Genomic DNA, 72,089 nt, shown 5'->3' on the forward strand with positions numbered 1-72,089 from the left:
GGGGACCTGACTGGGAGGTTAAGAAGGCCACCAGGGAGCTGACTGGGAGGTTAAGAAGGCCACCAGGGACCTGACTGGGAGGTTAAGAAGGCCACCAGGGACCTGACTGGGGGGTTTACTAGGCCACCAGGGACATGACTGAGGGGGTTAAGAAGGCCACCAGGGACATGACTGGGGTGTTAACTAGGCCACCAGGGACATGACTGAGGGGGTTAAGAAGGCCACCAGGGACATGACTGGGGGGTTAACTAGGCCACCAGGGACATGACTGGGGGGTTAACTAGGCCACCAGGGACATGACTGAGGGGTTAACTAGGCCACCAGGGACACGACTGAGGGGGTTAAGAACGCCACCAGGGACATGACTGGGGGGTTAACTAGGCCACCAGGGACATGACTGGGGGGTTAACTAGGCCACCAGGGACATGACTGAGGGGTTAACTAGGCCACCAGGGACATGACTGAGGGGGTTAAGAAGGCCACCAGGGACATGACTGAGGGGCTTAACTAGGCTACCAGGGACATGACTGGGGGGGTTAACTAGGCTACCAGGGACATGACTGGGGGGTTAACTAGGCCACCAGGGACATGACTGGGGGGTTAACTAGGCCACCAGGGACATGACTGAGGGGCTTAACTAGGCTACCAGGGACATGACTGGGGGCTTAACTATGCTACCAGGGACATGACTGGGGGGTTAACTAGGCTACCAGGGATATGACGGGGGGCTGACTAGGCTACCAGGGACATGACTGGGGGGTTATCTAGGCTACCACGGACATCACAGAGGGGCTTAACTAGGCTACCAGGGACATGACTGGGGGTATTAACTAGGCTACCAGGGACATGACTGGGGGTATTAACTAGGCTAGCAGGGACATGACTGGGGGGATTAACTAGGCCTACCAGAGGCATCATTGGGTGTGAGGGGGGGGGGGTAATTAGGCTACCAGGGACATGACTGGGGGGTTAACTGGGGGCTACAGGGTATCACTAAGGATTCACATCAGGTACAAGGGGCATCACAGAGGGTTAACTACAATAGCAGGGGCATTAGGGGAACAATACTTTGCCTTGCCCCGGGTGCTGCAAACCCACGCTACCCTGCTGCGCATGGTATGCGGCCCTCAAATGATTTTATAAATGCCCGACCGGCCCTCGACATGGAAAAGGTTCCCCACCCCTGGTTTAATAGCTAGAACAGTCAGCTGGAAATAAGCTAAAAAAACATAAAAATATATTTGTCTGCTTTAATGCTAGAAGGTGTGAGGTTTGCTAGGAACTCTCCGATCTGCAGGTATTTATAAGATTCTGTACGCATAGCTCCAAACCTGTGTTGCAGGGCTTGTAAAGTGATCAATGAAGCATTTGTATACAGTTATGCCACTGTTATTAACCCTTTCTTTTTCCATTCACTAATATCTAGGTGCGGGATTTCTGCTTCCACAACGGATATCGGGAGAGATTTAAGAGATAGGTGAGTATCTGGCTGGGACATTTTATGGTATTGTTCCCATGCTTGGTAAGATGCTAAAATTATTGGGTTGGAGCTTTTGAAGTTTATGTTGGACTAGAATGTGCAATAAAGGCTGTTCTTCAAATCATTTGTGTCCTGTTGTTTGTATATAGTAGAACAGTTTCTTACTCGTACCTAAGACCAGAATACCTTGAAGAGAGACAATAGACTGAGGAACTAGACAAGACAGATAAATGATATAAAATAAAGAGTAAAATTTACGAAGGACATAACATAAAACACAAGACACACGACCAGCCCGCCGCTTCCCCGTCTGAAGTCAGAGATAGAAGCTCAATGAATAACAGATTTTCAATTATTGGAAGCAGGAATTTTGAGTTTTCCTAGTGTATTGGCGGCATCAGCTTCCATATACCATTTTGTATTTTTAAAACCGGACATGAAGGTGATGATTTCTATGGGAGATAATAATTCATTTATTATTAACCTCCATTTTTTGAAAAAATTCTTTAGAGATGAATTCGGACTATGTAATGCATTGATTTTCTCCAAATGGAAGAGATGTATAACGGTTTCTTTAACTTCAGAAATAGTGGGAATAGAATCCTTTATCCAGTGTCGTAATATACTGTACATTTCATAGTAACAAATAAAACAATATGGATTCCCTGCGGTAAAAATATGCGGGTTTCTACACCATCCAAATTCACTGACTGATAATGGAAAATACATGGGAGTGGATTAGTTCCCTGATCTCTGTCCAATATTTATGTAGTTTTGGACAATGCCAAAGCCCATGAAGGAGATCAGCTTTGTGAAGACTACACTTAGGGCATTGTTTCAGAAAATGTTTGGGTGCGTTTTTCCAAGACCGGTCAAACGCGTATGTGGCCTTGTGTAGAATTTTTAGGTGCATTTCCCTCCATTGTTCTTTTATTATAGGAGCTCTAACTGCTTTCAGGTCTGCTAGAAGTTTGTTTTGTAGATGAGGGATAGGAAAGTCAGCTTCCCATGATTTAAAAACCATTATTGTACATTTGAGTGTGGTTTTTGAGAATATCATATATGTCCCGTAATAGAAGGTGAGAGTTGTCAGACGGTAGAAGTTTATGAAATGTATCGGAAGAGAGAGTTTTATGGTCTCCTCTAGTATGAGACATGTAAAAGGATTGAATATGTTTGTGTTGAGCTTCTTTGGATGTGGGTAAGGAAAATCTACTCCAAATTTTCTCCCATGACATAAAATTGTAATAATCTTTTCTTAAAATGTCTCCCAGGTGCAGGATTCCTTGTTGTTCCCAAATTTGGAATAAGTTGCTCGAGTAGCCCCGGGGAAAAGAACTTGTTTCCCATAGGGGAAGCATTGTAAAAACATGCATTGGGAGATTAAATAATTTCCTAATAGATTTCCAAGAGGCAATCGTATCTTTAATGAGAAGATGTTTTTTAACTTCAGACGGTATATGAGGGAGTCTGGAGTGCAGGAAGCCAGAAAGAGATAGAGGAGAAACAAGCTGAGAATCTAAAGAGATAGAAGAGAAGTGAGAAGATGCTTGGAGCCAGTCCTTGGCGTGGCGGAACAATGCTGCTAGGTTATATAGGCGTATATCAGGTAATTGTAAGCCTCCATTATTTTTTGGAAGGCAAAGTTTATCCCAAGCAATTCTTGCTTTTTTACCATTCCACAGGAATTTTATAAATAGAGAGCGTAGACGAGAAATCTCAGTATGGTGGAGTAGCAGAGGTATAGTTTGGATAGGGTAAAGTAGTTTAGGAAATGGCATCATTTTTAATAAATGAGCTTTGCCTGCCAAGGAAAGGGGTAGAGAGTTCCATTTTTCTAATTATTTAGCAATTTTAAGAATAAGTGGTTTATAGTTTAGTTTATAGAGTGCGATAGGTGGTATGCAGTCTTATCGCTTGGGCCAGGGGTTCCATTGCTATTATAAATAATAGGCGCGATAAGGGGCACCCCTGTCTAGACCCGTTGGTGATATCTAGACTAAGAATGCTATATTGTTTGATAATTACGGCTTCTCCCCAGAGTCTGAGATATTTCCTAAAGAATTTATACAATTTTTTAAAAAGAAATTGTGAGAGATTTGCTTATCAGAACCGACAATTGCAGGACACAACAAGCCCTTTCTGCGGACATTACTGTATCTTTATACTAGCTCATTTTGCTAGGGACATGTCTTTTAGGAATATTTTACATTTCTTTAATGATAACTTTTAAAGGCAAAAGATGCATAGAACACTTGGGGCCTTAAAACATAACTTTTATTAACTAAGGTAAAAAATTAGAAAAAAGCACAGATAGATATGCACCTACTGTATGTAAAAATCAAATCCTGCACATAGACTGATATATCTTGTAAATGAAGGTATCAGATATCACCGATTAGAGAAAGGGGGTAACATAGAGGGACAAAGTGCATACTGTCCACTCCTGTCTGGATGCACCTATCCCTACCTTTTGGGGTGCCCACCTCCTTAACAGGGTGGCCCCAACCACGGTGACGATCCCTACTCTCTTCTAATCTCAGGACAAATGACACACAACAGATAACATAAACAAAAAAGTGAACCATAAAGTGACTACCCACTGAAATATGTAACTCCAACGCGTTTCACCTGTACAATAATTACAGGATCATCAGGGAAAATACGGTGTTGGACAAAAATGATAACGTAAAGACAATAACAATAATAAATAGAACCACCTGCACTACCACTGGTGGCCGCATACATCACTACATCAATGGCGCCGACCTACACAGGAGTCTGTCCTTTATCCTTATACAGCGTGTTACCTCCTTTGTTAATATTAGTGCCTATGGCAATAAGGTGTTTATGCCTATTAGGGTGTACGCGCTATATGCTGTTATTTGTACAAGGTACAAGGTTCTTACACCATCATTTATTTATCTAGTGTGTGTTTTAGTGTAATATAGACCTGGGCTTTGGTTTTAAATCGCGGACCCTCCATTTGTGTATCTGCATACAATTGGTTATACTGATGCTCCTTTTTGGTAACTAAACAGGCCACCAGTGGTAGTGCAGGTGGTGCTATTTATTATTGTTATTGTCTTTACCTTATCATTTTTGTCCGACACCGTATTTTCCCTGATGATCCTGTAATTATTGCACAGGTGAAATGCGTTGGAGTTACATATTTCGGTGGGTAGTCACTTTATGGTTCACTTTTTTGTTTATGTTATCTGTTGTGTGTCATTTGTCCTGAGATTAGAAGAGAGTAGGGATCGTCACCGTGGTTGGGGCCACCCTGTTAAGGAGGTGGGCACCCCAAAAGGTAGGGATAGGTGTATCCAGACAGGAGTGGACAGCATGCACTGTGTCCCTCTATGTTACCACTTTCTCTAATCGGTGATATCTGATACCTTCATTTACAAGATATATCAGTCTATGTGCAGGATTTGATTTCTACATAGGTGCATATCTATCTGTGTTTTCATTGTATGTGCTTTTTGCTGATTTTTTACCTTAGTTAATAAAAGTTATGTTTTAAGGCCCCAAGTGTTCTATGCATCTTTTGCCTTTGGAATTTCTGTATTTTTTGAGAACATAGGGCCAGTCACCGATTTTTGAGGGAATTGACCACCTCTGTTATTACTTTGGTAAGTAGTGGATTACGTTTAATGATAAAAGAAATATTCATATAGTGAATGTGTTTGTGGCTACTATTCTGAAATTAAATCCATTTATCAATAACCTTTGTAACAGCTGTGTTTATAAGCAAAAATGCACAGCTCTTTGTAATATGTGACATGGTTTATTTTACCATTCAGTCTGAAATGTGGCTATTGATCTTTCTACCCCTGCTGTTAATTGTTAATACAGATTGTATTGCGAAACATTAGCTTTTTAAAATATGACCCCCAATGGTCAACACTACAGATGAGCGAACCTGGAGCATGCTGGAGTCCATCCGAACCCGAACTTTCGGCATTTGATTAGCGGTGGCTGCTGAAGTTGGATAAAGCTCTAAGGTTGTCTGGAAAACTGATACAGCCAATGACTATATCCATGTTTTCCACATAGCCTTAGGGCTTTATCCAAGTTCAGCAGCCACCGCTAATCAAATGCCGAATCCCGGGTGCTGCTTGTAGCTCGGGAGCGCAGCTTTTAGCGGGCACGGTCCGATCGCCGAGACCGCTAATTAAGTATTTAGATGCAGCTGTTAAAGTTGACAGCTGCATCTGAATGCTTACTAAAAGCCATCCCTGGTGTCTAGTGGGGGATATCGCTGATCCCGGCTCGGCACTGTATTGCTTTCGGCTGCAGCAGCTGAAAGCAATACAGTGCCGATCTCATTGATCTATGCTGTATAACTATACTGCATAGATCTCAATGAGAGATCAGTGTGCATATACTAGAAGTCCCCCAGGGGGAATAACCCTAACCCTAGGGGGGGAATAACCCTAACCCCAGGGGGGAATAACCCTAACCCCAGGGGGGAATAACCCTAACCCCAGGGGGGAATAACCCTAACCCAAGGGGGGAATAACCCTAACCCAAGGGGGGAATAACCCTAACCCCAGGGGGCTTCTAGTATATGTGTATAAAACAAAAAAGCGTTATTAATAAAAAAAAAAGTGCATCAAATCCATAAAAATTATAATAAAAAGCGATCAAAAAGTCCCATATGCGCAATCAAGGTACCGATAGAAAGAACACATCATGGCGCAAAAAATGACACCTGACACAGCCCCATAGACCAAAGGATAAAAGCGCTATAAGCCTGGGAATGGAGCGATTTTAATGAACGTATATTTGTTAACAATGGTTTTAATTTTTTACAGGCCATCAGATACAATATAAGTTATACATGTTATATATCGTTGTAATCGTAATGATTTGAGGAACATGTATTACAAGTCAGTTTTACCCCAGGGCGAGCAGTGTAAAAGCACCCCCCTCCCCCATGTCTGAGGACATGTCCAGACATCTTTCTGGGATTCCCTATGAAGACAGGATTTGGCCATACACCCCTCTTTCAGAATAGCGTAAGCTAAGGGTCCATTTACACAGAAAGATTATCTGACAGATTATCTGCCAAAGATTTGAAGCCAAAGCCAGGAATGGACTATAAACAGAGATCAGGTCATAAATGAAAGCCTGAGATTTCGCCTCTTTTCAAATCCATTCCTGGCTTTGGCTTCAAATCTTTGGCAGACTATCTGTCAGATAATCTTTCTGTGTGAATGGACCCTAATTCACACACACATCACTTCAAGACAGGGACTTGTACCGATCTCGCTGTTGCCACTATATTCTCTTCAACTACACACACACACAGAACTATGGCTGGGGCTTGAGCTAAAGGTCAGTGCTTTATTAGGGTTACTCAATAAGAGCTATAAGCGGGGTGCATGATTAATATATTCAGGGGGCTGTTATTTAGATTTGATATGGGGAGGGGTGGAGACGTATCTGTCATAGCAGAAACGTCACATGGGTTTAACAGTTTGGGAAAGGGGTGGGGGACCTGTCACTAGGGCTAGAGAGGAGGTTGATGATGGGTGTGGCACCTGTCATCTTTTAATTGACATAATATACATATGCTTCACTATTTCTACAGTCTGTTATTAGCTATTGTACAAAGCATTTCTATAGTAAAGAATAGTTATTTATGTTAGCGGGACTCTTACACAAGCACGTACACTGTAGACATCACATCCTTGGGTTATCTCCCCTTTCTGTGGGTGGCGGTACCGATAGTCCAGGTGGGTCACAACTGCACTCCGGACCACCGTCATAAGTACCCGAGGGACCCCCTCACAGCCAGGAAGGTCACCGACCACAGGGGAAAGGGTATAGCTTGCCACTCTAAAATAAAAGCAGTTGTACAGAAACATCACCCCCATGGGTTTGAAGTTTGTTTTTTTTTTACTATTCCTGAAGTTAGGGGTAAGGTACGATTGGTTCTGTTCCTATATCCCCCACGGGTATCCCCCACACCCGTGTGCCCACCTGGCACTGGCATCACGACAGTATACCATCTGGCTGAGCTATATCTTGACCATCCACCACAGTAGTGGCATCACAGAGTACAATCTGGCAAGTTACCGGTCAAACGCCCACACAGCCACACATCACAATGGGGTGCTGCCTGGCATGGAGCAGCCAGGTGCTGCCGGGTATGGAGCAGAGACTACAGGAGGAGGAGGCCGGCCAGCGTTGGAATGGAGGACAGGTGAGTGGCATTTTTTTTTTTTTACTTGGAATTGCCACAGACTAGGGGCATCCTGGAGGAGGCAGGGTTAACAAGAATACAAGGTCCCTGCAGGGACAAGGTTAACTACAACTACTAGGGGCATCCTGGAGTAGGGAAGGGATTATATACATTACTAGGGGCATCCTGGAAGGGACATGGGTTATATACATTACTAGGGGCATCCTGGAGGGGCAGGGGTTATATACATTACTAGGGGCAACCTGGAGGGGACAGGGGTTATATACATTACTAGGGGCATCCTGGAGGGGGCAGGGGATATATACATTACTAGGGGCATCCTGGAGGGGCAGGGGTTATATTCATTACTAGGGGCATCCTGGAGTGGGGAGGGGTTATATATATTACTAGGGGCATCCTGGAGGGGGGAGGGGTCATATACATTACTAGAGGCATCCTGGAGGGGCAGGGGTTATATTTATTGCTAGGGGCATCCTGGAGGGGGGAGGGGTTATATACATTACTAGCGGCATCCTGGAGGGGGCAGGGGTTATATGCATTACTAGGGCCATTATGGAGGGGGCGGGGTTATATACATTACTATGGGCATCCTGGAGGGGGGAGGGGTTATATACATTACTAGGGGCATCATGGAGAGGCAGGGTTTATATACATTACTAGGGGCATCCTGGAGAGGGGAGGGGTTATATACATTACTAGGGGCATCCTGGAGGGGCAGTTGTTATATACATTACTAGTGGAATCCTGGAGGGAGGGGGGTTTATATACATTACTAAGGGCATCCTGGAAGGGGTAGGGGTATATACATTACTAGGTAGATCCTGGAGGGGGCAGGGGTTAACTTTATTACTAGGGGCATCCTGGAGGGGGGAGGTGTTAAATACATTACTAGGGGCATCCTGGAGGGGGGAGGGGTTAACTACAATACTAGGGTCATCCTTGAGGGGGAGGGGTTAACTACAATACTAGGGGCATCCTGGAAGGGGGAGGGGTTATATACATTTCTAGGGGCATCCTGGAGGGGCAGGGGTTATATACATTACTAGGGATATCCGGGAGGGGGCAGGGGTTATATACATTACTAGGGGCAACCTGGAGGGGGAGGTGTTAGATACATTACTAGAGGAATCCTGGAGGGTGAGGGGTTAACTACAATAGAAGGCGCATCCTGGAGGGGGCAGAGTTTAACTATAGTACTAGGGACATCCTGGCAGTGGAGCAATTAATAATACAAAGGGCATCCTGGAGGAGGGGGGCCTTAAAACTATATAGGAGCACAGAGGGGCTTAACTACTATATGTGCTGGAGCAAGGAGCCTGAAATGTTTCTCTCACAGATTCTGGAGAGACAATTTGTGGCAAGGAAAAGTCTTCAAGACGGCCCGGCCTGGTTGGAAAGGAAAAATGAAGGACTGATCAAAGAAGACGCCCCACGTGAGTCACTGGATGTTACTGCACTGTAATCACCTAAAGATTCTCATCGGATGCTATGTAATCCAATATAACTAAATTACTAAATAATGCATCCAATCTGTAACAGACGTACATGTGAATGTACACCGACTGTTCCACTAGAGATAATTTGCTATCTTACATTAGGCTAAGCTACTGATGTTCCTGTGTTAAGTTTTTGGTTTGCCCAACATTGCTCAGCTCACTTGTCATTCTGCTCAGCAGGGCCTGAAGCTTAGAGGGAACATTGGACTCAAGTCCCATACATGGTTTGATGTCCTCAGGATGAGTATGCTCGCCTTGTGTCCTCAACTGGTTAGGGGTAAAGCTAATAGGGAATCAGGAAGCGGCCATATACTTTATCACAGAATTGTATAAGATAAAGCTGATAAGGAATCATGAGGAATATCTCATGTACCTAGGCAGTGTAGGGAATAAGTGGAGACCGGAGCTTTAGTAAGTAACTCATCTATATATGTATTCTATTTACAGACGTGATTTTCAAGGACACATAACTCCTCTGATATTTCTCTTTGCCATTGATAATATTAACCAGAATCCTGACATTTTACCCAACATTACTCTGGGATATCATATATATGACGCCTGCACAGATGTGCGATTGGCTGTACGAGGCGCTTTATATCTTTTGTCCGACCCAGACGAAAAGATACCGAATTACTCATGTATGAGCCGTACTAGAGGCCAGCTGGCCGGTGTCATTGGAGACCGTCACTCATATACAACTATTTCTGCAGCACAGATCCTTGGACTATATGGATATCCTCAGGTAATGGATAGTGATAATCAAACAGTAAAATGTTCGAATTCCAGTCGACCCTCGAACAGTAGTGGTGTTCGGTTTGAGGTTCGACTCGAATTCAAACCCCATTAACCCCTTAACGACCCTGTACCTTAACACGGGAGGGCGTAAATGTACCCCCTGCCAGGGTCCCAGGCTATGGAGTGGGCTCAGGAGCAGAGCTCGCTCTATAGCCAGTGAGGGCTGGCTGCTATCTTTAGCCAGGACCTCTGCCTCAATGGCAGGCCCCCGCGATTGTGCAGCCGCCTGCCATTAACCCCTTAAACGCTGCGATCGCATCAGGGGCATCTCCTGCTACTTGCCGATCGTGAATCCCCAGCGTGTCTGCGGGTGTCCAGATCGCATGGCCTGACTGCCTGAGGTCTCTTACCTTCCTCCGTGCAGTCAGGTCTTCAGTCTGCTGATAGAGTCTGCCACAGGCCACAGGCAGACTCTATCAGAAGATCACAGATAACACTGGTCCCATAGCCCCTCCCCCAATAAAAGTGCAAATCAACCCCCTTCCCATTTTATATATAAAACACATAAAAAGTTAAAAAACATATAATATACCGTAGCGTGCGTAATCGTCTGATCTATTAAAAACTGGAGATCATAGCGCAAAAAACTGAAGCCTCATACGACCCCGTAGGGGAAAAAATAAAAGCGCTATAAGTCACAATAGTCACATTTTAAATATACCTATTTGCAAAAAAAAAGTTTTACTGCTAATAAAAATAGTAAAACGTTAAAAAAACTAGTAAACATGCATATTGCCGTGTTGAGACCGACCTATAGAATAAAGAAAACATGTCAGTTTTACCGTAAAGGGCATTACATAAACAAAGAACCCCCCCAAAATTTGCGGAATCACATTTTTTTTACCCAAATTCACCCCATAAATGATATTTTCGGGGTTCCGTCATTCATTTTATGGCAGATTGAAAGATGACATTACAAAGTACACCTACTCCTGAAGAAAACAAGCCCCCAAATGGCCCTGTAGGTGGAAGAAAGAGTTATGGGTCTCAGAAAGCCAGGAGGAAAAAAAAAACGAAAATGCAAAAGTGACAATTGGCCCGGTCCTTAAAGCGCAACTATAATTTAAGTGACCAAAAAATGAAATTCCGCAAATAAAAAGCCCACGTGTTACCCTTTAAAAAGAGCCCTAACTTGTGTGGATATCTTGTGCGGTTGCTGAGATATAACCAGCTGTTCAGCTGAAACAAATAAATGAATGTTTCTCCTGGCTGTCACTAAGTGGGCGTGGCCTCCCCGCTCCCTCACACCACAGCTAGCTCTACTATGAATTAGTGGGCGTGGCCTCCCCGCTCCCTCACACCACAGCTAGCTCTACTATGAATCGGTGGGCGTGGCCTCCCCGCTCCCTCACACCACAGCTAGCTCTACTATGAATCAGTGGGCGTGGCTTCCCCGCTCCCTCACACCACAGCTAGCTCTACTATGAATCAGTGGGCATGGCATCCCCGCTCCCTCACACCACAGCTAGCTCTACTATGAATCAATGGGCTGCTGGTGGGGTCTCAGGTGATGGAAGATGGGTGATCTGTGATGATACAACTAGCTGGGACAACTTATTTATATACTCCAGGGTTCTCCAACCTGTGGCTCTCCAAATCTACAGCTCCCAGCATGCCCTGCTAGCCTTCATATGGCAGGACGTGATGGGAATTGTAGGAACACTGGTATAGCCAGTCACTATGACTGACGCAGTTCTACAAGACAAGTAGGGATGTGTATATACTGACCCTACTAGGTGAGTAGGTGAGTGGGACATGGCTCAATACATGCATCCTCCTTGTCAATTTCATGTTTAGTATTGGTTGGTGATTTCACCATTTGTGTGGTACTTACATAGGTTCCATGGCATTGTACTAGGCTCTGCCTGCCTGCATTCTTTTCTTACTGCCTTCTACATTACTCCTTGTATTTATTGTTTGCCATCTAGTGGAGGTTGCCTGTATTGCAATACACATATAGTTATTTCTATTTAGCACCTTTGTGCATGTGCAATATACAGTGGGGAAAAAAAGTATTTAGTCAGTCACCAATAGTGCAAGTTCTCCCACTCAAAAAGATGAGAGGCGTCTGTAATTTACATCATAGGTAGACCTCAACTATGAGAGACAAAATGAGAAAACAAATCCCGAAAATCACATTGTCTGATTTTGTAAGAAATTATGGTGGGAAAATAAGTATTTGGTCACCTACAAACAATCAAGATTTCTGGCTCTCACAGACCTGTAGCTTCTTCTTTAAGAGTCTCCTCTTTCCTCCACTTTACCTGTAGTAATGGCACCTGTTTAAACTTGTTATCAGTATAAAAAGACACCTGTGCAGACCCTCAAACAGTCAGACTCCAAACTCCACTATGGTGAAGACCAAAGAGCTGTCAGAGGACACCAGAAACAAAACTGTAGCCCTGCACCAGGCTGGGAAGACTGAATCTGCAACAGGCAACCAGCTTGGAGGGAAGAAATCAACAGTGGGAGCAATAATTAGAAAATGGAAGACATACAAGACCTCTGATAATCTCCTTCGATCTGGGGCTCCACGCAAAATCTCACCCCGTGGGGTCAAAATGATCACAAGAACGGTGAGAAAAAATCCCAGAATCATGCGGGGGACCTAGTGAATGAACTGCAGAGAGCTGGGACCAATGTAACAAAGCCTATCATCAGTAAGACACTACGCCAGTGCCAGGGACTCAGATCCTGCAGTGCCAGACGTGTCCCACTGCTTAAGCCAGTACATGTCCGGGCCCATCTGAAGTTTGCTAGAGAGCATTTGGATGATCCAGAAGAGTATTGGGGGAATGTCCTATGGTCTGATGAAACCAAAGTGGAACTGTTTGGTAGAAACACAACTTGTTGTGTTTGGAGGAAAAAGAATACTGCGTTGCATCCATCAAACACCATAGCCACTGTAAAGCATGGGGGTGGAAACATCATGCTTTGGGGTCGTTTCTCTGCAAAGGGGCCAGGACGACTGATCCGGCTACATGAAAGAATGAATGGGGCCATGTATCATGAGATTTTGAGTGCAAACCTCCTTCCATCAGCAAGGGCATTGAAGATGAAATGTAGCTGGGTCTTTCAACATGACAATGATCCAAAGCACACCGCCAGGGCAACGAAGGAGCGGCTTGGTAAGAAGCATTTCAAGGTCCTGGAGTGGCCTAGCCAGTGTCCAGATCTCAACCCTATAGAAAACCTTTGGAGGGAGTTGAAAGTCCATGTTGCCAAGCGACAGCCCCAAAACATCACTGCTCTAGAGGAGATCTGCATGGAGGAATGGGCCAACATACCAACAACAGTGTGTGCCAACCTTGTGAAAACTTACAGAAAACGTTTGACCTCTGTCATTGCCAAGAAAGGATATAGAACAAAGTATTGAGATGAAATTTTGTTACTGACCAAATACTTATTTTCCACCATAATTTGCAAATAAATTCTTACAAAATCAGACAATGTGATTTTCAGGATTTGTTTTCTCATTTTGTCTCCCATACTTGAGGTCTACATATGGTGTCAATTACAGACGCCTCTCATCTTTTTAAGTGGTGGAACTTGCACTATTGGTGACTGACTAAATACTTTTTTTCCCCACTGTATGACTATATAAATGATATGTATATGTCCCCTCACTGATTTCTTTTGTGTATGGTTTCGTTTCATGCTTCTCATTTTTAATGAATTTTATCTGATATGAATTATTTGAATAAAAGTTACTATAATATTTATTTTTGATTGTCCTGCATTTTTTGTGATCCCGTTGTGGATGTATTTTTTGTTTGATGTATATCTTTGATGCGTTAGGATTACATATAATTTGGGCACTTATCTGTTTAAATAACACATCTTTGGGCCTGTAGCTCCTGCACACTTGTAGGGTGTGACGCCGGCTCGCCATAAATGCTGATTGGTGATAAATCTGGTGAAGCCAAAGAAGTGTTACAGTCTGGAGACGTTCCTGGGACACCCCTGCAGTGTGTGGGCGACCATTATCCTGCTGAACTTTCCAGTGTGAGGCCCCTCTATGAGAGAGACTGTACAACATGTTTTCTTTGTTCCCTCCTGTGTATTACAGATCAGCTATGGAGCCACCGACCCCTCACTATCTGATAGACGCCTCTATCCACATGTTTTCCGCACCGTCCAAAGTCACCACGGCCACAATATGGTAATAACCAAACTGCTGAAGCACTTTGGCTGGACCTGGGTTGGGATTATAGTATCGGATGATGATGCCGGAGAGAATGAGCTGCGGATACTGAGAAACTACATGAGAGAGGACGGGATCTGTGTCGCCTTCATCATAAAACCTGAAATAACAAGTGCCGATAGAACAGGGCCGCCTATAGAGATAATGCGGAATCCACAAGTCAGTGTCATTATAATATGTGGCACCTACACTGTATATGGAGCTAGGTTGCTAATTCGTTATAGAGATGATTTTTTAAATATAACTTTCATCGTTCCCCCATCCTGGCCTTTCATTGACAAGTCTTCAGATACTTACTATCAATACTATGGATTAACATTGGATGGAAGTCTAGCCGTGGACGTTTCATCACAACCTTTTCCCAGAGTAGAAGATTTTGTGAGAAACTTTAGTAATCTCCCCAGTCTGTACTCTGATGACGCCATGTGGTTATATACACATGAGGTACATAGATATATGTATGAAGAGGATGGCCACAATAAAGAGCCACAAATGCTAAGTCTGAGGACTTACCTCTCCTCCGGGGTTTCTCATAACTTGTATCGCGCAGTAGAAATCCTGGGAAAATCTCTACATGAAATGTTCTTATATATAAAAGACAAATATCAAGAGAATTCTATCCCTGGTCTCATACACTATACAAGGAGGTTACAGCGTTACCTACAGAGGATGAAGTCTCCACTGGATCCAATGACATCTTCATATTACTTCACTGACCAAGGAGAAGCTGTACATCCATATAGGATAATAAACTGGGTAACTAGAGATAATATGGCATATATGGCCGTAGTTGGAAACTTTACGCCCTGGGATGTGAGTGGTCAGAAGCTTTATATCAATCCGGAGTCTATAACATGGAAAAGCACAGGGGAGGTAAGAAGCATTATAATATTAAGCTTATATCTATATGATTTTATATACAATCATGTTTCTTGTCACTGCCCTCACCCCAGGGCCAGCTGCAGCACAGACTTACCCAGGAAGGTGCCGGGGGGGGGGGGGGGGGGGGCAGCACCTCTAGGGGCCCAGAGAGAGAGAGAGGGGCCCTGTGCTTTACTGTTCAGCCCCCTCACTGTAGTGCAGGGTGAGAGAGCTGAACATCGGAAGACACAGGAGACCGAACAAGACCTGCAAAGAGAGAGAAAAGGGTGAAGGACCTGATCACATGACCCAAAGGTCATCAACCTTACAGTGTGGAGAGCAGCATGACAAAGAGTAAGAGGGAGAAGACTGAGCTGTAAGTGCTGTGTATCACAGTCTGTTTCAGTCAGTGTCTGTTTCAGTCAGTGTCTGTGTCAGTAAGGTGTGTTTATGTATGTTAGTGGTGTCACAAGTGATTGTGCGTAGTGGATGGATGAGGGGCCTACTGAGGCTCTGTTGCCGGAGTGCCCACAAAAACCTGGAGCCGACCCTGTCTCACCCTATAAGGATTCAGCCTATTTTGGACTTACAGTGAATGTACAGTACGGGACAAGTAACCAGAGTAAGGATCCTGTGTATGGATGAGACACCATGTATATACAGGACAAGTAACCAGAGTAAGGACCCTGTGTGTGGATGAGACACCATGTATATACAGGACAAGTAACCAGAGTAATATCCTGTGTGTGGATGAGACATCATGTATATACAGGACAAGTAACCAGAGTAAGGACCCTGTGTGTGGATGAGACACCATTTATATACAGGACAAGTAACCAGAGTAATATCCTGTGTGTGGATGAGACACCATGTATATACAGGACAAGTAACCAGAGTAAGGATCCTGTGTGTGGATGAGACACCATGTATATACAGGACAAGTAACCAGAGTAATATCCTGTGTGTGGATGAGACACCATGTATATACAGGACAAGTAACAAGAGTAAGGGTCCTGTGTGTGGATGAGGCACCATGTATATACAGGGCAAGTAACCAGAGTAATATCCTGTGTGTGGATGAGACACCATGTATATACAGGACTAGTAACAAGAGTAAGGGTCCTGTGTGTGGATGAGGCACCATGTATATACAGGGCAAGTAACCAGAGTAAGGACCCTGTGTGTGGATGAGACACCATGTATATACAGGACAAGTAACAAGAGTAAGGACCCTGTGTGTATGAGACACCATGTATATACAGGACAAGTAACAAGAGTAAGGATCCTGTGTGTATATGAGACACCATGTATATACAGGACAAGTAACCAGAGTAAGGATCCTGTGTGTGGATGAGATACCATGTATATACAGGGCAAGTAACCAGAGTAAGGACCCTGTGTGTGGATGAGACACCATGTATATACATGACAAGTAACCAGAGTAATATCCTGTGTGTGGACGAGACATCATGTATATACAGGACAAGTAACCAGAGTAAGGATCCTGTGTATGGATGAGACACCATGTATATACAGGACAAGTAACCAGAGTAAGGACCCTGCGTGTGGATGAGACACCATGTATATACAGGACAAGTAACCAGAGTAATATCCTGTGTGTGGATGAGACACCATGTATATACAGGACAAGTAACCAGAGTAAGGACCCTGTGTGTGGATGAGACACCATGTATATACATGACAAGTAACCAGAGTAATATCCTGTGTGTGGATGAGACACCATGTATATACAGGACAAGTAACCAGAGTAAGGACCCTGTGTGTGGGTGAGACACCATGTAAATACAGGACAAGTAACCAGAGTAAGGACCCGGTGTATGGATGAGACACCATGTATATACAGGACTAGTAACCAGAGTAAGGATCCTATGTGTGGATGAGACACCATGTATATACAGGACAAGTAACAAGAGTAAGGGTCCTGTGTGTGGATGAGGCACCATGTATATACAGGACAAGTAACCAGAGTAAGGGTCCTGTGTGTGGATGAGACACCATGTATATACAGGACAAGTAACAAGAGTAAGGGTCCTGTGTGTGGATGAGACACCATGTATATACAGGACAAGTAACAAGAGTAAGGGTCCTGTGTGTGGATGAGACACCATGTATATACAGGACAAGTAACAAGAGTAAGGGTCCTGTGTGTGGATGAGACACCATGTATATACAGGACAAGTAACCAGAGTAATATCCTGTGTGTGGATGAGACACCATGTATATACAGGACAAGTAACAAGAGTAAGGACCCTGTGTGTGGATGAGACACCATGTATATACAGGACAAGTAACCAGAGTAAGGATCCTGTGTGTGGATGAGACACCATGTATATACATGACAAGTAACCAGAGTAATATCCTGTGTGTGGATGAGACACCATGTATATACAGGACAAGTAACCAGAGTAATATCCTGTGTATATGGATGAGACACCATGTATATACAGGACAAGTAACAAGAGTAAGGATGCTGTGTGGATGAGACACTATGTATATACAAGACAAGTAACAAGAGTAAGGACCCTGTGTTTATATAAGACACCATGTAAATACAGGACAAATAACAAGAGTAAGGGTCCTGTGTGGATGAGACATCACATATATCTCCTCACTAAGGAGGCTTTATCAGAAGTAACCAGAATTGGGTCCCTTATTTAGCACAGTAAGTTTTAGGACCATTTGGATACTAAACTAAGCATGTTCTCATAGTCGCCATCACCTAGTCCGATGTATCATTTCCCTTGGACATGCTCTGAGTCTGATGCGTGCACATACATCTTTTTTGTGGGCATTGCCCAATCCCCCATATTGTGGGAATACACAGATGATAGATGTGGAACATGGTGCTGACCTGTAAACTGACCGAACAGGTTTGTAGGATCATAGTAAATTATTATTGCGATACTAAGTATATATGGACCCAATTTAGTTTATGATTCTCCTAATGAATCCTCCTTAGTGAGATGTTACGCGTGGAGTCTCATCCAATGATGGGATCTGAACTCCATGTACTTGTCCTGCAGACTTCACATGGTAGCTGGCATCTCTGATATCTGGCCAGTGTAGGGACCTTTATCATTGTTTAAAAAAAAAATAAATAAAGATCTTTACTTCCCGGTGGCCGTGTCATGTGGGTCTGTCGTACTGTGCCCACCCTGCTCTTGTACTATGGCTCTGTCATTATGAAATCCTGCACAGCCAGCTGCCAGTCGTGGCCTGGAGGCAGAGCAATGGTCCTAGAGCTGGGCGGGTTTTAGCAGCGCCATAGACCGAGCTCATTCCCAGGCACCTACACAATGCCATGCAGGGAACTGGAGACTGGCAGCACCAGGGCCGGATTAAGGTTGGTGGAGGCCCTGGGCAACAATTTTGTTGGGTGGCCCCCCATTTTCTTCCCCCACTAATAAACCATACAGCAATCTATACAGGTGGCTGATTACTGTAGGGGACTAAGCACCTCCCCCTCCTCACTCCTGGCTGTATGGCTCAGCATCCTCCTCTGTCCTGCATGTGATGTTCCCTAGAGGCTGCAGTGCAGAGGAAGATGCAAGGCCCTAGAGACAGGATGGGGGAGGGTTGAGCATTGCAGTGTGTTCCAGCTTAATTCAATGCCAGAACAGAGCACTTTAGCACTTTCTGTGCTCTCTTGCCTTCTGTGTCAGCCACCACAGCAGCATATGGAGTTGTGAATTGCTGAAGGAACCTGGACTTGCAAGTCTAAGTCCCATCTTCAGTTCCCAACCATATAAACTACCTGAAGCAGTAAAGAGCAGAAAGTACTTAAAGGCTGTGGATAATCTATAGCGGATATGGTACATGTGAATATACCCTAAGGATAATGGCATATATAGCTGCACACAGGCTACATCTCATATGCTGCACAGAGGCTATATATACCTTATGCTGCGCACAGGCTATATATACACCATATGCTGCACGCAGGCTATATATCAATAAACTGCACACAGGCTATATACCATACACTGCACACAAGCTATATATCATACACTGCACACAGGCTATATGTCATATGCTGCACACAGGCTATATACCATATACTGCACACAGGCTATATACCATATACTGCACACAGGCTATATACCATACACTGCACAAAGGCTATATGTCATACACTGCACACAGGCTATATACCATACACTACACACAGGCTATATATCATACACTGCACACAGGCTATATATACACTATATGCTGCACACAGGCTGTATATATCATACACTGTACACAGGCTATATATCATACACTGCACACAGGCTATATATCATACACTGCACACAGGGAGGGAGATGCTTACACAGGATTAACCCTACACCTTCCTCCTCCCTGGACAGCATGCAGTGTGGCCAGTGCTGTGTCCAGGTAGGGTTTCCACATGCTTTTTGCGCGTAGGACTGGCTCCCAGACACCACTTCTGGGTTGGGGCTGGTGGAGGCCCCCTAGTGGTGGAGGCCCCTGGGCACATGCCCCTTGTGCCCTCCCTTTAATCCGGCCCTGGGCAGCACTAATATGTGCATATCTGCACTTTCGCAGCTTTATTGTAGAGCTATGAGTTATGATGGTGTCCTGCATTATGGGGATGTTCACACAGGCAGATGTTACTGCAGATTTCTCCAGTTGATTTGCTACCTGTTGAATTAGAAAATCTCTCAATAAAGTTGAGCTCTCAGGCATTAATGACTCTGTGAATTTACCCTAAAGCTGGGAATTTTAACCCCTTCTCAGTAAATCATATGACATATTTCAGTTTAATCCCAGCAGTGTCACCAACCTACTTCTGTCCTCACCCACAGCGAGTCCTTCCTCTGTCCTCACCCACAGCAAGTCCGTCCTGTCCACCCCCACAGCGAGTCCGTCCTCTGTCCACCCTCACAGCGAGTCCGTCCTCTGTCCACCCTCACAGCGAGTCCGTCCTCTGTCCTACCCCACAGCGAGTCCATCCTCTGTCCACCCCCACAGCGAGTCCGTCCTCTGTCCTCACCCACAGCGAGTCTGTCCTCTGTCCACCCCCACAGCGAGTCCGTCCTCTGTCCTCACCCACAGCGAGTCTGTCCTCTGTCCTCACCCACAGCGAGACTATCCTCTGTCCTCACACACAGCAAGGCCTCCATGCTTGCCCAGGCAGATCTTACCTGAAGAAAGCTCTGCCAGAAGATCACCAATTTAAAGGGATTATCGAGTGTCAGAAAAACATGACCACTTTCTTGCAGAGACAGTCTCCAGTTTGAGTGCAGGATTTCTTATGCTGCGTTTACACGGAACGATTATTGTGCGAATTTGCATGATAACGATCGAATTCGAACGATAATCGTACGTGTAAACGCAGCGAACGATCAAACGATGAGCGAGAAATCGTTCATTTTGATCCTTGAACATGTTCTTAAATCGTTGTTCGTTGTTCGCAAAAAATTCGCAGATTGTTCCGTGTAAACAGTCGTTCACCTATTTTACCCATGTGCGAGATAGGATTAAACCTTTGCAAAATGATCGCAAAACGAATTTTCCATACTATATATCTTTCCGTCTTAACGCTGATCGTTATAAAAGAAAAATCGTTACTTTGAAGTGGTTAATCGTACGATCCGGCGAATTATCATTCCGTGTAAACGTAGCATAACTCAGTTCTATTTAAGTTAATATAGCTTAATTTCAAGCCACACCTGAGCTGGAGACAAGAGCGGTCCTGTCTCTGATAGAAAGTGGCCATGTTTTTCTAACACTGGATAACCTCTTTAAACCAATCATCAGGATTTTGTCTACATAACCGCTTGTAACACATTATGAACTATATGTATTTTTGTTAAAGGTAGCCATCCATCATAAGTAACTGTGTAGGGTGCTATAAAAAGAGATCATTTGGCTCCTATCTGCCCAGTTGTAGGCTTGTTCAGCCCAGGAGAGGCCATTGCTAGTGTGAAAATGCTGGAGTGGTACCATGTCTCTGAGGACACCTTAACGTTGTGACATGGTACACGCTGTTTGATCAAATAGTTTGCTAAGATCCTCACTTTTCAATATTTACAGAGCAGGTTTTTATCATGTATACACCGGGGGGGAGTATATACGGTAAGAGCTTGCACCTGTGGGTTGCTGTTGTACTTTCTGTATCTTTGTCTAGTCGATTGCTATGTCTCCCGGCCTCCCCAAACACATGAGCGTTCAGCACAGCCTTTAAGGGTACCTGTCACGCAGTTGGCATCTTCAGGGCGGCGTGCAGATTTATACGCTGTTGGGAGATTAGGTTACTGTGTTTTTTTCTTTTTAAATAATAGTGCTTGTGCATGGAGATCAGCTGGCGTGGGACATATCCATCAGTCAAAGATACATCTCATCAGGTCTGCTGTATAGGGGCCCGGAATTCCTGATGGCTGCCCTCGGTATAATGCTTTGTATGTCAGATTCCTACCTACCGATTTCTTTAGCGTTTAAGAACCATAGACCTGTGTTTAGTGTAGAAGAGGCTAATGCCTCTAAGTTTAGACATGGAATATAAAGAACAGGGTTCAGGGTGTATTTTGGAAAAATGTATTAAAGAAAAACCTGACAATATTTAAAGGGAATGTGTTGTCAGAAACTTACCTCTTGGGGCGTGGTCTGGCAGCCTGATGGAGTAGATGCAGGCATGTTGAGCTCCATATCCAACACCTGTATTCAGTGGCAAAACCCAGGTAATAGCAGCTATTTTGGCACCCATACCCTGCGGTGACCCTCTACACTATGTCTAACAGGAGGAAACAATCTCACAGACTGAGGAATCTAATTAAACTTTACTTTACCCAGAGGATAGAGCTGAGCCAAGATGGCGCCGACGGCACATGTGGGTTCTCGCTCCTAACCTCTCAGCCTGTCAGTGAATCCTTCTCTCTCCCGCAGCTCACAAGCAGGAATCGTATCTGGAACGGCATGAGAGGGTAAGAGACATGAAGAGACATGCATGCACAGCACAGCCCCCGGCCTCCCTGAGCGACGACGAGAGTTCCCCCAGTCACAGGGTGTCCTTACATGGCAGGGGAGCTAACATGGTGCCGGAAGGCTCACCCACACTCAGTCCGGCTACAAGGTGACTGAAACTAGGGAGACTTATGCAGGAGGCTGTAAGAGTCATATCACCCGCATCCACACAACCCTGGGACGCTTTAGACGACAGTCCAACCTCAGATGCTCAGTAATATGAAGGCTATGTTATAGGCTCTGCGAAATCATTCCAGCAAGACCTTTCTGTGCTGCTTAGTCCCATCATTCTGAAGTAGACGAGCCGGGATCACATGTGGATCATATGGAAAGTAAAATGGACGAATTTGCTTCCATGTATAATTCCTTGATTGACTCTCACTACTCGCTGGAGAAACCAGCCCAATCATTGCAGACTAAAAAAGCAGATTTCGAAGGTCACATTCACTGGTCCTGCCTAAGAACGTCCCTAAGTTCGTGTGTGATTCACTTAAAGTTGTATTGCCTGACTGCGCTGACTCTGACTTGGAGATTGATAGGACGCACTGACCAAAGCTTCTTAATGATACTGTCCCCAGGGACATCCTGGCTAGAAACAGTTTTCCAAGTAAAAGAAAAGCTGATGGAAGTTTCTAGGAAAAACGAGGGACTATCGGCCCCTTATCATCAAGTCTTTATCTTTACCGACCTCTCGGCCACTACCTTAAAGGGGTTATCAAGCGCTACAAAAACATGGCACTTTTCCCCCTACTGTTGTCTCCAGTTCAGGTGTGGTTTGCAATTAAGCTCTATTTACTTCAATGGGACTGAGTTTCAAAACCTCACCGCTGGATAACCCCTTTAAAAATGAGAAGGAAACTTTCTCCCATTACTACCGCCTTGGCATACAACTAAATGTTATATTGCTGGGGATTTCGTCTTCTTGTTACCAAAGAGAATAACGTTTTGTGGTTCAGTCAGTTGAAGAAAGTGAACGCTTACTTAGTGAACGGACTCTCAAAATGCCCTCTCCTAAGCAGTAACAACCCTCCAACTGCAAGATCCAAGAAGAGTCATCCATCGTTACATGAACTCCGGTATTTTCTTCTTGTTTAGGTGCAGACAGATTTCGGAAGGATCTTTTTTCAGGTTACAGAGAGGACTCTTATATTCTAAGGAGAATGTTGTTTACTTTCGCTGTTTTTTAAGATTTGTTTTTTTGGTTGATAACACAGGTTTTAGGTAGAAAATTTCAACAGAAGATAGGGGGCTACCAGGAGGAACCTGTCTAGGTAATGCAGAACTCATAATGACCCTAATACTTGACTCTTGATAGAAGAAACCTGCACTCACGGTTTAGAGAATTCCGCCTCTTGCTGGAAAAGATTACAGAGTGCCAGATCCAGAAACACGGGCCCCGAGCTTGAACAACTTGAGATTACCCGAAATATAAAATAAAAGTTATACACATTGTCTATCATTCTAATCGTACTGACTTGAGAAATTTAGATAAAATGTCAGTTTTACCATGTAACAAATGGTGTAAACCCCCCAACCCGGAATATATATATTTTTTTATTTCACGATGCAAATTGTTTTTTTGGTTTTGCAACATAAAATATTGAAAAATTAAGTGTGTCATTGCAAAGTACAATTAGCTCATTTGGGTCTGTAGGTAAAAATATAAGTGGTATGGCCTTCAAAACACAAGGAGGAAAAAAAGAAAAGGGTAAAAATGAAAATTGGCTCTGTCATTAAGGAATTAGGAAGCTCCCCCCACTCTTTACCTGTTATAATTGCACCAGTCTGAACTCTTAACCTATGTTAAAAAAACCCTCTCCACCATGGCCAAGACCAAAGAGCCAAGGACACCAGGGACAAAACTGTAGACCTGCACGAGGCTGGGATGGGCTACAGGACAATAGACAATCAGCTTGGTGAGAATGCAACAACTGTTGGCGCAATTATTAGAAAATAGAAGAAAGGTAACCTGACTTCCAATCTTCTATTGTCTGGGGCTCCATGTATCGCGAGAATTTGGCCACCACCCTCCTTTCCTCAGTAAGTCTTCTAGCTTGGCAATAGCTCAAAAAATAAAGCCGGGCAACTGAGGAGCGTCTCTGTAAGAAGCATTTCAAGGCCCTGGAGTGGCCTAGCCAGAATCCACACCTGAACATAATAGAAAATCTTTGGGGGGATGTTGCCCAGCGACAGCCCCGAAACCTGAAAGATCTGAGAAGATGGAGGAGGGGGACACAATCCCTGCTGCAATGTCTACAATCCTGGTCAAAAATTCCAGGGATCGTCCGACCTCCGTAACTGCAAACAAAGGTTTCTGCATCAAATATTAACACCAGTTTTTCTATTCTATCAAATCCTTATTTCATGTAATAAAATGCAGAATAATTATTTATAAATCATATAATGTGAATGAATCAGAGAAGACGCCACCTGTGAGTTAATAAATATGTCACTGTTTTATATTCTAGCCTGTATGAACATCTGGGTATATACACATACAGATTGAAAGAAAGAAATATATTACATATACTGTAAAGTTTCATAGAGGACGTTATCTAACCTAAGGCCGGCCCTGACCGAGACATAAAGGACGTTATCTAACCTAAGGCTGGCCCTGACCAGGACATAGAGGACGTTATCTAACCTAAGGCTGGCCCTGACCAGGACATAGAGGACGTTATCTAACCTAAGGCTGGCCCTGACCAGGACATAGAGGACGTTATCTAACCTAAGGCTGGCCCTGACCAGGACATAGAGGACATTATCTAACCTAAGGCTGGCCCTGACCAGGACATAGAGGACATTATCTAACCTAAGGCTGGCCCTGACCAGGACATAGAGGACGTTATCTAACCTAAGGCTGGCAATGACCAGGACACTGCATCTGTATATAGGAAACCCATATTCATATGATAGACCCTTCCTCTAGTCTGTAACCCTAGGTCCCCTATTACTTTCATCATATTTAGGTATTTTAGTGATTTACTCTTTGTCATCCTGTAAAGGTTTTTGTGTTTTCCTTCAGGTCCCAGAATCCCGCTGCTCAGAGCCATGTTTACCTGGAAGTAGGAAAATGGCGAGACCAACATCCATCCATACCTGCTGCTATGACTGCGTCCCGTGTTCAGAAGGAGAGATGTCCAATAAGACCGGTAGTAGTATTGTCTTACCAGCAGAGGGGTAGCTAGCTTTCCCTACACTGGGGGCAAAAACTCAATTTGGGTCCCAACCCTCCAATTTATCCTTCAAACTAGGGAAAGTTCCTCTTAGCATCCCATACTGCATGATCTGAATATAATACTGCCACACACTGACCCCTGTGTATACCGCCAAACATCATACCTGCTAAATACAATACTGCCATGACTGCACTCTTCTGGGGAAGATTGTGTTCCCTTTCTCAGGATTGATGTGGGTCCCAGTGGTCAGACCTTTGTGGGTATCTTCTTATCCCCTATCCTATAGGCCTACAAGCTGAAACAGAGATACCCCTTGAGAGTGTGCAGCAGGCGCCAGGGCGCAGCCACCCAGGGGTGCAGATGTAGGAAGCCCTCCTCGGGGTCTTGTCATGGTGATCAGGAGTGGTACCAGCTATGGCCACCCTTGGATACACTGGCTCGGCAGCTCCACACGCTAGGAGTTGGGTAGAGTAGTGAGTGCTGAATGTTGTGCAGGTGTTATGCGGGAGAGATGAGGGGTCACTGGTAAGAGTTAACCATGAAATAGCTTACTGAATCGGTTGAAGGAAAGTTCAAAATATCACAGTCTCTGAATACAATAGACATTGTTCACAGTAACGATAACATGAGGAGGAGGCAAATACCTAGTGTTCTCACAGACACACACACATATATATATATATATATATATATATATATATATATATATATGTTCCAGAAACGAGCACACAGCTGGGATGCTGCTAGATAACACTTTATATGATATCTCAACACTGACAAGAATACTGATAAGGACTTGAACAGTCTTTGAAAACAATAGTTGCTTGAAATATACTGAAATACACTTGTAGAGCTTGTAGTTAGTTGAAATAGACTTTAAGTTGTACAACAAGGGTAAGTTGGGATCCTGCAAGCTACAGGCTGGGACCTAGTCAGACACAGTGGTTCAGCTGGGAATGTGAGAGAAAGTTCCTGAATCCACAGGCAAAGACATCCGACTATGCTACCTAGTGGGCACGGAATGACACACAATTAGGTATTACAGGCCCACCTAGTGGGTAGAGCTAGGGGTCTGGGAGACCCTCTAGGGGCATGCTAGTGACTTGCAGTAAAGACTCTAAACAAAAAAGAGAAATAGGGGGGCTCACACAAAAAATATATATACTAGAGTGCAGCTAAGTGTCCATATGTACAATGTACAAAAAACAAAAAGAAGAAAAAAGTGGGACACTGTTTTCAAAGCGCACACCCCACAATAAAATATAAAAAAAATCAATCTTTATTTTATGATCTAATGGCAAAAAGAAAACACCAAAACAAACATGATTAAAAACAATTAAAACACCACATGGGTGTATAGTAACCTAAGTGAAGGGATATAATAATCCCCCACTCTACTAGGATATTAGACAATAGATAAATGCCCAACCATTTGCATGAAATAAACGCATGGTCACCCTACGGTCATGGGAGCTAATAGCCTGGTCTGGACACAACGCGTCATCCCACACAGTGACTTCCTCAGGGGTAAAGATGGAAGTGTAATGGTGTTCCTTTTATAGCAAAGTTTGACTAACTTTTGCTCCCATGACCGTAGGGTGACCATGTGTTTATTTCATGCAAATGGTTGGGCTTTTCCTTATATTTCTTGTGCAATAGCTTGTTGTTTACAGGTTTTTCTTTTTTCCAGCACTATTAGCACTTTATATGTGAAAGTGTTTGTGCATTGATTTGGATTATTTGCTTTCATTAGGGTGTATTTGTTTTGTTTGTCGTAATATTGTATTTGTGGATTTATTACGAAATTGTCATCATGTTCAATGCCAACCTTTCTTTGTTCGTATAACATTATTAGATATACCTATATATTGGATCATGTGGAGTAAAACTATTGTCTAATATCCTAGTAGAGCGGGGGATTATTATATCCCTTCACTTAGGTTACTATACACCCATGTGCTGTTTTAATTGTTTTTAATCATGTTTGTTTTAGTGTTTGCTTTTTGTCATTAGATCATGTTAAAATAAAGATTGATTTTTATATTTTATCGAGTGATGTGCGCTTTAAAGGGAACCAATCACGGCAAAAATGCCTCTAATGATAAGGAAACATGCTGGTACATCACCCAGCACGCTTCCCAAACATACCCCTGTACCCTCTGTGCCCTCCTTGATTACACCATAATCTTACATTTCTGAAGTCCTGTATGGTAATTAGGTGTAAGTAGTCATGGTGGGCTGATGTAGTCACGGTCCTGGGCGTAGCTAGGCAAGGTCCTGGGCAATTGCGAGTGCTGTAATCACGCCCAGATGGGCATGATGGACACCTTCGTTCCGCTGATGTCACCCAGGGCCTGCGCTCCACGTCGGCACAGCGACGTCTTTAGCACGCCGCACATGCGCTGTATGGCGGGAAAAGACGCTGACATACTGCGCATGCCTCTGACGGGGAACGCAGGCCCTGGGTGATGTCAGCAGAACGCAGGTCTCCATCACGCCCCTCTGGCCGTGATTACAGTGTTTGCAACCGCCCAGGACCCTGCCTAGCTACACCCAGGACTGTGACTAGATCAGTCCACCGTGACTACTTACACCTAATTACCATACAGCGCGGGACTTCAGAAATGTAAGATTATGATGTGATCCAGGAGGGTACAGGGGTATGTTTGGGAAGCGTGCTGGGTAATGCACCAGCACCTTTCCTTATCAGGGGCATTTTCGCCGTGATTGGTTCCCTTTAAATATAGTGTCCAGCGTTTTTTCATCTTTTTGGTTTTGAGGATTGCAGTAGAGACTCGGCATAAGCACTTAGCTAGACCAATGACTAATACCATACCCCAATACTCTTGTATATCCTTCAGAGGTAACAGAAGAAGAGAACAGTTCCCCAGCGAGAATAGGTTAGTGCTGTAGCCGGACATGGCTGGGATCTCTTTAGACAGAAGAAATAACATTAGTCCCGCACAAGGCTCCTAGCGACAGGCCAGGGCCAGGATGAATACCGCCACTACATTATTGTAACAGAGTGAAAATTGTTACATGTGGACTCACCGGAATACACAAGGTTATCACAGTCACACATACACCACACTCACTAGACAGATATAACATTGATAAACACATAGGGAGAGAGTTATCCAATTTTGTGGAATCTGGCACCTAAACCATTGTTTCATTACATAAGTTTGATAAATCTCCCACATAGAGTCATACAGACAACACACACAGAGGTGACCAGCCTGTTACCTGTGGTAGTGCTGTGCAATGTACCAGTATGTCACCTCTGGTGGATGTAGTACAGCACCGGTACAAGAAGACTGAGGTACCGGCCATTCCTACTCACACCAGCAGTGCACGCCACATGTAACGTACACATCTACAGGAACAAAACAGGACAGAAGTGTTATTCCATCTGTGCAGACAGCAATGCAGGGTACTTATGAGTTACTTTCCATCCCCCATCCCGGGCAGACTGCACTGCAATGCAGCTATGAGTTAATCTCCCCTCCTTCTCCTCTTCCTACTTCTTCTTCCTGTGCAGACTGCAATGCAGGCCACTTATGAGTTAATCTCCACCCCCCACCCCCCAATGTAGGCAAACTTAACAAAATACAGTCTGTTAATGTTATAAAGTAAAGAGAATGTTGTATACTGAACTGTTTTCTCTTCTTTGTCCTAGGCTTCCGCTCTAATCCTCCCCACCACCTTTGTTTACTTCCCTGCTCTCACATACACACATACCAGCACGTGACGTGGATGCCACTGCAAGGGGTTAATCTATTTCCACTCAATCGTGGCAAATTGAGCATAAATCACACCCCAACACAGTCCAAGCACCTCAACACACACGCTGCCACCACCTTTAAAATTAAGTGTGAAAGGACACTGTCACCCCAAAACACCACTCACTGGCACTCACAGGGTTAAAACACTACATCCAAAGGCTATGGATTCTTAGAGCGTACAAGGACCAAACTTATTAAAGTTTTAACAGACAAAAGGTCCAGTTCTTACAAAATTAAAGGTAAAATAGGATGCCATACATACATATACATACATACATACACACATACATACATACATACATGCAATAAGAGTCATAAAATAAAAGGTAGAAATAAGAAGAAACTATCTAAGACTTACAATAGTCGCTGCTTTCCCAGGAGGTACGAGAAATCATGGATTGCAGCTCAGTCAGACTGACCCCCTACACTGCCACCACGTTTTGCTGTTGCCACCATATTTTAAACCATCAAAACTCAGCTTAGATTTCCGAGCCGCCCATCAGGTAATTAGGATAATGAGTTGTCCCTGATTGGCCGCCCATCAGGTGATTAGGATAATGAGTTGTCCCTGATTGGATGCCCATCAGGTGATTAGGATAATGAGTTGTCCCTGATTGGATGCCCATCAGGTAGTTAGGATAATGAGTTGTCCCTGATTGGCCGCCCATCAGGTGATTAGGATAATGAGTTGTCCCTGATTGGATGCCCATCAGGTGATTAGGATAATGAGTTGTCCCTGAATGGCCGTCCATCAGGTGATTAGGATAATGAGTTGTCTCTGATTGGCCGCTCATCAGGTGATTAGGATAATCAGTTGTCTCTGGCTGATTAGGTGATAATGGGGAAGGACCAGGGACACCTCATTGCATATGTCCTCTAATTGAACCATTGCCCTATGGTTGGGGGGTGTTGTGCTTGAGTGGATCTGTCCATTCTTTGAAGTAGATAAGAACTCCAGGTTTCCTGAGACCCTCAATAAACCAGGCCTAGTGTTTCCTGACCAGGCACCCTAAATAAATGCCCAGAGTTTATGATTAGAGATGAGCGAACCGGGTTCGGGTTCGAGTCGATCCGAACCCGAACATTCGGTATTTGATTAGCGGTGGCTGCTGAACTTGGATAAAGCTCTAAGGTTGTCTGGAAAACATGGATACAGCCAATGACTATATCCATGATTTCCACATAGCCTTAGGGCTTTATCCAAGTTCAGCAGCCACCGCTAATCAAATGCCGAAAGTTCGGGTTCTGATCGACTCGAGCATGCTCCAGGTTCGCTCATCTCTATTTATGATGTTTGGACAAGCTAAGGTATAGTGAGTGGAATACACATAACCGTCTATAGTGTTTCAATAAGTAAAACACTTTCATAACCACATATAATATAACTGTACACACTCCTGTATAGGGACAGGGCTGTCCATATTCCTCACACCTGCAGACATGATGTGCCTGTATACCCTGTAGTCAATCACCGGCCTCAGCAGTAGATGCCCTGAAACTAGTGATTGGGCAAATAATCTCTGGGCCGTGGCCCGGGGCACTGGATGCTGGAGTTGCACCAGTCAGTGGGCTCTGGTGTTTTGGCCGGGACGGCTTAGTTACTGCAGCAGGAAGTTGTGACTTGTGTCTATGTCTCATACACACTAACTAAAAGACTCCCTCCTGACAGGAAATCCCTATCTTATAAAGGATTGTGTGACAGGAAGTGTAGGTGAGAGAGTGTAAAGAGGTAGAGTGTAAACACAGTTAAGTTTAAAGAGAATGTACCATCAGGTACACTCTTTTTAAAATAGCACATGACATGGGGAAGCCATTGCCGCGGTCCTCTTTTTGAACCGCGGCCTGGTTCCCCCCGTACGGCACTGTTCAATTTATGGTTACCGGGACAATGGAGCCGCGTTATGGAGGGGTGGGGGTTTCCTCCCACTGGGGGTGGGCCGGCCCGCCTCCAGTGCTTCACCCCTGTCCTGGTAACCATGAATTGAACAGTGCCGTACGGGCGAACCAGGCCGCGGTTCAAAAAAGGCCCGCTGCACCTGCTTCCATGTGGCGGCACTGTTCAACTCGTGCGATTTTAAAGAGAGTGTACCTGATGGTACATTCTCTTTAACATACAAGAACATAGCTTAACCTTTCTCATAGACTGTGAAGAAGGGGAGTGAGACAACTAGTGGCTGGAGAGGAAATCACAGCTTACAGTACCTTGTGACACTTGAGAGTTATTTAACTGGGTGGTATAAATCTTAGGGAACCAACTACACTCCATCTGCAGGCAAGTAAACTAAGGTGAAATGGAGGACCAGAGTGGGAGCACTGGATATAGTCAGGATAAAACTGGTAAGGAGATTATAAACTAAAAAAAAAAATAAAAAATTGTCCCACTATTTTTTCTTTTCAGATTTACTGGACAGTTAGGCCCCCAACGGGTTAAGTGAGGATGCTGTGTATCCCTACTTAACCCTTTGGAGGCCAGACTGAGGGGGAAGTAATTATATTTACTCCCTTTGAGCTCAGCTCTTCTGTCTTTAGCGGACCTGGCAAACAGTGCTTGATGTACCAGCTCTGCTTCCCCAGTGTCCGCTCAGCCAATCAGCAGCTAAGGTGGGACACTACTGCAGCCCCTGACTGGCTGAGCGGAGAGTTGCTGCTGTGTGCTACTCCTGCTACAGATAGAAGACTAAGGAGGGTAAGTATGATTGATTCCCCCCCTACCCCCCGCCAATAGAAAGCACACTGACCTTGCTCCAGCCCTGTGATCTTGACTGCAAATCCCTATTCATTCTAAACGCATTCTAAAGTGTCAAACAGTCTTAACCCATCTGTTTGCAATCAGGGTGAGGCACACTTTTCAAAGGTTCGCTCATCTGTACTTTTGAGCAATCAGAATTATTAGTTTTGTTTGTTGTTGTGTTTAGATTCTGACCAATTGTGAGAATGAGCTGGGAGAAGTCAGTGCAGTCCTCTCCCGACTCTGTGTCACGTGATAACACAGCCTCATACAGAAAGTCTAAGAGCCATGTTTTTTCACACAGAGCCGGGAGTGGACCACGCAGCATCAAGGCCCTCTCCCCGCTCATTCTATTGTTCCGTCATGGTCTGAGCACTTAGACCCTGACTGATAAAAACTTTTGACATGTTTCTCTGACATGTCAAAAGTATTTTCTGATGACAGTGACCCCATGAAGCTTATTTATTGGCCGCTCTGCAGCATTTCCACAAGATTTATTAATAAGGCGTACAATGGACCCAAACACAGACTTCCGCCATGGGTCCGGGTACACTCATCACTGTTATGACTGTTATGTCTATGAAGCCTTTTGTGTGTTTTGATACCTTGGGGTTATAGTGTGTTACAAGACATTGGATTTATCCTGACTTGATAATTTACCAATAGTTATGGAGAGGGCATGGTATATTACTTGTTATTGAAGCCAGCACTACATGTATACAAAAAAGATAAAGAGGAGATCGATAGACAGACAGACAAATAATATGTTATGAAATATTGCTGCAGATTCTGAGAACTGTATGAAATGTCCAAGTGATGAATGGCCGAATGAGAAGAGAGACGGATGTCTGCCCAAAGTCCTGGACTTCATCTCTTACCACAATGACACAATGGCTTCTGTATTCTCCGGTGTCTCGCTCTTCGGATGTCTTGTGACCGGCTCCATATTGGGAATATTTATCTCCTACCGGCACACTCCTATTGTTAGAGCTAATAACCGGAACCTGAGTTATCTCCTCCTGGTCTCCATCATCCTCAGCTTCCTCTCCGTCTTCTTGTTTCTTGGTCGTCCCAGTGATGTCACTTGTAGATTACGGGAAACCAGTTTTGGAGTCTTCTTCTCAGTTGCCGTCTCTTCACTTCTCGCCAAGACTGTGATGGTTTGTGTTGCTTTTAAGTCCACCAAGCCTGGAAGCCCCTGGAGAAAATGGCTGAGTGTGAAGGTGCCATATACCATAGTGTTGTTGTGTTCATCCATCCAGGTTATAATCTGTGTTATCTGGTTGTCTATCTCTCCACCATTCCAGGACCTGGACACTCAGTCTTATCCTGGGAAGATTCTCATTCAGTGTAATGCAGGGTCAGATATCTGGTTCTTCTCCATGTTGGGTTACCTGTGGTTCCTGGCAGCGGTGAGCTTTGTTCTGGCTTTCATGGTGAGGACATTACCAGACACTTTCAATGAGGCCAAGTACATCACCTTCAGCATGCTGGTGTTCTGCAGTGTCTGGATCGCCATGATCCCGGCTTATCTGACCACTAGAGGCAAGAACATGGTGGCTGTGGAGGTCTTTGCAGTGATGGCGTCCAGTGCTGGACTGTTAGGATGTGTGTTTATCCCCAAATGTTTTATCATTTTATTTAGATCAGAAATGAACAAAAAAAACGACCTGCTGGGGAAGAGGAAAAAATGACTAAGAAACATAAAGCCAAAAAAAACACTACAATCCCCGGCAAAGATTATGGAATCATTCGTTTAGAGGTTTTCATTTAGTGTTTTCTCCTTGGTGGACCTGTTGGTGTATCGTATGTTCTCAGCAACCATCTGTGGACCACTATAGAAATGATTGTGTCACTGTTGAGAATAAAATAAAGTCATTTGTTCATCTTAAATTTTTTTTTTTTTTTTACAGAGGAGTCCCCCCTTACATGCCTCATTATTCACCATTGACCTATTCATTCCCATCTCTACTCCAGTCCTTCTTAGACTCATATCACCTACTAAAACTTTGAATGGGTACTGTAACTTTAATAAACTTGTGACATGTCAGAGAAGTCAGAAGTTAAGATTAGTAAGAGTCCAGATGCTGAGACCCCGACTGATAACTAGAAGGAGCCGGGAGTAGTTTGCCGTTTCTCTTCTATCTCTCTGCACATGACACAATCCTAATGTAACTCTATGGGGCCACAGAGTGGGAAGAGAAGTGCCCAGCCATATTCTGATGCCTTTCTGGACCTTTTCTGATTAATTTGATTAAAATGGTGTCAGATCATTACATTATATATCTCACAATAATCCAGGTCTGGAATGCAAAAAGGATTGACATAAACTGCGTACTGGAGCAGACTCCTTTACTGATATAACTTATATGGATCATTTTAATTTAGAAATTATACTATAATTAGAGATGAGCGATCCGGTGGTCCGGTGCCTAGGGGCTAGGGTGATGGGGGGAGCAGCTGGGCAGCAGGAACAGAGGCAGGCTAGGAAGACCTCCCCCATGCAGGGCTAGCGTGAGCTTCCGGCACAGACAGCCTGTCACACAGGCCGGAAGCTCACATACAGCCCCGCAGTGCCCGAACTTCTCTCCTGTCTGGCAGCGGCGTGATGACGTCACACGTACGCTGCTGAACAGGGAAGAATTTCGGGCATCGCGGGGCTGTATGTGAGCTTCCGGCGTGTGTGACAGGCTGTCTGTGCCGGAAGCTCACGCTGGCCCTGCATGGGGGAGATCTTCCTAGCCTGCCTCTGTTCCTACCGCCCGGCTGCTGTCCCTGCCACCCGGCTGATCTATCGGCCCCCCAGCTGGTCCTCCTGCCACCCGGCTGGTCCTTCTTCCCCTCTGCCTGTCACCTCAGCTGCCCCCACCCATCCTCTCCCCGTGCCACCCCAGCTTTCCCCCATCCTTTCCCCCTGCCACCTCAGCTGCCATCTACTGACCCTGCAACCCCAGCTGCCCTCCCATATTCTCCCCCTGCAACCCCAGCTGCCCCATCTTCTCCCCCTGAGACCCCAGCTGCCCCCCATCTTCTCCCACCTGCCCCCCATCTTCTCCCCCTGCAACCCCAGCTGCCCCCATCCCCCCGGCCCCCCCATCTTCTCCCCCTGCAATCCCAGCTGCCCCCATCTTCTCCCACCTGCCCCCCATCTTCTCCCCTTGCAACACCAGCTGCCCCATCTTCTCCCCCTGCAACCCCAGCTGCCCCCATCCCCCCCTGCCCCCCCATCTTCTCCCCCTGCAATCCCAGCTGCCCCCATCTTCTCCCACCTGCCCCCCATCTTCTCCCCTTGCAACACCAGCTGCCCCATCTTCTCCCCCTGCAACCCCAGCTGCCCCCCATCTTTTCCCCCTGCAACCCCAGCTGCCCCCATCTTCTCCCCCCCTGCCCCCCATCTTCTCCCCCTGCAACCCCAGCTGCCCTACCATCTTCTCCCCCTGCCACCCCAGCTGCCCCCCATCTTCTCCCCCTGTCGCCCCAGCTGCTCCCCCTGTTCCCCAGCTTCTCCCCCTCCCCCTGTCACCCCAGCTGCTCCCCCTGTCACCCCAGCTACTCCCTAGCTGCTCCCTCTGTCGCCCCAGCTGCTCTCCCTACTCCTGTCCCCCCAGCTGCTCCCCCTGTCGCCCCAGTTGCTCCCCGTCACCCCAGCTGCTCCTGCTCCCCCTGTCACCCCAGCTATTCCCCAGCTTCTCCCCCTCCCCATGTCACCCCCAGCTGCCTCCCTTCCCCAGTCACCCCCAGCTGCCTCCCTTCCCCAGTCACCCCCCAGCTGCCTCCCTTCCCCAGTCACCCCCAGCTGCCTCCCTTCCCTAGTCACCCCCAGCTGCCTCCCTTCCCCAGTCACCCCCAGCTGCCTCCCTTCCCCAGTCACCCCCAGCTGCCTCCCTTCCCCAGTCACCCCCAACTGCCTCCCTTCCCCAGTCACCCCCAGCTGCCTCCCTTCCCCAGTCACCCCCAGCTGCCTCCCTTCCCCAGTCACCCCAGCTGCCTCCCTTCCCCAGTCACCCCCAGCTGCCTCCCTTCCCCAGTCACCCCCAGCTGCCTCCCTTCCCCAGTCACCCCCAGCTGCCTCCCTTCCCCAGTCACCCCCAGCTGCCTCCCTTCCCCAGTCACCCCCAGCTGCCTCCCTTCCCCAGTCACCCCCAGCTGCCTCCCTTCCCCAGTCACCCCCAGCTGCCTCCCGTCCCCAGTCACCCCCAGCTGCCTCCCTTCCCCAGTCACCCCCAGCTGCCTCCCTTCCCCAGTCACCCCCAGCTGCCTGCCTTCCCCAGTCACCCCCAGCTGCCTCCCTTCCCCAGTCACCCCCAGCTGCCTCCCTTCCCCAGTCACCCCCAGCTGCCTCCCTTCCCCAGTCACCCCCAACTGCCTCCCTTCCCCAGTCACCCCCAGTTGCCTCCCTTCCCCAGTCACCCCCAGCTGCCTCCCTTCCCCAGTCACCCCCAGCTGCCTCCCTTCCCCAGTCACCCCCAGCTGCCTCCCTTCCCCAGTCACCCCCAGCTGCCTCCCTTCCCCAGTCACCCCCAGCTGCCTCCCTTCCCCAGTCACCCCCAGCTGCCTCCCTTCCCCAGTCACCCCCAGCTGCCTCCCTTCCCCAGTCACCCCCAGCTGCCTCCCTTCCCCAGTCACCCCCAGCTGCCTCCCTTCCCCAGTCACCCCCAGCTGCCTCCCTTCCCCAGTCACCCCCAGCTTCCTCCCTTCCCCAGTCACCCCCAGCTGCCTCCCTTCCCCAGTCACCCCCAGCTGCCTCCCTTCCCCAGTCACCCCCAGCTGCCTCCCTTCCCCAGTCACCCCCAGCTGCCTCCCTTCCCCAGTCACCCCCAGCTGCCTCCCTTCCCCAGTCACCCCCAGCTGCCTCCCTTCCCCAGTCACCCCCAGCTGCCTCCCTTCCCCAGTCACCCCCAGCTGCCTCCCTTCCCTAGTCACCCCCAGCTGCCTCCCTTCCCCAGTCACCCCCAGCTGCCTCCCTTCCCTAGTCACCCCCAGCTGCCTCCCTTCCCCAGTCACCCCCAGCTGCCTGCCTGCAGATGAGTTGTGGTCGGAGAAGTCTTCATGATGCCTGCGCCAGATGGAGAAGAAAGCAAAAAGTGAGCGACGGCAATAGGAGAAGACGTCACCTGTGAGTCACTTCTATAGTGTGCCGAGCCTGTGTACCATTGGGCGTATAAATGGGTCAGTGTATGGTTTGCGGTAGTGTACTGACACAACCCTGTGGTCACTACAGTACACTAGTGCAAACTTTTAAACTAGGACCCAACTACAAGAGCTGCAGACACTACAACTCCCAGCATATCCTGAGGGCTGCAGACTGTCAGTACATGCTGGGAGTTGTAGTGCCTGCAGCTGTTGTAGTTGGGTCCTAGGTGAATTATACACTGGATGCTTTGTGGAGTATAAGAATACATAGATCTGTGGGGGCTCAGTGTAGGGAAGTGACCCCAGAACATCACTAATAGGGGATAGAACAAAAACATCTCCCCCTATCCCCTATCAGAGATGTTCTGGGGTCACTTCCCTACACTGAGCCCCCACAGATCTATGTATTCTTATGCCACACAGCATCTATTGTATGATGCACCTAGGACCCAACTACAACAGCTGCAGGCACTACAACTCCCAGCATGTACTGACAGTCTGCAGCCCTGGGGGGCGCCTCAGCATGCAAAGTGCCTAGGGCAGCATGAACTCTAAATACAGGCCTGCCTATGGCTATGGCTGTATCCCAGTTTTCCAGGCGGTCCTCCGGCTGTATCCACCCTATTCACGGAGGCTGCAGACAGCGGCAGTCAGAAGCCGATAGTTCAGGTTCATAAGAACCCGAACTTCGGGAAATTTGCTCATCTCTATTTATAATGAGGCAGAATTATAGGATAATATAACAACTATTGTGTATATATACAGTATATATATATAATGAGTATGACAAAATGTGTATAATTTTTATTTTCTTAAAGAGGTTGTCCAAGATAGTTAACTAAGTGCTAAAAACACTCCAGCTGGAAAGCTGATGGCTAGACAAGTCTACACACGTCCCTGTTTCTACAGTCATGGCTAAGGGCCCTATTACACCAACAGATTATCTAACAAATTCTTTTAAGCCAAAGCCAGAAATGGATTTAAAAAGAGGAAAAATCTCAGTCTTTCCTTTATGACCTGTTCTCTGTTTACAGTCCATTCCTGGCTTTGGCTCAAAAAAATCTGTCAGATAATCTGTTGGTGTAATAGGGCCCTAAAAGTTTTGAGAATGACACAAATATTATATTTTCACATGATCTGCTGCCCACCGGTTTTATGTGTGTTTGTCAGATGTTTTTATCACATACAGGACCTCTGCAATTCTCCCCAGCTGCTCTCAATCAACTTCTGGACCAAATCCTGACTGATAGCAGTCCATTCTTGCACAATCAGTGCTTGCATTTTGTCAGAATTTGTTGGTTTTTGTTTGTCCACCCGTCTCTTGATGATTGACCACAAGTTCTCAATGGGATAAAGATCTGGGGAGTTTCCCGTCCATGGACCCAAAATCTCTATGTTTTGTTCCCTGAGCCATTTAGTTATCACCTTTGCTTTGTGGCAAGGTGCTCCATCATGCTGGAAAAGGCATTGCTCTTGGAGGGTTGGGAGAAGTTGCTCTTGGAGGACATTCTGGTACCATTCTTTATTCATGGCTGTGTTTTTAGGCAAGACTGTGAGAGAGCCGATTCCCCTGTCATACAGTACAATCTATTATTGTGGCACTGTTATGTATTGGTTCTCCGCCTTCCCTTATTATTATACACTTGTCTTATTTTTTTTTTTTTGCCTAGATACATATTGGCTCCGGTCATGGTTGCATTATTTTGTGCATACAGACCCCTGTAGGTTATAGACCTACTAGATATGTGGGTGAACCCTGAATCTTGTTGAGTTCCTTATGGGAACCTTTTAGATGTTTTTAATCATGTGTCTGGTGTTTTTTTGATTCATAATTCAATAAAATTAAAAATTTTTGATACTTGACCTTTGTGGTGTGCACTCCGATATTGTGTCTATCTTGTTCTTTTGGGTTAGTGTAAATATGTATTTTAGACACAGAGTGGCACCCCTGTATATGTGATTTATCAGTAGAGCCTCCTATTTCTTGTATATCCTTAGTAGCCGATTCCCTTGGCTGAGAAGCGACCCCACACATGAATGGTTTCAGGATGCTTTACAGTTGGCATGAGACAAGACTGGTGGTAGCGCTCACCTCGAATAAGCTTTTTTTCAGATGTCCCAAACTATCGGAAAGGGGATTCATCAGAGAAAATGACTTTCCCCCAGTCCTCAGCAGTCCACTCCCTGGACCTTTTGCAGAATATCAGTCTGTCCCTGATGTTTTATCTAGAGAGAAGTGGCTTCTTAGCTGCCCTCCTTGAGACCAGGCCTTGCTCCAAGAGTCTCCGCCTCACAGTGTGTGCAGATGCAGTCACACCTGCCTGCTGCCATTCCTGAGCGAGCTCTGCACTGCTGGTAGCCCGATCCCGCAGCTGAAACACTTTCAGGGTACAAACACACAGGACGTATACACAGCTAGTTTTTCGCTGTGTAAACGCAGTGAAACTCGCTGCGTATCCTGTCCTGGTTTATTCAATGGCAGACAAAATCGCAGCAGGGATGAATATCCCTGCTGCGATTTTGTCTGCAGTTCACCCCGTTAACCCCCCGGCCGCCGAAGCATATACTTTACCTGATCCCGGCTCCGGCTTGCTTCGGCGGCTCCCAGCGTGTCCTGCCCAGCCAATCAGTGCGCTGCCCCGCCGCAGCGCACTGATTGGCCGGGCGGGCCGTGAAGACACCGGGACCCCCGAAGCAAGCAGGAACGGGGACCCGGTATTGTATAATGTCCGGCGGCCGGAGGGCTAATGGGGCGGGCTGCAGACAAACTCGCAGCAGGTACATCCCTGCTGCGATTTTGTCTGCCATTGAATACACAGGCACAGGATTCGCAGCGAGTTTCTAAACTCCTCACACACTGGGGGATGGTTACTGGCTTCCTCTCTGTCACATTTCTTCCCACTCTGGCTGCTCTCGCTGCCCCCTGCACTGTTCTCTGTTGCTGCTGATTACATCTCCAGCTTCCTGTTTGGACCAGTGTCTGTGTGCTGCATATTCCTACAGTCCCCACAATACCTTGTTTCCCTGGCCTGCCTCTCCTCCTCCCACCCACAAACATGGCTACAACCCCGCCCTCCATCCCTAGCTCCTCTATTCCCTGCCTACCTCCATCTATTCCCCTCCCACTGCACAGCTTAGTCCCCTACACAAGCAGTAATGGTAAATACTGACAACCCAGCCCCCTTATTTGGGTGTCCAGTGAATAAAAACTGTAGCCACCATTGTCTACTTTTAATATGGCATGATGATGAGGGTTGTGGTTGTGCCACCTCGAGTTGCACAGCTTGAAAAATTACTACCAGCATCTTTTCCAAGAGACAATGATGGTGGTAGTAGTTCTGAAAGCTGTGCAACTCCAGGTTCCAGGTTCAATGACAGATGCCTGCTAGGAGATCACTGGTGTCTGATGCTACAGGATTCTCCTCCAGAATACTGAGAAGCAGAGGAGACCTCGGACACCAGATTCAGCTATAACACATAGACCAGCAGCTGACAGCAAGCAAAAACATCTTTCAGGAGCTTGAACTCAGCCAGGATCTTCCAGGGAGCATTGAAACAAACCCTTTCAGCTCCAGAAAGAAGTTGCTGCTTGCTCTCAGCTGCTGGACTATGTGTTATAGCTGAATCTGGTGTCCGAGGTCTCCTCTGCTTCTCAGTATTCTGGAGGAGAATCCTGTAGCATCAGACACCAGTGATCTACTAGCAGGCATCTGGCATTGAAAGGGTGCCAAATGCCTCCTATTAGATTAGTGACATCTGATGCTGCAAGCAGCTGCCGATCTCCAGGATGGCTGAGAAGCAGAGGAGACTGAGATCGTGCAGAGGAGGGAGCCCGACTGTATACCTGTAGTATATAGATGGTGAAGGTGCTGTTTACCGGTTGTGTAGAGTTGGGGTGCCCTGTATGCCTGCATTGTATAGTTTGGGGGGTCCTGTATCCCTGTAATGTATAGCTGGTTGGAGGTACTGTATACCTGTAGTGTATAGTTGGTGGAGATGCTGTATACCTATAGTGTATTGTTAGGGGGTCCTGTATACCTGTAGTGTATTGTTGGGGGGGTCCTGTATACGTGTAGTGTAGAGTTGGGGGGTCCTGTATACCTGTAGTGTATAGTTGGTGGAGGTGCTGTATACCTGTAGTGTATTGTTTGGGGGTCCTGTATACCTGTAGTGTAGAGTTGGTGGGGGTCCTGTATACCTGTACTGTATTGTTTGGGGGTCCTGTATACCTGTAGTATATAGTTGGTCAAGGGGCTGTATACCGGTTGTGTAGAGTTGGGGTGCACTGTATGCCTGCATTGTATAGTTTGGGGGTCCTGTATACCTGTAGTGTATAGTTGGTGGAGGTGCTGTATACCTGTAGTGTATTGTTTGGGGGTCCTGTATGCATCATGGCATCCTCTTATGGGAATGGCGGCCGTACTTATTTAGCTGAGGAAAAGGGACAATTTTAATTTATTTGGGGGTATTAGGCCAATTATTAGTTTATAAGGTTGAAAATGACAGGTGTCCATCAAATTCAACCTGTGTTGATCCAGAGGAAGGCAAAAAACCCTCATAAGGCAGACGACAATAGCCTCATCACAGGGAAAAATTCCTTCCCAACTCCATAATGGCGATCAGAACAATCCCCGGATCAACGTGACCCCTGAAATAGGAATAAGGGACAGAATTTAGATAATGTAGAACTCCAATGAGGTGTGGTGCGCCTTGAAGCGATCCAGTATGCAGAGGCCGGGGGAATCAGGACAGGTGGCACACTGGAAAATGGTGTCCTTCCTGATCCCCCTGTTACGCCACACTCTGCACTTCTTCTGGGGTCTCCTGTTTTCCATTGTGGGGGACGTCACCTGGAAAATGTTGCCCTGGTGCGATACGGGGTCCTACATATCCAGAAGTGCTGGGTCCGCTCCATGGCTGCTAAATATCAGGGCTCTATTACTGCTTCTGATATTTTCGGATCGTGCCACAAGCTACAGTAGCTCAGGCAGCGAGGAACCGGAAGAGGGGGTGCTGGTATAAAAGTTATTCCCGTACAGGTGGTGGTGACCTTTATCCAGCAGTGGGAAGATCAGTTCCCGAACGATCTCCCCACTAACTCGGAGGATGGGGGGGCATCTGGGGGCTGGATTCGGGTGTTCCTTCCTTCATACACTCTAAGGGTACGTGCACACTGCGGAATGGCGAAGGATAGCCCTTTGTGCATTCCGCAGCTGGCACCCACCGGCGGACTGATGCGGGCGCGCGTCTCCGTCCGTGTCATAGACTTCATTCTATGCATGGGCGGATTCCGCTCTCCGTCCAATGTGTTCATTGTTTGGACGGACAATGTAATCTGCCCATGCATAACATGGAGTCTATGACATGGGTGGAGATGCGCGCCTGCATCAGTCCGCCGGTGGGTGCCAGCTGCGGAATGCACAAAGGGTTATCCTTCGCCATTGCGCAGTGTGCACGTACCCTAAATCTGTAAGTGTACCCGGAGGTACTCTCACAGAGTTTGTAGAATTTCACGCCATACCGTCATCTCTTATTGGGACGGTACTGGCGGAAAATACGTGTTTGGGGGGCAGCGTACGCTACGCTACCCCCAAATACGTCATTAGATGATGAGGATGAGGATGAATGGAGGAAAGAAGGACCCCCCATTCATCCTCACTGGCTGTTTTGGTGTCGGAGACAATAATAGCGTATGCGTCCAATACCGAAAACGCCCTGGGGGTCATCTTTATACGGGGATTGGTATATGGGGTATGTAGTGGGGTAGTGTAAAACTTACTTCAATGTAGTGTAGTGTAATGTAGTGTTTTTTACGTGTTTTTTTTAACATTCAGTATAAAAAAAAAAACCTACGCCAGAAATGGTGTTGCTGATAAATGCCGCACTTATGTGCGGCACTTATCAGCAGACCGTGGCAGTAGGATATAGAAAAAAACACCCTACGCCAAAAAGGATGAGTCGCTGGTTAGCAGCGCACTTACGCACAATGCTGATCAGCACTCAGCGGCGTTAGGGTGCGGAAAAAAAAAAATTGGAAAAAAAAAACATTTTCTACATGCTGAACATCCCTGTAGCTACTGATAAGTGTATAATATACACTTATCAGCCGCTAGGGGGCAGTATTCCGGAAAAAGGTGGAAAAAGACGAAGTTAGACGTCGAGGGACCCGAAAAAAGCCGAAAGGGAACGCCGGAAATAGCCGAAGAGGACGACGCGAGAAGAGGACGCCGCAGACCCGGAAGACGCCGATCGGGACCCCGGATCCGGTGAGTATGGTCCAAATACCTGCTCTGGACCCCTCAGCTACCTAGCTGAGGGGTCCAGAGCAGGTATTTTACACCTTGGGGGCACTTATATCGCCGTGATCGGCCGGTCAGTCCCGGCCGGCTGATCACGGCGATCGGGATCGTGGCACCGGGCCACCATTACTTTTATCAGTAATGGCGGTCGGTGCCGTCCTCGGACAGCACCGACCGCCATTTTTTTACGGGTCATCGGGTCACCGTTGACCCGGAAAGCTGCAGATCGCCGCTATTGGCTGATCTGAATTGATCAGCCAATAGCGGCGATCGTCAGCACGGGGGGGGGGGGGGGGGGGGGGTTAATCACCCCCTGTGCAGACAAGCTATGGTGGTCTGCTGTTAGTAACAGCAGCCATCATTACCCGATCGCCACATGTTTACACAGAAAGATTTAGCAACAGAGAGAACTTTATTCCTGGATATACTGTATATCTGTATGACAATAATACACGGTATATATATATATCTGTATGACTATAACACATGATATATATATATATATATATCTGTATGACTATAACACATGGTGTGTATATATATATATATATATATATATATATATATATCTGTATGACAGTATATTTGAATGGTATTTCATCCCCACAACTGACAAAAAAGAACTTTTACCAACTCAGGACAAATACAAAAAAAAAAATATAAAAAAATATAAAAAAATAGGAGCGAACTTCACATCTGATAAAATCATAAATATGTATCATTAAAAAGTGAGCACAGAAGTTACTCACGCTGAGGAGGGGAGTTTTGGAACGCTCCCCTCCACCTCCAGGTTCTCCTTCAGAAAGATCTCAGCAGGCATCCAGATCAGTCTTTGTTTCTTGTAGCTACCTTTCAGCATCTGGAGAGAAACACTGGGATTCCTGTATCGATTTCTCAAGTAAATTAGGGTTCTGTATACACTTTACTAGGTTTTATTCATAGCCCAACGCGTATCGAGATATCAAATCTCTTTCTCAAGGACAATGTTCAACAAACACACATGCAAGCTTAAAAAGCCCTCCCCTTGCTCCTCCCTCTCATGACCTCATACTGGAACCATTTTACAAAAAAAAAAAAAAACAATGTTAAAAAGGTATAAATACATAAAAACAATAAAAATCTCTATTCTTATCAATGTGGTTACACTCTTTCCAACATTTCATTTAGACCATTTGGTGTTAGTGTGTTAAGCCTAAAAATCCAATAACTCTCTCGTTTGCATAACTTTGCAAATCTATGTAACTGGCTTTCTATTCTTTCTACTGGATACACTTTTAGCAGGCTGGCGTCGGCATTGTGGAACTGAGCAAAATGCTCCTCAGAGTCTGACACGTCCTACCTACGTACTGTAGGCCACAAGGGCACTCCAGTACATATATAACAAAGTCACTGCTACATGATAAGAACTGTGAAATTGCTATTTCCTCTCCTGACACCTTACTTTTTAGCATTTTTGTTTTGTTAGCAATATTCGGACAGGTTTTACACACTATTTTTCCACATTTGTAGATCCCTGAATTTTTTAAAAAACTCCCATTTTTAGATTTTTGGGGTTTTAAATTGGGATAACATGGAGCTACCAGTTGTCCTAAAGTTTGAGATCTTCTAAAAATCATACGTGGGCCCTGGGTCACTGCTTCTGATAAAAATGGATCTCTAAGTAGAATTTTCCAGTTTTTTTTCAGAATTTTTTCAATACTTCTATGGTTACTTGTGAACTTAGTAATAAATGAGACTTCTTTTTTCTCTCTTTCACCTTCTTTTTCCTCCTTTTTCCTTCCTGTATTCATTACCTGTAGCTTTCTATCCAAACCCTCTGCTCTTTTCTTTGCTCCTTCAATAATTTTTTTGGGATAGTTTTTTTGTTTTAATCTTTCTTCCAGTACTTTGGTTTGTTCTTCAAATACTTCCTTTTCTGTGCAGTTCCGCTTTATCCTTAACATAAAGCAGTGACCCAGGGCCCACGTATGATTTTTAGAAGATCTCAAACTTTAGGACAACTGATAGCTCCATCTTATCCATCTTAAAACCCAAAAAATCTAAAAATGGGAGTTTTTTAAAAAAAATTCAGGGATCTACAAGTGTGGAAAAATAGTGTGTAAAACCTGTCCGAATATTGCTAACAAAACAAAAATGCTAAAAGGTAAGGTGTCAGGAGAGGAAATAGCAATTTCACAGTTCTTATCATGTAGCAGTGACTTTGTTATATACGTACTGGAGTGCCCTTGTGGCCTACAGTACGTAGGTAGGACGTGTCAGAGGAAGCGAGTAAATACACACAGATTTAACATAGTACACAAATTTGCCAAGCATAGTGTATCACGGCATTTTGCTCAGTTCCACAATGCCGACGCCAGCCTGCTAAAAGTGTATCCAGTAGAAAGAATAGAAAGCCAGTTACATAGATTTGCAAAGTTATGCAAACGAGTGAGTTATTGGATTTTTAGGCTTAACTTAGGCTTAAATGTTGGAAAGAGTGTAACCACATTGATAAGAATAGAGATTTTTATTGTTTTTATGTATTAATACCTTTTTAACATTGTTTTTTTTTTTTTTTTTTGTAAAATGGTTCCAGTATGAGGTCATGAGAGGGAGGAGCAAGGGGAGGGCTTTTTAAGCTTGCATGTGTGTTTGTTGAACATTGTCCTTGAGAAAGAGATTTGATATCTCGATACGCGTTGGGCTATGAATAAAACCTAGTAAAGTGTATACAGAACCCTAATTTACTTGAGAAATCGATACAGGAATCCCAGTGTTTCTCTCCAGATGCTGAAAGGTAGCTACAAGAAACAAAGACTGATCTGGATGCCTGCTGAGATCTTTCTGAAGGAGAACCTGGAGGTAGAGGGGAGCGTTCCAAAACTCCCCTCCTCAGCGTGAGTAACTTCTGTGCTCACTTTTTAACGATACATATTTATGATTTTATCAGATGTAAAGTTCACTCTCCAATTTTTTTATATTTTTTTGTTTGGTATTTCGGAGACCGGGGAGCTGGGAGTTCACACCGGGAGGATCGCAGCGAGCCTTGCATAATTATCTTTGGGCGTGTTACTTTTAGGAGTGGTGAAATCCTCACCACTCACCAAGTGTAAGTTCACCATTTCTAAGGACTAGTTCACACAGAAGACTTTACCGCTCCCAAAGTTTTGTTTTTTTTTCTTTCTTTTCTATTTTTAGCAACTCAGGACAAATGTAACTAAGCAACTCCTTTGTATGATTGATAGATGCGGATGATAGATAATACTGTTATTAAGCAATAAAAACTGACAAAAATGGACTTATGGGCACTGAGTGTGAATAAGACAATAATGGAGGTTACCCAGCCTTACCAAGTATTGCTGTCTATGGAGAGGAAAATGCTATCTAACTAAGTCTATGCTTCTCCCTAAGTCCTTGAGCTTCTCCCTAAGTCCCTAAGCTTGTCCCTAAGTCCCTGAGTCCCTAAGCTTGTCCCTAAGTCCCTGAGCTTGTTAACCCTTAGACGACCCTGGACGTAGGGTTACGTCATGGAAGTCTGTCCCCAGACGACCCATGACGTAACCTTACGTCCTGGGTGTTTTTCCCGCTATGAAGCGCGCTCCGGAGCGGAGCGCGCTTCATAGCAGGTGGGGGCCGGCTGCAATCAGCAGCCGGGACCTCGCCGGTAATGACACGCTGCAGCGATCGCGCTGCCGCGTGTCATTAACCCCTTAAACGCCGCGATCACGGCGCGACCGCGGCGTTTAAGTGTAAGTGACAGGGGGAGTCCCCTGTCACTTACCGATCGGGACCCCCGCAGTGTGACTGCGGGGGTCCCGATCGGTAAAATGGACTGCAGGAGGTCTCTCACCTGCCTCCGTGCGGTCCGATCGGCGCTCTGGTCACTGAGCCTGCACAGGCAGGCTCAATGAGCAGAGCGCCGATAACACTGATCAATGCTATGCCTATGGCATAGCATTCATCAGTGTAGAAATCTAAGTATTGTATGTACAAGTCCCCCAAAGGGACTTCAAAAGTGTAAAAAAAAAAAGTTCAAAACACTAACACACTACCCCAAAGCCCCTCCCCCAATAAAAGTCTAAATCACCCCCCCTTTCCCATTATATAAATAAAACATATAAAAATGAATAAATAGATAAACATATAATATACCATAGCGTGCGGAATTGTCCGATCTATTAAAATATAACAAGCGTCATTGTGACCGGTAAACGGCGTACACGAAAAGAGGGGAAAAAGTGCGCAGATTACCGATTTTATGTTACATTATATATTAAAAAAAGTGATCAAAACGTCCGATCTTCAGAAATATGGTATTAATAAAAACTAGAGATCATGGCGGAAAAAATGACACCCCATACAGCCCCGTAGGTGAAAAAATAAAACCGTTATAAGCGTCACAATAGGCCCATTTTATTAATATTTAATTGGCAAAAAAAAGGATTTCATAAAAAAATACATATATAACATTAGAGAATCTGTGTAACCTGCATATGGTTGTGTTCGGACTGACCTATAGAATAATAGTATCATGTCGCTGTTACCATATAGTGCATTACGTAGACACAGGAACCCCCCAAACGTTACCATATTGCATTCTTTTTTACGATTTCACCTATTTATATCTTCATAAATAATATATTTGGAATTCCATCATACATGTTATGGTAAAATGAATGACGCCATTACACAGTACAACTATTCCTGTAAAAAACAAGCACTTACATGGCTTGTAGATAGAAAACTGAAAGTGCTGGAGCTCTTAGAAGGGGAGGAGGGAAAAACGAAAACACTAAGATCAAAATTTGCGCGGTCCACTGGGTCATTTTGGGCCTGGTCCTCACTAACTAACTAACTAACTGACTAACTAAGCTACTGTAAATAGCAGCATGCAAGCAGACAGACAGACAGAGAGCAGTCTGTACAGCACAGTGAGTGAGCAGAAAATGGCGCCCAGAACACATCACAGTGATATATACAGTATATGAGATGGTCATGTGATTTTAGCAGCCAATGAGACCCCTACACCTCAGCAATGACGTTTCTAAAACTTCTATGTGCTCTGCACTGATTGGCTGACAAAAAGGCGCTCGAACTTGAACTCGAACACTTGAACTCGACTCGAACTTAACTTTTCTCGAACAGTTCGATCAACACTATTCAGAAGCATAAAAAAAATTCACAATATGTTTACACTTTCCAATTTGTAAAACCTCTTGAGGAAGCAGGAAAAAAATATTGTGAAATGTACATTTGGGAATGTGGAGGGCTCCAATATAGGTAAGGAGTAGAGATGAGCAAACCAGAACCCAGAGTTTCACCCAAATTTATGTGCAAACCCCAACCTCATTGACTTCAAAGGGTTTGGGTCTGTGGAAAAGTTTGGCTAAAAATCCGGGTCCCTGAACTCTAGACCACAAAAATGGCTGTAAAATTAGTGTAGAAAGGGGGAGAATACTGCAAATGCAACCAAAATGTGGGTTAACAACAGTACCAGCTAATTCAAATAAATTTTTACTTTTAAACCAAAATTAGTATTGACTTTTTGAGCAGTCCCTGGGTGTCAAATTGCAACAAGTGATTAATAAATAGATAAAACTGTTGCAACCTTCTGCAGTGTGGAGAGCTCCTAGAAGGGCAGCAGTGACAAGGTTCTAGACCCCACAAGGATGGAAGTCTATGCGAGTGTCTGGAAGAAGAGGTGGTAGACACACAGCCCCAGCCACTCCATGGTCTGTAACCAGTTGGTCCGCTAGTGCAGGCCAACGCACCCAGAGCACACCAAGGCCAGCTCAGAGAAGCTCACTGGCATGGCACCTTTTCTGGCAAATTCCTGACGACAAGACATGGGTGGTTCGCAGGTTTTGCCACCATGAAGGGGAAGGTTAACAACATGGATATGGATAGGTAACAACTGGGGTAGGGATAGGTAAAAACTGGGGGAATGAAAGTACTAAAAGTTAATATATAAATAAGATACACTCCTTTTCATTGGCAATGTCCAACAGTTTTTCCAAACGGGTACTTGTGCCAACACCATTCCTCCTCATTCCTCTTTGGAGCCATCTACTACTTCATGGGTCTCCAAACTGCGGCCCTCCAGCTGTTGAAATACAGTACTTCATTTCCCATCATGCCTGGACAGCCAAATCCAAAGCTTTAGCTGTCCGGGCATGATGGGAATTGTGGTTTTGCAACAGCTGGAGGGCCGCAGTTTGGAGACCCATGTTCTATTTCAAACATAAGCTCTCCAGCTTTATGATTAATTGTGTCTGCTAAATGGGCATCACTGATGTGGGATGATACAACTCTGTGTGGAAGAACTCCAGCTGACATCATTTTAAGGTTATGTTCACACTACGTAAGTTTCGTAAGTTGTTACAACGGCCGTGATTCCTACAGAACTTATGTAGTGCTGCAGGCTGAGGGAATCCCACACAGAGTGTATACACATGGTACATATATACAGTACATACACATAGTATACACTCCAGCCGGGATCCCTAGCGGATCAGGGGAACCTTTCTCCAAAATTAAATGGCGCGTAGGGAGGGTTTCTGTCCCTTCAGTGGCTATGAACGCCTCTATCCAGCCAGGGGACTGTGTTGTAAGAATGGGTGAAGGAGGAGGAGGAGGATTTGTCATCAGGGTGGCACCCATATCACCTCAGGGGCCTTAATAAGCCTTGACTGGTGGGATGCATTGGAGGGCTTTGTGGAAGCTCAAGGTACAGGTGGAGGAAGTGGCTAATGTGAGCTAGGGGGAATGGCCCAAACTTAACAGGGAGAGTTACCATGGGCAAAAAGTGGAACACCATCATGAGTACTCCACAACATTCACATACTATGTTATACAGCAAAGTAGACACCTCTAAAATTCTGGACGAGTTTGTGAACAGAGCTGTCCAGGTAAAGAGCTGTAAGTGGCTAAATTGAACAGATTCTGCCCTTTATCCCTTGAAGGTGATGGCCTGCTCTATAGCAATAGTGCTATCTTAACGAGTAGTCATCACAGACGAGAGTATGCGCCTATCCACAGCCTACGTGGACAAACTGTCGTCCATAAAAAATGGAGTCTCACCGGACGTGACCATCCCACTGCCTCAATGAGGAGAAAAGATACAAATGTTCTGTCATGTGAGGTGGAAAGAGTTTGAGTTCTGATCTCCCCAAAGCCTCTATTCCAGCCTACTTGGTGATCTTCTGCTAGGCTGCAAGTGCTAAAATAATTTAGACTACATGTGAACAAGGAGACCGAAGAGGAACCCCCTTTTTTCATATATACACTGGCCAAAACTACTGTATGTTACTGGCCTCTGACCCTTTTCAACTAGCCTAGTTGTGGTACTTCTCATGAAGCATACACTCTTTGAGGGAAATACACTAGAGAAGACTCATTGACGTTCTCACAGCCACCAGCTCCTCAGCCCAGACAACCTCACTTTTTTATGACACTTGTTCAGACCTTTCTATCCCTGCATGCAATCAACAACCTTTTTCAAGTGTGAACAGAGGTCTGAATCTGTGGACGTTTTCACCCCCTCCGCTCGTCTCAGTGAGGTTCTGACAGCCACCAGCTCCTCAGCACAGACAATCCCACTGTTTAGGACACTTGTTCAGGCTTTTCTATCCCTGCCTGAATCACCAACCTTTCCTTAGTGTAAGCAGAAGTCTTAATCTGTTGGCATTTTCTCCTGTCTCAATTACTTTCTGTCAGCCACCAGCCCCTCGGCACAGAAAAAAAAACACTATTGTGCCCTGAAAAGGGCAGTTAGTAAAGTTTTTTGGCCTAACTATCTCTCTCGGCCTGTAGTGTCAATCTCTCCCCACACTAACCAGCAGCAGAATGGCAGAAGGACGTGTGACCCACGTTATTAAACACCAGGGTCACATGTGCCATCTGATCAATCCCGAAGGGGCTTGGCCGGGATAACCAGGGGAATAATGATGCCTATAAGCTTGCTGATTGGCTACAAAGCCATCACTTCAGCAGCCTTATAACAAATCTTTATTTCAACAAAACAAACAGGTACACAAACATACACTACATGTCACTGTTCGCGTATCAGTTTCTGTGCATGAACACGTGCAATCATGCATACAATGTCCCTGGTGTTCCCTTGTGTGTAATGGTGTGGGAGAAAAAGGCCCAAAGTCCAAGTAACTTAAACAAGGAACACTTTAGATTTTGCACCCGAGAGGTAGTTTGCCAGCTTTTCCCTTTAATACAGGGTAAAAGCTAATGGAATACCTTTATTAAGGTACTGTGTAGCAGTTTAGACTTTAGTTAGGTAGTACTTGGCTTGCAAAGTCTCTAATAAGTTTTGAGAAGTATTTTAGACTTGGAAGAAAGCATGGAGGCTACCAGGAGTGGGCCTGTCCAGTGCAATACTCTGTTGGGGGATTCTTACCACCTTGGCTGTGGCTGGATGACTGTATATACAAAAGAATAACCTGTACTCACGGCTATGAAGTTCTATCTAATGTTGGAGAGCTCACTGAGTGCCCGATCTAGTATTACAGGCCCCAAGGATGATCTCTTGTCTCCCTCATGCTAACAGAGCTACACAAACTTAAAAAAGGTTGAGGTTTAACGCTAACGTAGCTGTCAGTAGCCATTTCCTTAATTCTACATGATCTCTTGATATTGTTCTTCAAGTCTGGTTAGAGTATGTCTGATCAAATTTTGGAATAAATTCATATATTTGCGTTCACATGGTTCTCCGATTGCCCTGATTCATTGGATACTCTACAATAGAAATTCCATATCACTGGGCACCAACTATTGGGAGACTGCGGTACAGTGAGAACTATATAGTGCAGCAGAGTAGTTGAATGTGATGGGTACAATACATCCGGCTTCCTATGAAAAGGTTTTTCAAGCTTGTCTAGAGATGAAGGTCGCGCAGGACCTTCCATGATGATAAATCACATGACATTGGTAAAGGTCCTAATCTACTGGGTTAGTTTGAACATGCAGCTTTGATTTGTACTTGGTACCAAATAGATAAAGACTTTGGTGTTTTTAACTGTGTGTGTGTGTGTGTGTGTGTGTGTGCTAATGTAGCAGAGCTGTGTATGTGTGATGATGTAGAAGAGAAGTGTGTGGATATGATTAGCAAAGCTTGAAAGAAAGGGTTAATGTAAGAATGGATAATCTGTGTACAGGTTTGTGGAATATGTTCATGTTATAAGAGAAAATAACAAAAAGCAATCTATTGTTCTTTTAATTTTACAATTATTGTAAAGATGGATCCGGCCACAATCATCAGGGATCAGACCAGAATAATGTGTGATGAGACCAGACAGTGTAAAATATATCCCATTATACTGTATAAGAAGAGGAGAGATGAGAGCAGCCACCATAATGTCATTGATCCTATCAGCTGCCGCACGCTCTGTGTCGCTGCTGTCCCTGCTGCTTCCATCATTATATATTACTTGGAATATTATCCGCTTCTTCTTCCTCATCCGGTTCTTAGAAGGAGATGTCTTTTTTTCTTCTTCTATTGCTTCTTCCATGGCTTCCCCCAATACAATTAATCTGTGATGTCAAGATATTTGAAGTGGATGATCACATAGAGAACCATTACCGGGATGGAGACCTCATCATCGGTGGACTGTTCACAATAGATCAACGTTTATATTTTTACAAAGAAAACTGGCGAGATTACCATGTGTTAGACTGTGGAGGGTAAGAGAATAGTGACGGCTGTAGACACAGCTTCCCCATCTATAGACACAGTACAGGCTTCTATCTGTAATATTCCTCTAATAGATTCCTACATGGTGAGAAAGAAGCTGCTGCACCTCACACCTGTGGCTGACACTAACGCCTCTCGGCTACATCCAAAAACCAACGCTAGAACGATGGTATATAATTTTATCAAACCCTATTGCCTCATGTACCATGTGCAGGTCCCCTGGTCCACATGAGTCCCTACACTAACTCCACACTGTGCCGGTCAGTGACCACCAACCCCGCAAAGTGAGTGCAAGCAGAGAAGGGAGGCCATGGAATGGCCCTGCAACCCCAATGTAACAGGACAAACCCCCCAAAACCCAGCAGGCACCACCGGCGGAGAAAGCTGCTACCAAGCAACACAAATGTGAACATGATCTTTTTACCATAGCTCCTGCAGGTAGAAAGGGAAGGATAGGAGGTACCGCTCTTACAGTATATACACCATAGTGTGACCGCTCTTACAGTATATACCCCATAGTGTGACCGCTCTTACAGTATATATACCATAGTGTGACCATAGTACAGTATATACACCATAGTGTGACCGCTCTTACAGTATATACACCATAGTGTGACCGCTCTTACAGTATATACACCATAGTGTGACCGCTCTTACAGTATATACACCATAGTGTGACCGCTCTTACAGTATATACACCATAGTGTGACCACTCTTACAGTATATACACCATAGTGTGACCGCTCTTACAGTATATACACCATAGTGTGACCGCTCTTACAGTATATACACCATAGTGTGACCGCTCTTACAGTATATACACCATAGTGTGACCGCTCTTACAGTATATACACCATAGTGTGACCGCTCTTACAGTATATACACCATAGTGTGACCGCTCTTACAGTATATACACCATAGTGTGACCGCTCTTACAGTATATACTCCACAGTGTGACCGCTCTTACAGTATATACCCCATAGTGTGACCGCTCTTACAGTATATACACCATAGTGTGACTGCTCTTACAGTATATACCCCATAGTGTGACCGCTCTTACAGTATATACACAATGCACAATGAAACCTCAGGAGATGATGCCAACACCTCTGGATGCATATGGGACAGCAGGGGAAGCATGCCTGGGTGCATGAACGTAAAGTAGAAGTGTACCTTTTAGTCTAGCGGTACTTGCGTACATATTAGGTGGTGCGTAGTGATGAGCGAGCATGCTCGTCCCAGCTTGGTACTCGTTCAAGTATTAGGGTACTCGATGGTACTCGTTACTCGGACGAGCATCTAGCGATACTCGAGACAATGGCATCTCCCTCTTACTGCATGTTTTGCGGCTTTTTCTCAGCCAGTCGTCATGCAGGAGAGGCTTTGGGAGCTTGTTGCATCACGGGGGAATCCTACATGTCGAGAGCAGCGATTGGCTGGCCAGATCAGATGACCTGGGCATATAAGAATCAGGTCCCGCGATGCTTGCTTCAGACGCAGGCTGGAAGAGATTAGGGAGAGAGCTGCTGTCTGTCAGGGAGAGTGTTAGGGAGGGAATTAGTGTTCCTGTAGGCAGGGATACTAGAGAAAAAACAGCCCTTGTATGGGCTTACAATCTTTATTTTATTTTATTTTTTTGAGTACTCCAGACTGCTGGCTGTGACTTGCAGTGCAGCTAACACGATCTTAGCTGCACACTGTGGTGATCAACTTCTGCCAGAAAGGGAACAGCAGGTGGTGCATACAGACCCTCACTGCTCATTGTCCTGTGTAACAGGTGTCATACACCATATATTACCACTTACACACAGACTATACGACAACCTCCAAAAACTAGTGTGACCAGTATCTTTTGTCATCTTCAGCCAGTCTGCAGGGTTGCTTTCTTTTTTTAGCAGCAATATCCAACCTCACTGCTCATTGTCCTCAGAGGCATCCATGCATGCTGCCCCTGTTGTTTCCTGTCCCTTTCCCTGGTGTTTTCATCATTTTCTGAGGTTGACAGGTTCTCACACAACCTTCCCTGGGCCGAGCTTCGATCCCCTGCGAAAATGCTCGAGTTTCCTATTGACTTCAATGGGGTTTGTTACTCGAAACGAGCACCCGAGCAACGGGAAATATTTGTCTCGAGTACCGAGCATTTTAGTACTCGCTCATTACTAGTGGTGCGTAATATTACCGTATGTTTGTTTTTTGATTATTCAGTACACTTGTAAAATACAATTGTTTGCAGAGTTATATATTGCCCAGCCAGTGATGTGAATTGCACATATGTATATATTGCATATATATGTCCACTTTCAGTATTACGCCCTATCACAGACACAGACTATCAACCATAGACTCCAAACACAATATAAATCACAAAAAGCAAAGTTGGTGTGGGGATTACTTTAAAGTCTCTCTCCCCATGCTGTTTAGCCAAACTGCAGTCCTTGTATAGAGGCCTATGAACTTAGGCCCATGAGGTCATCCCTCAAAAACATTGTATAGAGGCCTATGAACTTAGACCCATGAGGTGAGCCCTCAAAAACATTGTTTAGAGGCCTATGAAGTGAGCCCTCAAAAAAACTGTATAGACGCGTACGAAATTAGGCGCATGAGGTGAGCCCTTAAAAAAATTGTGAACATGGCCCTTCAGGTGAGCCTTGTTATTTTTTTTTTTAAATGGCCCATTTCTATGGTAGTGGAGGAGGAGGAGGAAGAGGATGAAATAACCTAGAGCCGAAACATGCGACTTCACTTCTCGAGACTTTCAACTGGTAAAGAAGCAAAGTCTGGGTCTATCCACTGGGCGTTTATTTTGATGAGCGTCAGCCGATCAGCACTGTCAGTTGACAGGCAGCTGCGCTTATCTGTGATGATGCCCCCAGTTGCGCTAAAGACTCTTTCGGTCAGAACGCTGGCGGCAGGGCAGGCCAGCACCTCCAAGGCGTGTAATGAGAGCTCCAGCCACGTGTCCAACTTGGAGACCCAATACATGTAGGGCGCCAAGGGATCAGGGAGGACAGGGTTTTGGTCGGCCAGGTACTCCCGCAACATCCTATTTGGTAGAGGGGGTGCCATGAACGTGTCCCATACTTTGGAGAGTGTTCCCCTGGCAGCCGTGGACCTGATGGATGTTGTCCGGCTTTGGCAGGAACTCTCTTTTCTGCCGCCAGCAAAGGAAGGTGGGAATATCTCCATCATATTCTGCAGCAGTTCTCTCTGGAACTCCAGTAGTCTGGTGGTCCTCTCCTCTACTGGAATGAAAGAGGAGACATAATCTTTATACCGGGGGTCCAGCATTCCGAAAACCAAGTATTTTTTGCTCCCCATTATGTGGACAACGCTTTTGTCCCTCGCAAAGCAGCCCAACATAAATTCAGCCATGTGTGCCTGGCTGTGAATTGGCATCACTTCACTGCCTCCACCAGAAGTATCACTCAACATTTCCTCCTCCTCTTCGCCCCATCCTCGCTGGACCAATGAGACGCAAACAACTGCACCGCTAGCCTTGCCAATAGTGTGGCCAACAGACTCCCCCTCCTCTTTTTCCCCCAAGAATCAACGCTGAGAACCTGACAGGAGTATGGTTGGGTTGGGATGGTTACGCTCACTATGGCATCGTCGCAGCTGACCCTCTTGGTGGACTCCTTGAATACCCTTCACATAAGTCTACCATCCATGGCCACTAATGGTTTGCAAACTGAGGGAGCTGAGTTAAAGGCACCCGTGGGTTTTGCAGCTGGTATTCCATGAGAGCTCTCTGCTGCTCATACACCCTGGACCCTGCTGACATCTCCCCATGCCAGTGCTGCAGCGTTTCCAGCTCACTGCTGAGCGTTTTCAGCTCACGGCACACCTGGAAAAGTAGTGGCGGCTAGGGACGGAATACTGAGCTGCGGCTGCTGCCATCAGGTCACGGAAGGCTTGCGTCTCCACAAGCCTAAACGACAACATCTCCATGGCCAGCTATTTGGAGATGTGGCAGTTTAAGGCTTGGGCAGAGGGGGGAGTAGAGGCGTACTTACACCTGCGATCAAATACCTGACTGATGGACAATTGCAGTGAAGAGGTGCATGACGGTGCAGGCGAAGGAGCAGACGCAGGCAAAGGAGAAGGTGAAGAAGGCACCAAAGTGGCCGAAGCACAGGCAGATGGCGAGGTGTCCTGGCTGGTGATCTGGACTGTAGCGCTAGCAGAGAAAACAGGGGAACGCCGGCAGTGGCAACGCCGGTCACAGGTTCTCCCGCTTTTGCTCTTTCCCACTGAGCCCAGTGCTTTGCTTCCAGGTGACACCGCATGGCCGAGGTGGTCAAGTTGCTCTTTATAGAGCCTCTACTCAGTTTGGAGTGACATAGCGTGCACACCGCGCTCAGCTTGTCATCTGCGCAAACATTAAAAAACCTTTACACCAAAGAACTGTGTGACCTCAAGGGGGGAGCTTGGCGTGACTGGCTGCTTTGGGGAAAAGCTTTGGCCCTGGTGACTCTGGCCTACCTTCGCTGACTCCTCTGTCCTCTACCTCTGGACATCCCTCTGCCTATTTGTGCCTTTTTTGGTGCGGTGCGGGCTTCCACACCTCCACTACTTTCCCCACTGGACATCACCCCTTGCCAGGTCTGGTTGTTCGCTTCATCGTCCAGCCCCTCCTCTAGCCCCTCCTCCTCTATCTCCTCACTCTGCTGCTACTCCTCCTGCACACTGGGCATGTCAACTGTTTGGCTTTACAGCAATTGGGTCTCCCCATCCTCAGTCCTCACAACTTGAGGATGCCGGTCCACAACAGCAAAATCAACTGGACATGGCAAAAGCTCCAGATTTTGTGCATCGATACAAATAAAATCCTCAGGTAGCTCCTGGGATTCATCAAGTTTTCAACACTGTCCCATTGGGGAAAAGGACCCGAAAAGAGCTCCTCGGAGTGGGCAAGGGTGAGATGACTATGGACTAATTGTGCAGGTTTGGGTCGAATATCTCGAATAGCATATTATTCAATCGAATAGTTGTTCGGTCAAATAGTATTAGCTCATCTCTATAGATGAGCGAGCATGCTCGTCCGAGCTTGGTACTCGTTCGAGTATTAAGGTACTCGATGGTATTGTTACTCGGACGAGCATCTTGCCGTTTCCTGTAAGTTTGGGCGCTATTTCTCAGCCAATAAACATGCAGGAGACTCTTTGGTACATCCTGCGATGACGTGGGACCCATACATGTCGATAGCAGCGATTGGCCAGATCACATGACCCTGAGATATAAAACGCGCAGCCGGCAGTGCTCACTTCAGAAGTGTGCTGAAAGAGATTAGGGGCAGATACGGGCTCTGGTGAAGAACAGCAGCCCCTTAGACTCCGCTCCCTGGTGCGGCTCATGTCATTGCTAGTGGTGGACAGGGGAACCACAACTCCCAGCGTTACACACTGTATTGCTGGGATTTGTATTACACCTGCATAGAACTTCACTGCTCATTGTAAGGGGGTATCACAGAGTGTGTATAGTTCCAGCCACTACCAGATTTTACCGTACAGCCCCCCAAAAACTAGTGGGTACTACACTGTATTGCTGGGATTTGTAGTACACCTGCATAGAACTTCACTGCTCATTGTAAGGAGGTATCACAGAGTGTGTATAGTTCCAGCCACTACCAGATTTTACCATACAGCCCCCCAAAAACTAGTGGGTACTACACTGTATTGCTGGGATTTGTAGTACACCTGCATAGATCTTCACTGCTCATTGTAAGGAGGTATCACAGAGTGTGTATAGTTCCAGCCACTACCAGATTTTACCATACAGCCCCCCAAAAACTAGTGGGTACAACACTGTTTTGCTGGGATTTGTAGTACACCTGCATAGAACTTCAAAAGAATGTTACCCCAACTGCTACAGTCAAATTGAAAATTGAAAGGGTGCTGGGGGTAGAAGGTTACTTGTTGGCTATTGCTGGGCCTTAAATGGCATCCATGTTGAATACTGGTGTGCCTGCCCTTGTCTCCTTTTTGGCTACTGCTGGTCCTTAACTGGCATCCATGTTAACTACTGGCGTGCCTGCCCTTGCCTCTATGTTGGCTACTGCTGGGCCTTAACTGGCATCAATGTTGACTACTGGTGTGCCTGCCCTTGCCTCCATGTTGGCTACTGCTTGGCCTTAACTGGCATCCATGTTGACTACTGGTGTGCCTGCCCTTGCCTCCATGTTGGCTACTGCTGGGCTTTAACTGGCATCAATGTTGACTACTGGTGTGCCTGCCCTTGCCTCCATGATGGCTACTGCTGGGCCTTAACTGGCATCCAAGTTGACTACTGGTTTGCCTGCCCTTTCCTCCATGTTGGCTACTGCTGGGCCTTAACTGGCATTCATGTTGACTACTGGTGTGCCTGCGCTTGCCTCCATGTTGGCTACTGCTGGGCCTTAATTGGCATCCATGTTGACTACTGGTGTGCCTGCCCTTGCCTCCATGTTGGCTACTGCTGGGCCCTAACTGGCATCCATGTTGACTACTGGTGTGCCTGCCCTTGCCTCCTTGTTGGCTGTCCACCTGGGGAAAGCAGATCAACATGAAGATTCTTGTTGTCTCCTCTCCTCCTCTTCCTTCAATTCTCAGCCAACAGCCAAGTCTTCTTCCTCCATGCTGTGTCTGGCCTAATTATTGGGAGACTCCATTGCTTCCTCACTCACTTCTAATGGTTCTCTGTGTCCTCACTGCCATGCTCTGACATCACACTACATCTGCGGAGGAGTGGGACTGGTGGCCAGGGGCCCGCCGATCGCGCCCCCACCAACCAGCCAGCTGTTTTATTAATTTATTTTTGTCTAGCTGTGGCCAGGGCCTCACCACCCCTGGTTGAGAGGTATCAGGTGTACCCTTGATGGTGACTGACAGCTGGCCTAGCCAAATAGCTGTCAGCACCTGGGTTCGTGTGTAATTAGCAGTGAGCTTGGTTGCGTGTGACAAGAGGCAGAACCTGGTGGCGGCTCTGCAACTCGGCAGCCTCACACATGTACCATGCCTGGCCCATGTCTTCAACCTAGTGTTGCTGCGGTTCCTTAAAACTAACCCCAATGTGGCTGACTTGCTCACCAAGGTGCACCGCATCTGTGCGCATTTCCGCAAGTCAACCAGTTAAACTAATCCCAACTGCTACAGTCAAATTCAAAGTCAAATTCAAATTTAAAACAACTGTGGGGGGGAGAAGTGGGGAGTCACATGATGCGGGGAATGTTACCCTAACTGCTAGAGTCAAATTCATAGTCAAATTCAATTTACCTTCCTTGTCTTGTCTTTTCGAACCATATTATCTGTGGATGTTATTTTATCTTAGGGGTGTTCCCTGCCATCCTTTTACCAATACCTTCTACCTTTTTTTGATGTAGCCGTTCTGTTAGCTCTGAGGGTTGAGTCGTCACTTCTGGTGGAAGAAGTACAAGAAGTAAAGAAGCAGAGAGGAGGATGCCGTGAGAGTCTCAACCCATGTAGTACTGTGCTCTGCCGGGATGTTGGAGGATGAGGTAGAATACATGTAAGAAGAATAAGAAGAAGAACACCACCTGTGCCTCTTTATTGACCTTTGACTTTAGTCTTCACACCACCATAATCCCATTAGATTCGGCTGAACATTCCTAATGGGTGGCACAGGCCCCAGACCTTGTTACCTGGGATGAGCGGAATGCTAAGGATTCCCTTGCGCTGCGAGATGGAGTTCATAGGCTACTGCAACTTTGCTCAACCAGGATCAGTTCCTAGCTCTTTGACTCTGTTATGGATACTGTCCTGCACTGTGACTTCTCCTTGTCCTCGGCGTGGGTTGAGGTTGTCTCTGGCTAGTCCTTTCCTAAGAGGCTTTAACACTGCATTGTGCTTTGGAGTGTTACTCGTAAGAAAGTGGTGAGAGATGTGCTGTCTTGCGTCATTCCCGTGCGGGGTACTGACTAAGACTGACCTTGGGTTACGGGGACCTGGCAGAGGGTCAGGGCCCAGATAGGGTCACTGCAGAGAGCTATCTGGCTCGTGTCCTTCCTCCACAACATCCAGAACGGAAAAGCACTGCTCCTCCACCACTCATGTGACTAACTTCCTCTCTAGCGTGTAGGCGAAAGAGTGCAACAGGAGAAAAAAGAAGAGGAATAATAGGAAAGAAGAAAACAGAAATCCTACTGGTCTACAGATTCTGGTGACACACAAAAACAATAACTAGTGATGAGCAAGCATGTTCGTCTGAGCTTGGTACTTGATCGAGTATTAGGGTACTCGATGGTACTTGTTACTCGAACGAGCATCTCGCGATACTCGAGAAAATCTCAACATCTGTTTCCTGTAAGTTTGGGCGCTTTCTCAGCCAATAAACATGCAGGAGACTCTTTGGTACATCATGCGATCACGTGGGACCCATACATGTCGATAGCAGCGATTGGTTGGTCAGATCAGATGACCCGCCTGCAGTACTCACTTCAGACACATGCTGTGAGAGATCAGGGACAGAGCTGCTGCTGGTCAGGGAGAGAGTCAGTGTAGGATTTAGCGTTCCAGTAGGTAGGAATACTAGCAATACAAACAAACAGCACTTTTCAGGGCTTACAAGCTTTTTTTAATACTATTACTACAGACTGCTGGCTGGGAGTTGCAGTGCTGCTACCGCGATTTAACCAGCAAACTGTGGTGACCGGCTGCTGGCAGAAAGGGGACATTAGGTGTTGCATACACAACCCTAAGAAGTGCTCAGTGTACTCTTTTGATTTTGGGGCTGGTGGTCCTGCTGTACTACACTGTATTGCTGGGATTTGTAGTACATCCTGCATAGAACTTTACTGCTCAATGTAAAGGGGTGACAGAGAGTGTGTATAGTTTGGCCAATACCAGATTATACCGTACAGTCCCCCCCTAAACTAGTGGGTACTACACTGTATTGCTGGGATTTGTAGTACATCCTGCATAGAAATTCACTGCTCATCGTAAGTGGGTGTCAGAGAGTGTGTGTATAGTTCCGGCCAATACCAGATTGTACCGTACAGCCCCACCAAACCAGTGGGTACTACAAGTATTTTTCCAGATTTCTGTATTTCATACGCAAGGCATATATAAGTTCCATACTATACAGTGTCCATAAAATGGTGAACCCCAGGGGTAAGGGTCGAGGACGAGGGCGTGGGGTTCCAAGCGATGCCGCTGCCAGAGGCCGTGGTTCAGGCAAGGGTGACACAGCAGCACCTGTTCAGGAGGTAGCAGTGGCACACCGCAGACATTCACTCCCAAGCTTCTTTGCCCAACTTACGGGGTCTCAAGGTAGACCATTTTTGAAACCGCAGCAGTGTGAACAGGTGATCACGTGGATAGCGGATAATGTGTCCAGTAACTTATCCACCACCCAGTCTTCAACGCAGACCACCCACGCTACCCAAGGGAGTGGAACCCTTGCTCCATTAGCTCAGCCTCCTTCCCCACAGCCTGGCCCCTCCAGGGAAAGAAGGGATTCAGATCCACCACCACCACCATGCTCCCAGGAAATCTTTTCTGGACCCTTCTCTGAGTCAGAGCAACCAGAGCAGTCGATCTGTCCTGATGCCCAAACTATGCAGCTCACGCAGTCAGTGGGTGATGAGAGTGGGGACTTGCAAGCAGGGTTGGAAGAGGTGTCTGATGATGACAATGAGACCCTGTTGTCAGACCGGTTGTCAGACAAGAGGTTGTTGTCATGGATGTAACTCAAAGTGCGGAGGAGAGTGAGGAGCTGGTGGATGAGGACGAGGTGACTGACCCGAGCTGGGTGGATAAGCCTAGTGAAGACCGTGCTTCTGAGGGGGAGGCAAGTTCACCCGCAGGACTGGTTCGAAGAGGAAGAGGGGTGGGCAGAGGGAGAAGCAGGGGCAGAGCGAGTAAATCAGCAACTGTTTCACGAAGTCAAACTGCCGTGGCCAGGGCTAGATGTTCCCAATTCTGGAGTTTTTTTTTAAAGAAACTGCGGAAGACCGACGGACTGTAGTGTGCAACGTGTGCCACGCCAGGATCAGCAGGGGAGCCACCACTACCAGCCTAACCACTACCAGCATGCGCAGGCATATGAGTGCTAAACACCCCACTCAGTGGAACCAAGGCCGTTCAGTGAGTGCAAGTCGCACACCTGCTCCTTCCCCTGTGTCACGTGCTGGCTCTGTCAGTCCCCCCGCCCAGGCCCCAGGCACGAGGGCCTACCGCCCTACATGCACCCCTTCACCTCCACTCTGCTCCACACTCTCCAGCAAGGTGTCCAAGCGCAACTGTCCCTGCAGCAACTGTCCCTTGCCTCCATGTTGGCTATTGCTGGGCCTTAACTGGAATCCATGTTGACTATTGCTGACTACTGATGTGCCTGTCCTTGCCTCCAGGTTGGCTACTGCTGGGCCTTAACTGGCATCCATGTTGACTACTGCTGGGCCTTAACTGGCATCCATGTTGACTACTGCTGGGCTTTAACTGGCATCCATGTTGACTACTGCTATGCCTGCCCTTGCCTCCTTTTTGCTGGGCCTTAACTGGCATCCATGTTGACTACTGGTGTGCCTGCCCTTGCCCTTGCCTCCTTTTTGCTGGGCCTTAACTGGCATCCATGTTGACTACTGGTGTGCCTACCCTTGCCTCCTTTTTTCTGGGCCTTAACTGGCATCCATGTTGACTATTGCTGGGCCTTTACTGGCATCCATGTTGACTACTGCTGGGCCTTAACTTGCATCCATGTTGACTACTAGTGTGCCTGCCCTTGCCTCCTTGTTGGCTACTGCTGGGCCTTAACTGGCATCCCGGGGTCGTGTGTAATTAGCAGTGAGCTTGGTTGCATGTGACAAGGGGCGGAACCTGGTGGCAGCTCTGCAACTCGGCAGCCGCACACATGTACCATGCCTGGTTCACGTCTTCGAACCTAGTGTTGCTGCGGTTCCTTAAAACTTACCCCAATGTGGCTGACTTGCTCACCAAGGTGCACCGCATCTTTGCGCATTTCGCAAGTCAACCAATTAAACTAGCCCCAACTGCTACAGTAAAATTCAAAGTCAAATTCAAACTCAAAACAACGGTTGGGGGAGAAGTGGGGAGTCACATGATGCAGGGAATGTTACCCCAACTGCTAGAGTCGAATTCATAGTCAAATTCAATTTACCTTCCTTGTCTTGTCCTTTTCGAATCATATTATCTGTGGATGTCATCTTATCTTAGGGGTGTCCTCTGCCATCCTTTCACCAGTACCTTCTGCCTTTTTTGCAAGTTGTAGCCGTTTTGAAGGCAGGATTGACCAGGCCTTTCACCTGTAGCTTCTATCCTTCCTTGGATGTTGTAGCCTTGTCGAAGGCAGGATTGACCAGGTCTTTTTAATAGACACTTGCCCCCTCTTAGAGACTCTTTAAAGGATTGAAAGTGTATTCATTCGTTCAAATCAAATTCCTCTTAAGAAGACTGTATTGTTATTCTTCGTCCCTACCTCCAAAGAGATGCCTATCACGCACAACTGCATGTGGGTGTGAGGCTAAATCTAGCCATAATTTTATTGTTCATCTTGGTCTGGGTCTGTGGTGTCAGGCTAAGTTTTTGGGTGGTCCATATGCTACCAGTGTTTGAATGGTTCCATGTGTTCTCACCGTCATGCTGTGTCAGGCTAAATTTTGGGTTGGTTCAAATGGTAACCCTGCTTTTATGAAACTCTGTGTCCTCACCGCCATGCTGTGTCAGGCCTAATTTTTGGGAGGCTCACTTGCTATCTCACTTTTAATGATTCTCTATGTCCTCACTGCCATGCTCTGACGTCACAATACGTCTGCAGAGGAGCAGGACTGGTTGCTGGGTCCCGCCGATCGCGCCCCCGCCAACCAGCCAGCTGTTTTTTTTTATTATTTTTTACTCTTACTCTACTGTGTCAGGCCTAATTTTTGTAAGGTTCCACGCCTGCCTCATCTAAAGGCCGCTAATGGCCACTTTATGTTTTTTTTTTATTTCTAACCTTCAATTTAATTTTAAAATCAAATCAACTTCAATTCAAGTGCAATTTTGCAGGGCTGTCTGGTCATCTATTGTATCTTCAAGATACACGCCACTGTTTAAAGGAACAGACAGTGATAATGGTGGATCCTAATTTAGCATCCTTGTGTTGTCTCTTTCGTACCATATAATCTGTGGATGTAAACTTGCGGGTGTTCTCTGCCGTCCTTTCATTTTTTAGCTCGGAGCCTCTTAAGAAGACTGTATTGTTATTCTTTGTCCCTACCTCCAAAGAGATGCCTCTCACGCACAACTGCATCAGGGTGTGAGGCTAAATCTATCCATAATCTGGCTAGATTATGCACCTTCTACCTTCAATGGATGTTTTAACCGTATTGAAGGCAGGATTGACCAGGCCTTTTACCACTAGCTTCTATCCTTCCTTGGATGTTGTAGTAGCCTTTTTGAAGGCAGGATTGACCAGGCCTTTTACCAGTAGCTTCTTTCCTTCCTTGGATGTTGTAGTAGCCTTTTTGAAGGCAGGATTGACAAGGCTTTTTACCAGTAGCTTCTTTCATTCCTTGGATGTTAAGGTAGCCTTTTTGAAGGCAGGATTGACCAGGTCTTTTTAATACACAGGCTAACGCACTTGCTGTCTCTTAGAGACTCTTTAAAGAATTGAAAGTGTATTCGTTCAAATTCCGGGGCCTCTTAAGAAGACTGTATTGTTCTCTGTGTCCTCACTGCCATGTTCTGACGTCACACTATGTATGCAGAGGAGCGGGACTGGTTGCCGGGGGCCCGCTGATCGCGCTTCCGCCAACCAGCCAGCTGTTTTTATTTTATTTTAGCTGTTTTTATTTTATTTTTTTGGTCTAGCCGTGGCCGGGGCCTCACCACACCCGGTCGAGAGGAATCAAGTGTACCCTTGATGGTGAGTGGTGACTGACAGCTGGCCTATCCAGTTAGCTGTCAGCACCCGGGTTTATGTCCACTACATATCCCAGCCCCTGGACTCACTCCAATTTTTGGGTGGGCTCACTTGCTTCCTCACTCACTTGTAATAGTTCTCTGTGTGCTCAATGCCCTGCAGTGTCTGGCCTAATTTTGTGGAGGTTTAGTTGCTTCCTCACTCACTTGTAATAGTTCTGTGTCCTCACTGCGATGCTGTGTCTGGCCTAATTTTTGGAATGCTCACTGGCTACTGCTTCTACCTTGTTCACTCTCTCCTTACCGCCATGCTGTGTAAGGCCAAATTTTGGGGTGTTTCTTCATATGCTACCTCTGTTTTAATGGTTCCTTGTGTTCTCACTGCCATGCTGTGTCAGGCTGAGTTTTTGGGTGGTCCATATGCCTACCTCTGTTTTAACCAGGCTGTTGCACAGAATTAGGCATAATGGTGCCATCAGGCAGCCTCAGAGGCATGCATACATGCTGCCCCTGCTGTTTGCTGTCCATTTCCATTGTGTTTCCATTATTTTCTGAGGTTGACAGGTTTTCACACGACCTTCCCCCTACCGAACTTGGGTCCCCTGCAAAAAAGCGCGAGTCTTCCATTGACTTCAATGGGGTTTGTTACTCGAAACGAGCACTCGAGTATTTGGAGATACTCGTTTCGAGTAACGAGCACCCGAGCATTTTAGTACTCGCTCATCACTTACAATAACCCTTTGCAATCCTTCAGCTGTGCAGCTTCCATATGCATGTACATAATATAGTGACGAACTTTAGTACTGCTTTTACCACAGCAATCATACAATAAGTACAGACTTTTGCAAAGGGTGTATATAACTGCAACACCCCTAGTGGGACACCACACACCTGTTACCACAACTACTACAGCCTCTACTATGACTGAAGAGTGTGTCTGTTGCAAAAGACTTGAACCCAGAAGGTTACTTCCAGCACAGCCATGGAAGGAATAAAAAAAACTGGCCCCTCGATGCTCTCAAACCTTCTAAAGAGTGTCCCTCAAAAGGATGCTGAAAAGGACGCTATGCTTTACCTTGGGCAGTTTGGCTGAGCTGCTCTGTTGAGCCAAGTTGGCTCCTACTGTTCTGTGTGTCCCCTGTTTGCAAAGCCCTTGTTCAAGACGCTGCATCCAACCTAACCGTGATTCCCCTTTCCTTCCTTCCCCTTTTTTGTGAGGACAGAGCCTCACTGTTCACTGTTTACAAGCAAATGATGCATCATAGCACCTCTTAGGGTGTACATGGACAGATGCATCCAATGCCAAAAGTTTTATCGTAGACGATTGTACTTTTGCCCAAACAAAAGTTTCACATATGTGTCTTTATAATATTTCTAATATATTTTTTATAACTCTTGCTGTGCCTTAACAAACCTCCAGTCTTTTTCTCAAGGCGTTACGCCGTGGATGGCTTTTCTAAAGTAGGGGAGTATATGGTATCCTACTATAAGCGTTACAGATAAATACGCAAAAGTCTGTACTTATTGTACTATTGTGTTGATGAAAGTAGTACTAAAGTTCACCACTAGATGTCACTGTATTGTATATGTGTATTTGAAAGCTGCATAGCTGAAGGATGTAAAGGGTTACTGTTTTCTACCATTCTTTGCATCTCCTCCCACCACAAGTGTAGGAACCTTTTTGGTTCAACCAAACTCTCCTGCTAGAAGCAATTTATTGTTCTTTTAATTTTACAATTATTGTAACAACTGATCCGGCCACAATCCTCAGGGATCAGATCCAGAATAATGTGTGATGAGACCAGACAGTGTAAAATATATCCCATTATACTGTATAAGAAGAGGAGAGATGAGAGCAGCCACCATAATGTCACTGATCCTATGAGCTGCCGGCTTCTCTGTGTCGCTGCTGTTTCTGCTGCCTTCATCATGTAATACTTAGAGTATTATCTGCTTCTTCTTCCTCATCCGGTTCTTAGAAGGAGATGTCTTTTTTTCTTCTTCTGTTGCTTCTTCCATGGCTTCCCTCAATACAATTAATCTGTGATGTCAAGATATTTGAAGTTAATGATCTTATAGAAAACCATTACCGGGATGGAGACCTCATCATCGGTGGACTGTTCACAATAGAGCAACGTTTATATTTTTACAAAGAAAATTGGCGAGATTACCATGTCTTAAACTGTGGAGGGTAAGTCACCATTGTATCTATAAGAAGAGGGGAGAGAATAGTGACGGCTGCAGAAACAGCTTCCCCATCTATAGACACAGTACAGGCTTCTATCTGTAATATTCCTGACATAGATGATGAGGGTTATGGCTCCAGAGATGACAGGGATCTGCAGAAAAGACAGAAAAATATGGAAGAAGTAAACCCAGTATTTGGGAAAGAAGAGAAGAAAATTATGATGTTTTTTCTAGAGCCAGAGGAGCCAGTTTAGCTTATTGTGATAGTAATTCTCCTCCTATCACAGGTCATAGGAAACGCTGCTAATGTCTTCATATCACTATTCTCAGCTATAGACATGTGTTACCTGTATCAGTGTAATGTTGTATTCTGTATTACTTTCTATGTTTATGGTTCATGGATGACTTGTGATTGAATTTTGTTGTGTGCCCTTTAGGGCCAGGTTTGGTTATTTAGTATCTTTGCTTGGATGCAGGCAGGATACTTATTTGACCTTTTAACTGCTTTTAAACATATATGGTACCTATGAGGAGGCTTGTCTTCTTTCTAACTGTTCATGTATTTTTTTGTATAGATTTTTTTATAATAAATATTAATGATGTGCAGTTTATGACAGTGTGTAGCAGGGATAGTCAGGTGTTAGGTGATTTTAGCCAGGAGGGACCCCCAAAAGCCTTTGTTAGGGCTAAAATTATAGAAAGAATATACAGTGGTACCTTGGTTTAAGAGTAACTAGGATTGAGAGCGTTTTGCAAGAAGAGTTTACAGTTTCTCAAAATCGTGACTTGGTGTAAGAGCTCCCTGTACTGGGTAAGAGGGGAGTGTGTGTGTGTGTGTGCGTGTGTGTGAGGGGGGGGGGGGTATAGTCTACATAGCGGGGTCTACAGCCCTGTACTCTGACCCAGGAAGTCTCCCTCACCTTCCGAATCATAGCAGATACTCTTCTGGCTGGGACTTGCATACTTTGGAGGTAATGTCTTTATAGCTGTAACCTCTCTCCCTAGACAGAGAGTGCTGTTATACTGTGTCCACATCTGCCCTGCTCATTCTTTCCTGCAGTCTCTGTCAGCCCTTGAATTCTCTCTATTCCTGCTTTAATGTGCCTGCACTCACACTCAGCTATACACACTGCTGCTATAATGTGCCTGCGCTCACACTCAGCTATACACACTGCTGCTATACTGTGGCTGCACTCACACTCAGCTATACACACTGCTGCTATAATGTGCCTGCACTTACACTCAGCTATACACACTGCTGCTATAATGTGCCTGCACTAGCACTCAGCTATACACACTGCTGCTATAATGTGCCTGCACTCGCGCTCAGCTATACACACTGCTGCTATAATCTGCCAGCACTTACACTTAGCCATTTACAATGCTGTATAGGAAAATTTATGTCACTGTCCTCCTGCACAGCTTTGTGGTTCTCACTTCCTGATTGGTCCATGCCGAACACACACCCCTTCCCCATTGTGATCATGTGACCACACAGATCTCTGACAGCAGCCCTGCTTCTCTGTTTTATGTCCTACTGCATTATGGGGATCTGCAGCTCAATCCTGTATCTACAAACTCCTGCTGTTTTTTTTTTTTCAGGTTTATGCAGTTACTATACATTATACACCACATGCTGATTGCTATACTGTACAGTAACTTTTGATATGCCATATTCAGTTTTCTAAATGTTTGTTTCTTTTTTTCCATCTTATTTCGGGGGGAAAAAATCATTGTTTTTTGGATGTGGAACCAATTGTCTGCATTTGAATAATTTCTTATGGGAAAATTTGCTTTGGTTTCAAGAGTGGATTTAGATTACAAGCATGGTCCCTGAACGAATTATGCTCGTAATCCAAGGCACCATTAGATTGATCTAAAGATATACTGATATACTGATAAGGGTAGCAGCACACCAGTGTGATCAGACAGGCAGTTGGAGTACACTGTGAGGAATAGGCTATAGTGTATCTATCTATATAGGGTATGCGGCTGTATACTCCTTGTGTGCCAAAGCAAAACATTTAAGCGTGGTTCTACTCTTTTGAGTGCTGTGCACAATTGAAAATCGTTGTTGATGCATAAGGCTAGCGTGAAGGGACGGGGGCGTAGAAATTCCAGTGGGGGCACAAGCCGCTGTCAAAAGAGTGGAGATGCAATGCGTGCTGGTGAGGGGCAGCCACCATTACGCTCATCCAGCATCCCTGGGTTCATTGGACAATTAAGCAGGGGCCAGGGTACACTGCTGTTGAGGCCCGAGCAGCGGGAACAGGTGGCAAAATGGATAACAGATAATGTTTTTTTAGCACCCAATCATATACCCAGTCCACTCCTTCCTCTCAACCTGCCCAATCTCACCAACAGAGTCATGCCACCCTTGCCCACTGCCAGGAGCTCTTTTTGGGTCCTTTTCCCAAATTGGACTCCATTCAAGTACTTGAAGAAACCCAGGAGCTACCTGAGGATTTTCTGTGTAGCAATGCCCAAACACTGGAGCATCCGCCATCTCCTGGTGACTTTGATGGTGTGTAAAGGCAACCTTCACATCAAATCGTCATTGGTGATGATGAGACACAGTTGCCATCAGGGTACGTTCAGTGGGCAGGAGTAGGAGCAGAGTGTGGAAGAGGAGGTGCCGGACGATGAAGTCACCGACTCAACCTGGCCAGGGGTGATGTCCAGCAGGGAAAGCAGTGGAGATGAGGAGGGATATGCAGCACCGCAAAAGGCAGCTAGAGGCAGAAGGGCCCCAGCTCTTCCCCGTAGCAGCAACACGCGCAAGGCCCCCTTTTTGAAAACACCTTTTTTGGTGTGGAGATTTTTTAACGTGTGCGTGGACGACAAACTCAGCGTAGTTTGCACACTCTGCCATTCAAAGCTGAGTAGGGGCTCTGAGAAGAGCAATATGACCACCTCAGGCACGCAGCGTCACTTGGAAGCCAAACACTGGGCTGAGTGGGAGAGAGCAAGCGCACAACAATCTGTGCCTGGCATTGCCGCCACTGGTTCTTCCCTTCTGCAGTCCAGACCACCAGCAAGGACACCTCCCCATCTGCCTCTGCTTCGACCATTTTGGGGCCTTCTCATTTAACCTCCCCTTAACCTGCGTCCGCTCCTTCGCCTGCACCATCAAGTTCGGTGTGGCCCATTGGTTTAGCGCGGATGGAGTCAAGAGGAGGGGGAGGAGGAAGAGTAGGAAATGGTAAGCGATCCTTCCGGTGGTGGCAGCGATGTCATGCCTATTCAGAGCCTGGCACACATGGCGGACTTTATGTTTGGCTGCTTTTCCCAGGACAAACGCATTGTCCACATATTGGAAAGCAAACAATATTGGATGTTTGCTTTCCTCGACCCCCATTATAAAGATAAGGTTTCCTTTTTTTATTCCGGTGGAGGAGAGGAGCCATTAATTGCAGGAATACTATAAAGAAATCTTGCAGAACATGATGGAGAGGAGAGTTCCTCCCAAAGCCTGACAACATCCATAAGGTCAACAGCCACCAGGGGAACACTCTCCAATGTGTGGGACACCATGGCAAAACTTCCATCACTGCAGGGCCTGTAGCGAGCAGGAGGGAGAAGTATCGGCGGATTTTGCAGGAGTATTTGGCCGACCACAGCCCTATCCTTCCTTATCCCTCAGCACCCTAAACTTACTGGGTCTCCATGTTGGACACATGGCTGGAACTGTCCCTGTACGCCTTAGAGGTGTTGGCCTGCCCTGCTGCCAGCATTCTGTCAGAAAGGTTGTTTAGTGCAGCCGTTTGTCAACTGACAGTGCTGACCGGCTGCAGCTGATAAAAATGAACAGCCACTGGATTGACCCAGACTTTGCTTCTCCACCGGTGGAAAGCAGCCAAAAGTGAAGTGCGTTGTGTCTCATATCCTCCTCCTCATTCACCGTAGAAAAAAAAACAGCATTGAGGCTCACCTGAAGGACCATGTTCATAATTTTTTCGGGGGCTCTTTTTTTAGGGCCTCCATATATATTTTTTTTAGAGGGCTATGCTCATTATTTATTCGGGAGCTCTTTCAAGGGCCCCCATATAATTTTTTAGAGGGCTATGCTCATAATTTTTCAGCTGCTCTTTCAAGGGCCTCCATATAATTTTTTAGAGGGCAATGCTCATAATTTTTGGGGGGGCTCTTTCACGGGCCTCCATATAATTTTTAGAGGGCTATGCTAATAATTTTTTCAGGAG

The 72,089-nt window shown here is 46.0% G+C and overlaps 1 protein-coding gene across 1 annotated transcript; it reads left to right on the forward strand.

Moving 5' to 3' along the window:
• Positions 1-24,044: 24,044 nt before the first annotated feature.
• On the forward strand, positions 24,045-33,429 carry LOC138796432 (vomeronasal type-2 receptor 26-like). Its single transcript, XM_069976034.1, has 3 exons — positions 24,045-24,083; positions 25,069-25,195; positions 32,522-33,429. Exons 1-3 carry the CDS (start codon positions 24,045-24,047, stop codon positions 33,427-33,429), a joined length of 1,074 nt encoding a protein of 357 aa, XP_069832135.1.
• Positions 33,430-72,089: the final 38,660 nt, after the last annotated feature.

This window comes from Dendropsophus ebraccatus, chromosome 7, assembly GCF_027789765.1.
Source record: "Dendropsophus ebraccatus isolate aDenEbr1 chromosome 7, aDenEbr1.pat, whole genome shotgun sequence".
NCBI lineage: Eukaryota > Metazoa > Chordata > Amphibia > Anura > Hylidae > Dendropsophus > Dendropsophus ebraccatus.

Coding starts and splice junctions, on each gene's coding strand:
- LOC138796432 (XM_069976034.1), top strand. CDS start 24,045: ATGTATCGCGAGAATTTGGCCACCACCCTCCTTTCCTCA. Junction 24,084..25,068: donor CCACCACCCTCCTTTCCTCA/GTAAGTCTTCTA, acceptor GTTTTCCTTCAG/GTCCCAGAATCCCGCTGCTC. Junction 25,196..32,521: donor AGAGATGTCCAATAAGACCG/GTAGTAGTATTG, acceptor ATATTGCTGCAG/ATTCTGAGAACTGTATGAAA.